Source organism: Thermobia domestica, chromosome 11 (assembly GCF_964235325.1).
Source record: "Thermobia domestica chromosome 11, izTheDome1.hap1.1, whole genome shotgun sequence".
Classification (NCBI taxonomy): domain Eukaryota; kingdom Metazoa; phylum Arthropoda; class Insecta; order Zygentoma; family Lepismatidae; genus Thermobia; species Thermobia domestica.
In genome coordinates this window covers 169,702,294-169,774,382 of record NC_137464.1, presented here as the reverse complement: position 1 = coordinate 169,774,382, position 72,089 = coordinate 169,702,294, and the positions used below count along the sequence as shown (strand labels likewise).

At 34.9% G+C, this 72,089-nt stretch overlaps 2 protein-coding genes across 2 annotated transcripts; both read right to left on the bottom strand.

The window, feature by feature from the left end:
* Positions 1 to 15,672: 15,672 nt before the first annotated feature.
* Positions 15,673 to 70,885, bottom strand: LOC145664552 (thymidine kinase, cytosolic-like). The gene is made up of 4 exons (XM_081731319.1): positions 70,456 to 70,885; positions 26,593 to 26,832; positions 25,412 to 25,621; positions 15,673 to 17,153 (listed from the first exon to the last, which is right to left on the bottom strand). The coding sequence occupies exons 1-4, from the start codon at positions 70,516 to 70,518 to the stop codon at positions 16,953 to 16,955; spliced, it is 714 nt and encodes a 237-aa protein (XP_081587445.1). The 5' UTR covers positions 70,519 to 70,885; the 3' UTR covers positions 15,673 to 16,952.
* LOC145664551 (ankyrin repeat domain-containing protein 27-like) lies at positions 64,910 to 70,443 on the bottom strand. The gene has a single exon (XM_081731318.1). The coding sequence runs from the start codon at positions 69,826 to 69,828 to the stop codon at positions 67,045 to 67,047; it is 2,784 nt and encodes a 927-aa protein (XP_081587444.1). The 5' UTR covers positions 69,829 to 70,443; the 3' UTR covers positions 64,910 to 67,044.
* Positions 70,886 to 72,089: the final 1,204 nt, after the last annotated feature.

Here is a 72,089-nt window from a genome sequence, read left to right as displayed (position 1 = left end):
TGTATACATTTATTGCCCTATATTGTATATTTTATTTGTATATAATTCATAATATGCGAAATATTAGATTTTAGTATATATATTATTATATAACGCAGTATCATATTATTGAGCTTTTTAATTTTTCGTATATGTATCTCAGTATACTACATAATTCTATTATAACGTTCTTTTTCATTATTGATATTATATTAAAAATATATTTACGTATAATATTTCATGAGAAGTGAAGAATTTATCAAATGATTGTAATGACAGTGCTCCTTATGCTTTTCTTTTGGTCATGCATAAATAGGATAGTTTTTAAAGTAATTTTCGTAAAAACAGGATTGTATTTTACTTTCTACGATTTCTTTTATATTATTTGTTTTTTAAAAATTATTTTATTTTCTATTTTTTGGTCATAATTAAGAACGTTTTCCTTCTTTCTTTTCCCTGATTGCGAAGGCTGGATGACTTTTAGCAGTATAATGTACCTGAGGAAGGGATTGGCAAATTACTTTTAGTTAAAAATACATAGAAATATACGATAGTAACAATAGAACATAATCGCCCGACTAATGACACTTGGCAAAATTTCATCGTTGTATAGCGTCTGAATTAAATTAAGGGTGAAAGATTTGAGGATACGATTGAAATATCGCGACGCGGAATGGCTATTTCCAAATATAAATATTGAACTACTTTTTTTTTTTTTTTTTTTTTTCGTAGATTATAGAAGATATCTTATTTTCGCTTTGTGCCTACCTAAGCTATAATTCGCATAAAACTCTCAGTTATAACGTTAATGGCTTCACCTAACGTTATAAGTTGAGAATTCTTTTTCTGTAGGGTCGCTCCTTTTACTAGTACTTTCCCGGCATAAACTTCCAATATTGAGGATGTAACCTCGTTCACAATCTAGAATTGTAATTAGTATCACGTACTTTTTTGGATTTGTTCTTCATGAATACTTTGAATCTTCCTCTGAAAGACGAAAGCATTTCAGCGACAACAATGTTTTGGCCAGCTTTAATACTGCTTTGCAAATGTTTCATTTGTAAGGTGGAATATTCGACGTTAAGTTTTAAATTCTGTAGCTCTTCATTCATCCTTCGTACTTTTATCGTCAAATCAGATAACACTTCAGAATGAATAGAATCGATTTCGACTCATGCTTTCTACATGCGACGACCTGCCTTGCTTTTGACCATAAATATTGATAGTTTACATTGTTTTTGTTACTTGAACGCATCAAAATCAAAGCTTGCATTACAATTTCAATGGCGACAGCATTTTCTCTCTGCATCTCTTGATTATGTGTATTTAACAATTAGAGACCAAATGCCTTTCGTAAAAACTTCAGGAAATGCTTGTTGTACCACTAATCTTTCTTGATGGTCGTAAGTCTGACATTCCACGAATAATATTATGTTTGTTCTGCAGGACGGGGCAGTTGTGTAGTATGCACTCGTCCAGTTTTAGCAATGTATATCATACTCCATGAAGAAAAAGAGTTTTTCTCCTTCGCTGTCACTACAACTAACACTATTGTTCGTTTTTTCGAATTTTCGATCGTAATTAACACTTTCAACATCATTGAAGAGATCTTCAATTTTACTTCCACGCGAAATACAGAATCACTGTCATGTGAGCTCTTTACTAGTTCGTGCTTAATGTCACTTTCAGATAAATAATACGAGGTATGCCATATTTTGTTTCAACACAAAGCAAAAACGTGATTTCTAATTCACTTACTCTTTTCACCTAAGAAAGGCTATTCTCACTTGTTTTTATAATACGAGCGTATTTTATAGACAGACAATGCCATCTATACGCAACCAGAATAGAAATAACTTGATGTACATTATGGTGACAACTTACACCAAGGGAGGGATACTTTACATCCACTAAGAAAACTTTTTGGATTATTTTTCAAAGAAATAAAATATTGAACGGCAAAAATAAAATTTACAAATCTGAGTTCTAACACATTATTAAAAAGATATCCATAAAAATCATTATTTTAAAGAAAAGTGTGGGCACTTTTAACTCTCCCTTGATGTACGAAGGAATAACAGCTGAAGATCAGATTAATGTTACTGTTAGGAAAATCAATATTTAGGAACAATTCTGATAGTATAAATCCACATACGATAAAGAATAGGTAATACCGTATAATGGAATAACATAAGATAACCAAATATCACTACAGCAATAGAATAATATAATACTATTTATTTTAACTAAATAAAACATTGACACGCTTACAAAGATGTTATTATCATAACTTAATAATGTCCAGATTTCTTTAATCTGAAGTCTCTTAACAAGACAGGAAAGTTACAGATATTAATAAACTCTGCTAAAGACAATAAAAAGAATAATATGAAAAGTACATGTTCACTTAGATTCTTATGCAACCCGCCAAATCTCTAAGTGCTTTGAATGTTGCATAACATTGTTGGAATTAGCATGACTGTGAAATGTGTATTTATGAATGAATGGAATATGGATAACCACCGTTATAGTCAACGTTGTGGAATTATCTACTGAAAAAAAATCTCTTTCATTCAAGCGTTATCGTGTGGAACAATAGATGGACGGATACTAACCTTGCAAATTTATGTCCCACTGCGCGACACTAATAACTGAAAATACAGGAAAACTTTGATGAATATATTGATGATAGGTTCCTTTATTCGTTCATACATTTGTCTAGTTTGATTGTTACTAATGTTGTAACAATAGCCATAATTGCTAAATTGGTTAATGACAATGAGGAAAAGTGTAAATAAATTGTACGAGTTATATGTTAAAAGTAAAGATGCCAAAGATAATGTAGACAGCAAAATGTATCTGAGACTAATACCCCAAGAGAAGAGCAACTTCAAGAAATTTACTGAAGACTACTGAAGAAATTTTGAAAATAATAATGAATTCTGGTGAAGATATATATATATATATCGGGTGTTCTAAAAATACCACCCACGCACCACAGAGCATTATTCTACAGGTCAAAATAAAGCAAAAAATATATATAATTGTATACCTTTCTGATGGTCTTCTGAAGACGTGATTTGCACTATGTGGCAACATTGCATTGCAGATAAAGTACCATACAGTTAATCTTCCATCAAGTAGCTACAACGATTCTTTACTGATGGCAGTTAAAGCCGATAACGTTGATACTAGCGTTAGCGTCGGAACAAAAATAAGTACAATTCACTTGTGAAAAGAAGAGCAAATACTTACCAAGTTAACCCAAGTAGTTTCTACAAAAATATCTATATTCTAGCTAAATCAGTGTAATTTGATGGTTTTGTAATGAATAGAAATAAACAACTGTTTAAAAAGGAGAATGACTCAGATCAGAAGACTTGCTAAATTCAAATACTGCTTCAATGCTTAGATGTGATGTTTTCATAGTGCCTCACTGCAATCTAATGAGATCTCAAAATATAGGTCTATACATATATTTATAATATTCTTTCTGAAAAAGTCGTAATTATATGATATAGGTATATGAAATGAATACATTAATGATACAGTTAGATCGTAGGAGGAAAAAATAAAATGTAGAACACAGTGGGATTTGAACCAGGTAAAAGTGATCTCTCAAGTTTACAAAATGAGTATCAAAGAAACATGCCAAGTTTTGAAACACTCTTCAGAACTGGCGCGAAGCGACGGTGGGTATATGTATAAACGAAGAATCTTTGGAAACTACAGTAGCTACTCTTATTATAACTTAAATGCACTAACCTCTCTACTAAAGCCGGAATCTACTACCACTTCCGCTTTCAATATTAATTGAGAAAATATATAATGCCATATAAACAAACTCTTTCACGGGATGTACACGTAATACTGTGACTTGTTTTACGTATAGTCTGTTACATTGTAGTCTTTTATGGTTTGTCTTAGGTAAGCGTAGTTCTAGCTTCATTTCCCAGTATGAGTCATAAAAAGTTTTGGCGTTAATCCAGCACCTTCAAACAATTGGAGATTACTGAAGATAAAGCTATAAGACTTAACTACCATACAATTAGGAAATTTTGATACATTGGTAAAAAGAATCGTATCCTGACTATATAAATTCAGCTAAATGCTGTCGGGCAGGATATTTGTTATAATGTATATTTTGTAGGTACGGTATGCAGGATATTTTTTTCTGTGCACGGCCTTAGTTAGAAAGGAAATTTACCTCTTTTAATGCTTGTTACTATATCCCCTTTACTATATTCAGTATAGAGCCTGCTTCCTTTACAGAATATACACTGACGTGTGCAAATAAATGTGTATTGAAGCTACGATCATTCAACTCTTTTATAGAGACTACATTTAATTTTATCATCACCCTCCCCCTCCCAAAGTATCATTTGTCATATATGAGCCAATCGCAGCTTGCGCCAAGTGAATTTTGTGAACAAACACCTCGTACATGGGTTCGTCCGTTTCCTCCCACTTTCTTAATTCACATTTCGTTCACTACCTCTCTTAACCTCGTGGCATAATCGTGGAGTACTAAATTGAAAAACTGACAAGCGCAGATACATAATGTTTTATTCAACTTTATGTTGAATAGACAACAAGCAATTTCATGCTAACGGTTTATTATAGATGGAAAAGTTCCTAAATGTTGTAGAGGAAACTATAATTTTGAAATCAGTTTACATGAATGAAAAATTATACAGGGTGTTTCAAAACAACACCGACAACGTTTGGGAGGTGATTCCTGACACAAAGATAAGACAAAAAATTCAGACCACCCTGGGTACACAAATGCTTCCTTTCGCAGTTATACGCTGCCCAAAACATGAAGAAATGAACTTTAAGGGTCCATAGTCCAAAACTATGAGATCTACCGTAGTTGGGTCAAGACTTCACTCAAGAACTATGTTCTCTATCCAAAAATCCATGTTTCTGAATCCTGCAGTACTCACGTAACAATTTTTATAGACGTAGTTAGTGAGTACTTATAATTGTGTGTCCCTGGCCGAACCGCCTCTATAAAAATTTTTGCGGAAGTACCGCAGGATTCTGAAACATTAATTTTTGGATAGGCACATATTAGTTCCTAAGTGAAGTCTTGACCCGACTACGGTAGGTCTCATAGTTTTGAACTATGGACCTTTAAATTTCATTTCTTCATGTTTTCGGCAGCCTATAACTCCGAAAGGAAGCATTTGTGCACCTAGGTTGGTCTACACTTTTTGTCTTAACTTGGTGTCAGGAATCAGCTTCCAAAGGTTGTCGGTGTTGTTTTGAAACACCCTGTATTAGTGAACGAAATAGGAGCACTGGCTCCGGAGGCTTTCCGTGCTCGAACACTACTAATAATTTATGTGGGATTCTCATCACCCCACAAAACAAACAAAAATAGTAAAAAAATAAAAATAAATAATAATAATAAAAAAAAATAAAATAAAAAATTGAGAAAAAGCAAGCTAAATTCTAGTCTCCGCCGTAATTACTAAATGGGCCACTCAGTGCACAATGAATTCAATTCCACTTTTTAGATATTTTGGTGATATTTGACTTAAGAATTTTGCATGAATCTCTTTTTAGTGCTTGAAAGATTAATGTTCAGCTTTTTCTTATATATTGTAGAAACCAGTGTTCATTCTTCTATGTATACAAACTTCGTCATTTTTTCTCACAGCTTTGATAATTGAACTTGAATCCTTTGTGCTCTGAACACCCCAAATGATAGTAGGGCCCGACATTTTTATAGGGTAGGTAAAAGGGATAAAAATCTGGGCTGAGATTTAAGCAAGAATGGAAAAATCCGGAATTGTGATCCTGATGATGAAAAGACAGTAAAAATAATTTTCTTTTTATTTTTTTCTCGATGAAGTGGAGATTCCTTTAAATGACAAACTGAACTATAATTTTTCACGCATCTTATATCACAAACCGCAGGTGTTGATAATAGCGTAGGAAAAACTAAGATCAGGGGGTTAGAATCTTAGAAAATCCCTAGTTATACCGTCACACTCTCATTCAAGAATACGTATTTTCCACTGTGAAAAAAGGAGAAAAACGCGGAAAACACGGTTCATTCAAATATAACTAAAGTTGCATTTTTAGGAGGGCCAATTTCCAGAATTGTCCGGGAAAGTGACCTCCTATAAGTCGAAGTGGTATCCGTACCCGGTCTTGAACAATTACTTAAACTGTTAAAAAAGAAGAAGAAGAAGCGATTCTGCATCGAAATATTCCTGAGGAATGGCATTGCTCCTGTCTCACAGAAGGTACTACTATTCTCGTAATACTGATGTAGAAATAATAAAAAAAAGTTTTCTTCAGTTGCACTTTTTCTTAAATTTTTACAATTATACTTAACATGACAATTATTTCACTACTAGAAGTATCTACTAATGCATTTTAATGTTATCACGTTAAAGAAGTTAGTAAGCACGAGACTTGTTTTTGTATCAATCCGCTGCGTAAGTTGTGAAACACACACACACACATACATATAAATTACTCTAGCTGTGACTTTTCTTAGACCATAATATAATGCCACCAATGCTAAGAAACGGTGTTAGTATCAACGTTTATCAGACTAAAGAAAAGTAAGAGCAATGACAAACTATTCTGCAATAGAAAAAAGATTAGCCAATGAAAAACGCTGAAACACAAAAAGCCAATCAGAATGTTCGATATAATCCCCAGTTACCCTCAATATTACTGTTTGAAATTTCCATTTACTCTGCGCCTATCAGCTATAACTCCATCTAGCGATAATCGATGTAACTACGTGAAGAATTCGTAGAGTAACTGCTAATGTTTCGAAGTTAATCTACAATGTTGCCACATTGTAAAAATGAAATGAAATCTTTGAGTTTTACGTCCCACGGTTATGCCGGTTAGACTAAAGGAGACGGTGATGATGAGTAATGGATGAAATGATGGAATGAAGAAAGTGGGAGGAAATGGGAGAACCCCCAAAAACACGCACACCGTGTTTGTCCACCACAAGGTTCACTTGGCGAGGGATGGGATCGAACCTGGGACCCCAAGCACCAGAGATGAATGCTCTACCACTGAGCCACCGCTTGCCACATTGTAAATTTTCAGTTCTCCGTAGCAGCTGAAGGAGGACGCGGAGGGTATTTTATCATATAGAATTTTCGCTTTATTTTGATCTGTACAATAGTGCTCTGTGGTCGGTGGGCGCCATTTTTAGAACATCCTATATATATATATATATATATATATATATATATATATATATATATATATATATATATATATAGAGAGAGAGAGAGAGAGAGAGAGAGAGAGAGAGGATCATGTGAAATATTTTCATACGTGGGATATGGATAGATAATGTTACCCGTTAAGATTTAACGGATTTACTCCATTAATGAACTCTGCTCTAGCCTTTGTTGCAGAACACTGAATCCAAAAATTCACTTACATGTATGGGATATGGGATAGAAAGCCACCGATAAAGTTGCTGTTGTCCATTAATGGATTGACTTCATTAACGAACTCGGTCGAGGTAATACCTAGGTAACTGTTGAAAAAAATAAATAAAAAATTCGATTACATGTATGGGATATGGGCTAAAATAGCCACCGTTTTCTGTGAATACATTGGCGGATTGACTCTTTAGCAAACTTTATGCAGGTAATTACTCTAGCTATGTTGAAAAAAAAAAAAAAAAAAAAAAAAAAAAAACTCTATGTATGATACAGATAGCCGCCATTCCATTAACATGTCCTCAACGAACTCTGTCGTGCTAATTCCTGTAGCTACCTATTGCAAAAAAAAGTCACTTACATTTATAAGATATAGATTACCACCGTTAGTCTGCGTTATCCGTTAATATGTTGATGGTAAAATCCACTAACAAACTCGGCAGAGATAATCGCTTTAGCTAGGTATTGCAAAAAAAAAAAAAAAAAAAGCATCAGTTCAAAAGTTATCGTGTGGAGTAACGGACGGACACGTACTAAACATAATATTGTGTCTCTCAGTGTGTGATCCTAATAACCACACACAGCTTGAACATCATTGCACATAATTTCGAAAGTCCAAATTCGATGTCCAATATCGCGCACGTCTCCAGGAAAGTGAGAAATTGTAGTGCAACACATATGCTCCATATTACTAATAATGTGTGTCGTCCTTCTTTATTTTGAAACCTCTGAGGTTATGTCTGAATTCAACGTTTCTCGTAGTGGAGGTATTTCAACTCTTATCTCTGTGTAGCATAGGGCTATATTTCTTATCTTTTAAAAAGGAACTAAGAAGTAATATTGTACGCATATACGTAAATTTACTTCCACCAATCAACTGTGATAGAAAAATTGTTTTAATATGTATTATTTTACCTGATACCACTAGCAAATTTTGAGTGTTCCAAAATGTCTTTACTCATAAAGTCTCTGAAAAAGATATTCGTTTCTTCTTGCTACTAATACTTTACTTATTTTAAGCAGGGGCGGATATAGAAATTTCTTGAAGGGGCGCAGTTCTTAGGAATAGAACTTTTCCATATTATTTATATTATATTTGTGTGTGCTGCTAAGTTCAACTTGGAATATTAATTTTCAAGTTTTGGCATCGTCTACATTTGGCATTTCTACATTATAATAAATTTACTTTATTGGCCCTTTTTCGTAACTTACCGTTTATTAAGACACGATTAGTTCCGATATGCTCTTAAAGAAAGATATTTTGAATACAGTATATTATCCATTCACTTTCTGTAGATGGATTGTATCTTTCCACGTTCGAGTTGAGTTGATTTTGAGTTCAATATCCCTTTCAGCAGCGAGGCTATATGAGACAGAACCTACTGATTAACGTGGAATCCGAACCACATGAGCTCCCACGCCAAAGGCGCGTATGCTAACCGCTTAGCCACGAATGAGCTCTTTTTCCACGTTCGAAAATTGAAGTTAAAAAGTAGAGTGAAAGTAAGTTGTATCTTTATACAACTTCAAATTCACATGGATATTATTTTCTATCTTACTATCTGCTTTGTATTTCTTGTGCAAAGTTCGGATTTTATGTGTATTTTTATTTATTTGTTTTTTACTGAACTATGTATTTCGTATTCTTTCTGAAAGAGTCTGGATGGTAGTAGAACAGCACTTCAAACAAACAAACAAAAAAGTATTATTTTCTTTGCCTTGCTTGGGCATTTTGTCCAGTTTGTGCCGTATTAACTATGAATCACTAGACAGTTGTATTTGGATTGTTGCAAGGTTCATGCATACTTTATAGACTGCGCAAATCGAGTCGTCATGGCTCTATAATGCAATACCTTAAATTACTGATGCGTTAATTTTCAATAAATATATCAATGAAATAATATGTAGGCAACTCTTTTAAAACATACGAGTATACCTCATTTACGGGCCATTTTCTGAAAAGTAAATATTGTTTAAATTTTCTCCATGTAGGTTGGTTGGCTTAAGTTCTTCATACCAAAGTTACTGAAGATTAGTTTATAAGCAACACGTAAAGGTGAGAAATAAAAATTAATATGTGCAACAAACAGACTCAAGGTGAAATGCATACGAGTCTTCTTTGTCGTATGTGGCTGTGCTCAACGAGTGACATCACACGCATTCGGTAGAGTTTGTGTGTATCTTGGTGGCACTATGTTTCTGCTTTTGGGCGTTCTGACAGTTTTTGTGGGATTATGACAACATTTGGGCGATCTGACTGGGTCTCCTAAAGCTGTTTATTTCTTTCTTTGGATGCATAGTAGTCATTAGACGAAAATCATACACGTATGACTATTTGCCCAAACCTACATTTGAATAAATGCTGTTAATTGAGCCCTGAATTTTGAAAATCACGCTACTGGTTTTACATCAAAGTATTTAACAAGAAAATAAGTTAAAAATAAAATTATTATTTAAAAAAAAAACTATAAATGCAAAAACATTTTGTCACATTTACTCATTTTTGAAAGAGTTATCAATATGTGCTAACACAACTTGTATGACATATGAAACAAAAGTTCGTTATTGTCTAAGGTGAAATATTAAAAAACTGGCGAAATTATAGGTAAATAATTCTAATGAAATCAAAATGTATTTTGTTACTTAAAACAGTGGTGCTCACAACAGAATCATGACCCAACCTGCATCGTCAGAATTCCAAGAGGAAGAGGGAGGTACTTGAGACATTATCATATCAGCAAATAAAAGAGATATTCAAGATTATACACTTTTAATCAGGCTGCATCACGAGGGGGAAGGGGTTTATTGGAGACCAGAATCATTGAAGAAATTTGAAAAAAAGGTATTGTAAAAAATAAATAAAGCTTTATACCCCATGCTTATGCTCTGTAAATTAAAGGAGACTAATAATTACTAAAATACGTGATTATGAATGAATTGGTAGAATGAAAATATGGGAGAACCCATAGACATGATGTCCACCACAAACTCAGCACGGTCTGGAATTTCTCAACCAATGACCCCTCAAAAGTGTGTTTCTGAAGACACTTTAAGAGAAGTTAATGAAATCCAGTCATGGAGTCCAACAAAGTTTGTGCACTAGTATGCTACTACAGCCAGCTCAAATTTATTATTTCCATCCTTTGACATTTTATATACACCCTAAAGTTTTTTTTTTTTTTTTTTTAACTGTTATATTCGCCTAAAGATTTTCACACTTAAATATTATGGATATCTATGTAAATATTGGACAGTGCACATTCAACGAAGCTCAAAGTTGTTTAGGAAATAATTTAGTCTTTGTCACAACTTTTGCACTATAATTGTCTGCTGTGGAAGCAGATAAAACTAATGGGATGGGTTGTAAGAATATTAGGGAAAAGAAGCCTAATAAATGACGAGAAATTTTTGTGTTGGAAAGACAAACCGGACATAGAAATTGTGCAGATACTCGTAATGTCATTGATTACAGACGTTAGTCTGTGCAAAAAGAAAGAAAGACCTTAGTATTTTAAATAATAATGATACTACTCTTTCCAAGTCTCATGTATTCTTACTTCTGGTAAAGGATCTACTCTCTTAAGGAACTAGGTTACTTAATATTACAGTCTCCGGTAAAGGAAGAATCACTAGTAATTGGCGTATAGACGATTGACTTCTGTTTGTACAGTAAATGAAGTATCAATAAAAATTAGTAACCTCTGCTCATCAGCACAAAATAAAACCTATAATCACAAGATAACATGTAGGTATATCGTTAATAATAATAATAATAAATAAATAAATAAATGTAGACATCAACTTACCAATAGTTGCCATACATCCACTTCAGGAGTTCCAACTCTCGTCAGTCAAGCATTCCCTACTTTATTCCTTAAACATTTGCAAAATCCGTATATGTTCTATATCATTCTTCAAACTACTTTAAGATGCTTTCGTCAGAACTTTGAAACCAGGTAAATTTGTGACCTTATAAGCGAACAATTCAGTCATGCAAAATATCCCACTGAAAAGAATAAACTCACTCCCGTAAAATCCTCTACTCTGAATTTTCTTAGTCAATACCATCTCAGCCTCCTTCCCTACGAAAATTAATGATTTTGGTTATTCTATACTCACCACCACTTTGTCTGAAACTGGCTCCCTCTCCCCCTTCACACCTTCATAACGAGCACTGATCCCTTGAAATCCCGCACCTCCACTAAAGTAGAGTCAGAAAGCTAGATGCAAAAATTACTATATATTCGATATTAGTTTGACTTTCCAACATCCCGTCACCAAAAATAAAATCAATATGTGCAACTATCCGTTCTGGTAGTTGCAATTCTTCCAACCTCATTTACGTTCTTAAATTCACACACTCTCCAGTCTTCTTTGCTAAAGAAATTTGTTACTTCCCTTTCGACTCGCATCAACAATCACAGATACTTCTGCAGGACCCAGATTTCCTATATACCTGTTCTAGAACAAGAGTACATTTGATCAAGCTTTCCGTATAAGTATTCTCAAAATCCTACGTATTTCAGGAAGAAATTGAAAGGCACATTATCATTCTATCCTTGGACTGGCTCCGGTCTTAACAGTCTATAATTCCCACTTTACTACACTTACTTAGTTTCCACACACGTATTTGTATCCTTTCCAGTTCTTTCTTATTTTTACTCTAATTTTGCAAATGCATTTCGTTCTACATTCTGGATTATTATTTGTCTTCTCTATTAATTTTTTTCTCTAGTACTCTTACTAACCAAACAATCCCATTAGTTTTATTTTCCTACACCTGAAACATTTTACTTCTAATCTTGTATTCCACGATAACGCCTACCTAAACGCTTCACAGCTACTTTTATGTTCTTTGGCGTTTATGTTTCGTCCCTCTCTATTTGATGAAACATTTAGCGAAACAACTTACAGTGCACAGTTTTTTGTTTTCTTTTAGCATTGTTTAACAAAGTTTTCAGTATTTTCTTAGTAGGTACTTCGTTCTTCGGGATTCTTTATATTATACGACACGACGTATAATTTAAAATGCGTTTCGCTGCCAAAAATAAAATAGGCCCGTTATTGATATAACCAGTAGTAACTTAGGTGTAGGCAACTCAAACTAACAAGATTGAATATAAACAACTGTATTAAATTGGAGTTTTTATTTTGTAATTATTATTCTTATAAAAGTATAAAACACACACATTTTTATTCCATTGACATAATTATATGTAACAAAAGAAATTATCAATATCTTTACTTACATATCACTTCACATTCTTCATATCGAAGTACTATAATAAGCACGTTTATACAGTAACGGAAACAGATTACCGAACATTAATAAAACTATACTTCAACGCTGCCGCATTGACATATATAACTTTAAACATATAGTCTAATTTTGGCAATAAACTCCTTGACAGTAAGGTAAAATGTATTTTTTAAAAAATCAAAGCAATTATCTTAATTACACCTTGATCCGATATCATTACATCTATTAAGGTTTAATCAAATATTAAGTTTTCTGTTTCCTCATACAGAAATTCAAAGTTCTCATTATTTTTTGTTTCTCTATTTGTTTAACCTTAGATCATTTGCTACTTGGTACCTCTTAAATAACATTAAGAATAAGCAAAGCAAGTAATTGCTGCATGCATTTCTAGTGATTAGTATAGTACTGTTAGAAACTAAAATATTGCTCTAAATCAGGAATAACAATTGTTCCTGATTAATATTTACAGAATATTTCCTGAATGTGGTGTACTTTTTTGATTTTGAAAAATGTTAGTAATTAAGATTTGCTACTAGTCTATCAAAACTTTAAAAGTTTACAGAGAAAGAATCCATTGTCTGCTAACAAATATGTAAAGACCCTTTTAAACATATTTCAGAGAAAGTGATCAATTCAGTTAAATATTTAACTAATAAAATTTTGACATTTCTAGTCGTACAAACTCAGTGTTCGCAACACTCATACAAACCTTAGCTACTTATAAATACAGTAAAAAAAAAAAAAAATTCCCATAAAAGCATATAGTTGAATTTAAGCGTTTTGATAACGCTAATATAACTTATACAATTCTCGCTTCTTACAATTAAAGTTATCTTTGGCAAAACTATTAGATAATAACACAAATAAACATATATCATTTATTAAATACGTGTGGTATAACTTTGATATGTCATTATTCTTTTATATGAACGCGAACGCAATTCACATTCAATATCTATATAAAAAATAAAAAAATAAAAAAAGTAAAATACTTATTAAAATTTATATAATGCTATGCAGTACTTAGACTTCTTAAATATTAAGAGTGATTGACAAGAATTATATTCTGATTTTTTTAAAAAATGAAGAAATGTGGAAGAGGAAAATACAACTGATGGAAGGTATTACAGTGAATACTTCCAACTTCAAGCTGGTGGGATCAGCAGAAGACCATAGTGCATAGGAACAGTTGTTTGCGGAAAGATTGATGATTAAACGCATACAAAAGAACATACTATATCATTAATGAAAGTTAAAACACTCGAAATCTCACCCTTTCTGTTTTAAATTATGTATCCAAGAGCACAGTTTAGTAATTGCAATTAAAGTTATGGTTCAATTATTGCTAAAGATCATGTTCAAATAAAATGCCAGGTTTACGTCCCGCCATGGATGCCCTATAGACTAAACGAAATCGATGACCAATGATCACGAAATAATTGGTGGAATGGGAAAATGGGAAAGCTCTGACAAAACCCATGTACACGATGTTGATTACCATAAATTGACATGGCCAGGGATCGAATCAGTACTAAATCATGTTCAAGTTAGAAGATTTAGTACTGTTTACACCTGCATTATTCAGAAAAATTCAGTTCGCACTTTAACATTTTTGTCACTTTTATTCATACTTTCTTCAGACGAAGTAAAGACTGTTTAAAATAAAATACATATCGTAACTTGATGAAATAAATATTTCCTTAAAGACTGTTTAATTATAGTCCCATACGCAGATGAAATTATTGGAGATTATCAGTGCGGATTTAGGCAAAATCTATCAATTATCGACCAGATATTTACCATTCGACAAATACTCGAAAAGAAATGGGAATACAATACTCCGGTACATCAATTATTTATTGATTTTAGAAAGGTCTACGAGTCGGTTGGGAGGGAAACTGTACACCATATTTACAGAATTTGGAATATCGAAAAAACTAGTTAGATTAAATGAATGTCAAAGTGAAGTCCAACTAGGAAAATACTTGTCCATGAGCTTTCACGTCGAGAATGGCTTAAAGCAAGAAGATACGTTGTCGCCATTCTTATTTAACTTTGTTCTGGAATACACTATAAGGAAAATTAAATACAGCAGTCAAGGCCAAGAGCTGAATGTCTTCACCAGGTTATGGCGTATGCTGATGACGTAAATCTGATAGAGGATGACAAAAGAACAATGGAAAGAAATGCAGAGGTGTCATTAAACGCTTGCAGGGCATGGGTTTAGAAGTAAATGCTGGGAGAACCAAATAAATGGAAATTCGCCGGGATCTTAATACTGCAAATTATGGAAGGCAGGCTGAAAGTATTTGAGAATATAAATATAATCCTGAGGCGAATATTTGGACCCAAGAGGAATGGGAATGGGGAATGGCGAAAACTTCATAATGTGCAATTGCGGTAGGCAGCTCATATAGCGAAAATGAAAGAAAGTAGGAACACTCAAAATTTTAACTTGAAAGCCAATCGAAAAACATACATTAGGAACACTTAGGCGCAGATGGGAGGACAATATGAAATTGGATCTGACCGAAATAGGACTTCTATCCTTAGCTAACTGCATCCAGTTTCTACTTTGTATTCCAATCTCTGCGAGATCCATCTTAATATTGTCCTCCCATCTGCGCCTAGGTCTTCCTAATGGTCGTTTTCCGATTGGTCTTCCTGTCAAGACTTTGAAAGCGTTTCTACTTTCTTCCATTCTAGCTACATGACCCGCCCACCTAAGCCTCCTAGACTTGACGACCCTAACAATGTTGGGTAAACCATATAAATTATGTAGTTCCTCGTTATGAAGTTTCCGCCATTCCCCATTCCCGTTCCTCTTGGGTCCGAATATTCGTCTCAGGATCTTGTTCTCAAATACTTTGTCTATGTTCTTCCTTCAGAGTAAGTGACCATGTTTCGCAACCATACAGAACAACAGGCATGGTTACCGTTTTGTATATTTTAAGCTTCAAATTTCTCGACAGAATTCGCGACAACAAGAGATTTTGAACCGAATAGTTACACGAATTCCCTGCTAGTATAATCTTCCTTAACTACAGATTATAAATAGAGCTTTAAAGAAAAATATATAGGAGCAGGAACATGGATAGTGTGTACAAGAGTTTTAACATAATTTCATTATAATGAATAGCAGGAATCCTCAAGTAGGGAAGCTCTCATTAAATAATATTTAAATTAAAATACATGTACCGTAACTTCAAAATAACCAGCATTTAACGAAGTTGAAGTATTTCCTTTATTCACCTAATAGCAATTGTCAAGACTGTCTAATTTAGATTGAGAACTTAAGAAAAACTGCTGTTTAACACTTAAACCTATGTAAATTACTTCTCTCTCTGCGCTTATTCATGGAAATATTAAATAGTAACTGTTATAACGAAACTCATTTATAGATAAATTCCTGTCACGAACGGAATTTTGAACGGATATATATAAAGTTGAGTTATTGGTATGTAACCTTGTCTTCACTCTCCGCATAAACTTTACATTTAACAGATAATTAAAATAATTTATTAGAAATTACTTCTACAACTGAGTTTCATAGTCATAAGTTTGTCATTGACATCTGACCTCATTTCGTTTCTATATAACACCCAAAGCTCATGAGACTTTTAAACTCTACATACAAATAAGCACATTAAAAAAAAAAAAAGTTTAATAAAACTTTCTACTATAAACATACTGGGATAAGTCAAGTGCAAACAACTAGGTGAATCAAAATTTTGGTAAGCCTCAGTTGTACATGATCGTAAATGATCAACAGAATTTTAAAAATTAACTTATTTCTTTTCAATTCTGTTACATTAAAATACTAACGGATACTGATATAAACGTATCTGATAAAATGGAACGTAAAAACCAGCATTGTAATATTTGTTTCTATTGCTGTTACATTTGTTGTAAAAATCTCATTCAAATATCTAGAAAACATAAAACATTTCCAAATATCTGTATTCATGTTCACAATAGTACACTAGAAAAATTCCGTGACAAAAAACTGTATCAGTTTCTTTAAATCATGAACCGAGTTGCCTGTAGAATTAGATCTCTTCTGATAAATCTCATCCAATGTTACCTCCGAGTGGATAAACTAATTTTTGTAATTTCTGGAAAATGGTGATTTATGTAAATTATATAACACTGAACTTAAACAGATTAATTCATTACAAAGTTATTAACAAATAAATCTAAAAAGGATGGAAAATATGTAATTCTGCAGGCGATTGTACAATTTAATATAATTTTATTAAACCTTAATTTAACTCCATGCATTAGCAAGTTGGTGTAACTTCCATTTCATTATCGTTGTCTTTAAATAAGTGTCTCTTTGCTGTTGATTCAAAGTTTTCTTTGTTGACTACGGAGTCAGTTATTTCTTTCAATGGAGATCTCACAGGCATCGCCTTTACTGGTGACTTGTAACACTCACGACACACAGCCATGTATTTGTCAGCTCCCCCGATAACTTCAAGCTGAGGAGAAAAAAAAGAATTAATGTAAGTGGTGGTACAAATGAAAGATGAAGTCAAATTGAACATAGGTTTCATGTAAAAATCTAACAAGTTGATTTTTGAAAACGAATGTTTCATTCTACCACAGACAGTTTTAGGTTCGTTCAGCTCGACCGACATATAATTTCCAAGTAAGATCTTGAAATATAATACATTGGCTTGCAGCTGATAACTCGAACTACTTGCATCATTTACATAAGAAATGAGTAGGTACGTTTTGAACTAAAGGAATAAAGTGATCAGTTTTCTCGGTAATGACATCAAACTATTGACAAACAGTGTCAAAATACATGCTCGAGGGTTACAGATCTTGATCGCACGGTAATAAATTAGGAGGGAAGAAGAAATTTTCTGGAGATGTTTCCCTGCATTTTGAAACCTCTGCTTTTACAGACCACCATCCGCTATTAGTTAGCACAATCATGTAACTGGCTCTAGTTGATACATTCGAGCAAGGATCTGGCTCCTTGACACTATATATATATATATATATATATATATAAAAAGTTCGACTTTTATCTATCAGAGAAATATTAATTGACGTGTCCAAGTAACTAATGTGTAAGTAACTCATAATCATGCAGTTCTTGTATACATGGTATTCGTAAGCCTCAACAAGCATGGACAAAAATAGCAAAACTGACTTCTCAGGACAAGATGCGGTACTTGTTACATCTGCAATGTGACAGTGATGCCTCTTTTGTATTTTGTTTATACGTCATGAGATTTTTGAGATCTGTTTTAATGCTCATGAAGCAAATAATTTATTTTGAATATTTGTACTATGATATTATGTAATAAGTACATCCTTTATTTTATTTACATTATTTCACTGTAGGACTGTCTTATTTGTGCTTGCCGGTTTTGTTTCCTGATAGACATTGTACAGAACATATCATTGGAAAACTGTCTCCCAAGTTTAAGATCTCTTAAAGGATGATTAGGGAGGAGGAGTGACGCAATGCGAAGTATAAAGAAGGTAGCAGTGGCTTTCACAGTCTGGTAAAAGCAACTTGAAAAATGGGTAAGACAGTTTTGCTTCTTCGAAATGGACAAAAGTTAAGGTGTTAGCTGAAATCCATAAATACAATGTAGATAGAAATAAGTAAAATTTTAAAGGCAGTGTCGTGTGCTAATCGTTTGCAAAGAGCATCAAAACTCGGTGGAAGGGAAAATGTGTCTAAAGCGAGCTACAACAGAGGTCTCTGACAAGACTTGTTAAAGAAAGCACTTCAGAATCAGGAATTAACCAAAACAAAAATGTGGATAACTATGAGGCAAAAATTTCAAGGAGTATGCCCAGGAAGATATTTGAAGGTAGCTAGAAGGCACGGTGGTCCCGTAACAGGTAAAAATTTAACCCAGCTACGGCTAAGAAACGACTTTACTGAGCTAACTTATAGCGAGAGTAGACCATTCTACAATGGATACCGAGATTAGACCATTCAATGAATATAGGTAAACAAATACAGTAAATTACTATACCAAAATAATAATAATAATAATAAGAAGAAGAAAAAATTGGAAATGCGTATTTCAGATAATCCTTTGTTTCTTTTTATTTCACAAATATATAAAAACAGATATCACGTATCTTTTCCTAGGTAGTGTTCAGTTCAGCGATAAAACTCATTTATCAAACTATCAAACAGACTGCAATATGAAAGGCGAACTTCAGTAGAAGCTTTGGAAAATGAATGGATCTAAAATCACGTAAAATATACCACTAAAGTGAAAATCTGGAGTGCTATTCTGGTCCATGGACAGGCAAATCGATGTTGTAGAAGAGAAAAGAACAGTGATAAATACAAGGAGGTCATCGAGACAGTGGGGGATCAATAGTGAGTGAAGGTTTCCATGTGGTGATGAAATATTTATACAAGACGACGCACCTTATCATCAATCAAGAACTGTGACAGACATTTGTTCCAAGAGGCGTTTCTGTTTTCAATAACAGAATAGAATCCCAGATATGGACACTAACAGCCAGGAATTAGTCCAGACATGAAACCTACCGAGTCGTTGTGACATGTAGCATCAAAAAGCTAAATAGCTTAGACAAAAATCAAATTAGTTAGTACCCATCCTCACCACTTAAAGAGAGATGTTGAATTTTTAAATTTATGCAAAACTGATTGTAAGTACACCAAAAAGACCCACAGCCTTAACTGTACACAAATGATGTATTATATACAAAGTACTGACGTATAATATAATATCAGTAATTAGTTCTATATGCACTTAGAGAAATGAAAGTTCCTAAAAATATGTTTCAATTGTCCATTCTGCTAATAATTTGTCCCATGTCGTTATGTAGTAAAACTTCTCTCGGCGACTATTCCTCACCCTGACCACTTTGCAATGGGGGAAAGTTCCTTTGCCCATTTATTATTTTTATTAATGAAAGAAGCATTGACAAAACCACGTGTTCTAGAAAGTCTCAACATCATGTGACCGGATTTTCCCCGCCTTCTTCTCACCTACAAATAATTTATTTCAGACTCATCCACTCTGAAATGTCTTAGAATTTCGAGAAAATCTGACATCCTGAAATTCGAATGAAATTCTCAATATAGAGTACTCGAATATTAGTGCTGTTCTAAGCTCAAACTGAAATAAACTCGAACCGAGATTTTTTTTTCTCTACATGGTAGCTTTAGCTTCTGAGTTACACTAAATTAGATCATAAGAATAGTCAACTATAATTTTCTATCTTGTTCTCAAAGCAAAGTTAAAGGTAACGGGAAAGTGACGAAAGTTCAGTTCAGACTTACTACATGCTATGATCAGACGCATTAAAAAAGTAGAGCAGTTGCATAAGATAGTAAAATTACAAACTGCGATGACAACAGAGTGCGTATTCATGATTTATCCCACATACTTGTAAGATTAGTTGAGCAGATAACTATGCATAAAACATGTATCAGACATAGGAAAAAATGAAATCTAAGTTTTACTTTCCACGGCTATGCCAGCTAAGCTAAAGGAGACGGTGATGATGAGAAATGAAGGAAATGGTGGAATGAAGAAAGTGTGAGGAAACGGGGGAACCCTGATAAAACCCACACACACGGTGTTTGTCCACCACAAAGTTCACTTGACGCGAGCTGGGATCAAACCAGAGACCTCATGCACCAGAAGTGAACGCTCTAGCACTGAGCCACCGCAACCCCATATCAGACATAGGAGTTTATGAGCAAATATGAACATTTGAGAGATGCAATTTCATTATGTGATTAGCATAATGGAATGCAATTCACAATTTTGGAATTGTAGCGTTTTGAAATCTGATTAATCATGTGTAATAACTCTGTATGCAATGTAAATTGCTAGTGTCTTTATGAAGTTGTGACTGTTTTGCTTTAACAAAATCTATTTCAATGACTGTCGTTACACGGTTTAATACTTTAACACCCTGCGTCACATGCCAATATTTCTTTTAATGATTTTTGGAAAGCTTTCGACAGGTGAGGATCCCTTGGCGTCACATACATATTTAGCTATCTTAGTGTACACATTGCGTTTCGTCATAACCCACAGGTTAACACCTCCTCATACATCTCGGAATTAGCCAAGAGGATCAATGATATATGCTTTTCATGTAAGTTGATATATATTTTTCCAGGCTCCTCGGTAGACAGCAAATCGTTCTTATAATCTACTCATTGTTTTTTCAAGCTATTTGAGAAGAAAGGAGAAAAAATGGTATAGCAAATCATTCCGTGTTACACTCTGAAGTTCTTACGGTGTGACGTGAAAGAAAGTGATCCGTTGTAACTTCTTCCCAATATCATACTCATTTTTGGAGCACACTTTAAAACAAAACTGCAATTGGTCTCTCTTAACCATGTTTAATACCTATGCCTTTTTTTTAATAGCTCATTCATGTATATGTGGAAGTATTTTTCTGTTTTCTTTGAAACGCATTAGAATTTTAACGCATTAACTTAAACTTAGGAATGCGTCTAAATATTTATAAATGCTGAAAATTTAGAGGGAACCCACACTTGTCATCACATTACCTGTATGTTTATGTAACATAATAGTACTAATAATTACCATTATAATAATAATAATTAGCTGGTAAAGGTAGGAGTTCCCATTGAAAATTTCAGCATCAATAAATATTTAGACACATTCATAAGCTGAAGTTAATAGTTACGATTACGCATCAGTTTACTTTCTTTAGAACAGTTACTTTATTCTCCAAATTTATCTAAATCTCTCTCTCTTTGTGAAATTAAACTTTGATATAAACAATGTTAATACTTAATAATCAAATTTAATATTAATAATCATATTAAATATATATGTAATGTCAATTTACTTTGAAAAGGAAGGAATATTAAGAAGTAAAACCACATAATTTAAATTCCACTTCACTTCAAACAAAATACAAAAATAATTCCTCATACAAGTCAATAGGCTAAGACAAATTGCGTAGACAATGAACGCCGTTAAGCATCTTTATTGGAACAAGTTTAACTAATTAAGCTCTTGAAAAAGACATCAGTGCAGATATTCATTTTATAATACAGTGTGATGCAGACTTTTAGATATCCTACGTTCCTGAAGTGGGTCTGCGAAATATTGTAAGATAAACTTTACTGGTAGATCTTTAAAAAAATATTCCAGTAATTGGTATATAACAAACAACAACAAGGAATTCAAGCAGTGGCACAACTAATTTCTCTGAACAGCAGGGACATTAAGACTGCCTTATCTCATTTTGTTTAAAAAGGCTTTCCTATGCTCGAACGGTGTAAACATGAATAGATTTATGTCAATTTCTTTTTAAATATTATTTACATCAAACTACTTTTTCCACTTTAAAATTAGACATTAATAATAATAATAAATAGAAAAAAAAAATGAGACTCGGATACAATGGCTTATGTCTCCCATCCATTTTTTCGCCATTTTATAAATATAGCATATTCTTTTTATTAGTAGGTAAAACAAAGTTCAAAACATGCATTTTAAAATACCTGAATTCAAGAACATATACAAGGTACTAATGAATTATGCAGACGAACTTCAAGAGGCGATTCCTCTCATCAAAATAAGAAAACAAGTTTATACGGACCTACGGAGAAAACTGTAGTTTCAGAACTAGGGCTATTCAAAGCGTGGAAAAACTATATTACAACACGCATTAATTCGAACACAAGGAACCGTGGAGTTCGGTCTATAATCAGTGTAAAGAATGTCACACACACACCATCCAAAAGTGCCTATTTCAGCAATGTGTGTGCACAGTATTCTCTACACGGTAAATTTTTACACATGCTCTGACTTAAAGGCAGGTCCAAAGTAGACAAAACCTAAAGATCTGACAGCAGTGAACACGTACTGGGTCAGCGGGAAATCCGAAGCTTTAGGGACCGCCATTACCACGGTTTCTCGTGAAATTTCACCAGGGGCGTCATTTAGGGGGTGCAGGAGGGGGCAATTGCCCCCCCCCCAAGGGTTTGAGGAATACATATATTTTAATCGATTGTCTACTAATATACTAGTACAATACGGGAAAGTCTTATGTCGGTGGTGCTCTTGCCCCCCTCAAGCGAAGTCTGAAATGACGCCCCTGAATTTCAAGCTTTTGCAAGAACCTAGCTCTGAAACTGCGTTTTCTCCCCACAGGTCCATTTCAATTTTTCCTTCTTTCTTCTGATTTTGATACGAGGAATTACCTCTTTTAGTTTTTCGATGTATTTCATTAACACCTACATATATTAAAATGCAGTAGACTGCCAAGAACGTAGCTTATTATTTGCATTGTAAAAAAACGCAAAGACATGAACGACATTTACTCGCACATAGCAAGTCACACTCACCATAGAGAACACATGTAAGCACAAAACCGCATACACTGAATTAACAAATAAAACTACATACACGAGAAACAACCTAAATTATCTGCTCTCACTTAGGGAAGTTCGAGACTGATATTTGCCTTGGTTTGTTTTTGTAAGAGCAACAAAATCTTCAATTTTATTTATTGCGTAAAATACACTAGTAACATTTGGTTCACGCTGAGAATATCTTATAATTTCAACCACTTCGAAAAATTTACAAGAGGTTGATACACGCTCCTTCTTTACTTTATCGCCTATTTTGTCGTCATCTTTATCATCATCAGACAGATTGTGTTTTTGTGTCACTCTTCTCTACGGCTTCTGGATAATTGAAGAGGCACTTGAAACTGCATTATTGTGTTTATAATTGGGCCAACATTAAAAATTCTTGCACTTAATTACTTCGAATTACCCAAAGAGGAGGTTCAAAAGTTCGATTTTTACCAATGTTTTCAAAAGTTTTCAAGGGGAATAGTTTATGTTTGAATTAAGTCAGCTGTACTTTAAATGTCAATATCTTACCCTTTCTCTACGAAACTTCCTAATACTAAAGTACAATAATATTTATTAAACTATTTTAAAGAAATAATCGTAAAAAAGTAAATTATGACTTCATACGCTTACTAATAAACTCTCTTAAAGAGTTCTTTGGACATGGTGCTTAGTATTATATATTTAACGAAATTTTACGATTGAATAAAGGGAAAGGATATTTCCTACGTCAATTTTCTTCTCAACTATCAATTTAAATTTCGAAATTAATCTTCAGTGCAACTGAAAAATATACTATCCAGAACTAGTGAATATTAATTTTTTTACAACTAAACATGCCCTTTCATAGTGAACTAGTTAACATACGTGATCGCGGGTTCGATTCTCGCTAAGAGTGCTTGCCTCGGATATAAACCCAAGCACTAATTCGAATTCTGTTGTAAGCAGGAGGTTTTGTCTCATGCAGCCTTGATTCTGAAAAGAAACGTCCGAGACGAAAACACTTTACTTAATACAACTGTCTCATAACTTAGAAAATTATTCAATCAAGTTATGTTTTGTTGTTGAATTAAAGGGTAATTTTTAAGTATTCTAACTTGGAACCCTAAATTTAAATATTACAGTTCTTCTTACTTTGAACACATTTATTTTATACACAACACTCCTAGTAATCTATTAATTGTAATTTAAGTAATCCTGAGTTTACGTTGAAATAAAGTAAAGTATATTAATATAATCGCAACATAAACTTGGCAATTCTCCTTCCTACCAAAAGCTCAACTACGAAATACAGTTATATTTTTTTAATTGTTTTATTACGTTTAAAATATTACTCTAGAGCAGTAGTTCTCAACCTAATCCCTATCACGACCCCATTTTATCACATCGTCTTGCCAGCGACCTTCTTATAATTTCCGGTTTATAATAAGCTTGTGTGGAATTTTTAATATACTTATTGCGGAAATCTCACGATATCCATCTATTTCTGTAAGAGTAGAATCCATTTCTTGTATATAGTGGATACAGTAACAGTGATATATTTCCTACGATGAAAGTGCTGGTTGAAGATGGATATTAAACCCCATCATTGAAGAGACCATCAAAGTAGCTGATCTAAGCCCCCAACTTCTTGACCAGCTAATAGAATTATCGTGGGACAAATCCTTGCAACTGGTTTTCTGTTACGAAGACTTGGACAAGTTCTGGCTGAAGAGGAGAGAAGAATATCCTAATCTGGTATCTGCTGCTTTAAAAGTAATAATTTCATTTGCTACATCGTATCTGTGCGAAAGTGTCTTTTATTCCATGGTAAGCATTATAACAAAGACGAGAAATCGCTTACCAGTTGAAAATGACTTAATATGCGTCGTGAAGATTGAACCAGAGATTTCCGCACGAATGAAATCACATCATGCTCAGGTATCTCATTAGCTTTCAATTTTGATTGGGTTTCAATATGCAGGTTTTGTTGCATTTGTATTTTTCTGGTATTTCAATATACAGTTCTCAATAGCTACATATCGTATCTCTTACATTTAAATTGATTTTTAAACAACCCTGCACCTGTTGAAAATGTTTAGTAGATCTATTTATTATTCTTAACAGTATGTATAAAAATAAAAATATATCTATTAGAACAAAATTCAAAATAATATTTAAAAATTCTCTGTCTGATGAAACAACAGCATAAGAGTTCATAGTTAAACTTCTATGGACACGTTACAGTATTTCTATGCTGATTTATAACTTGTTTCTCATGCCTGCTTCGGGATTTGTTTGTTCCAACTATATGTATAAGACACATAATCACACCTAATTATTAGTCACGAAGTTACCTTGGAATTAAAATAACGATGTACTCTTAAAACATACCTCCATCTCAGATCCGATTCGTTTTGTGTACGAAGCATCGGAATAGCATCTCATACACACAGCCCTGAGCTTAACAACACTTTCTGCTAATGGTACTAAATTCAAAATATTGCCAAATCCCACGCGTTGAAACGTTGCGTCCAATGCTGCTACAATCACTATTTTTCCATTATCAGCCATTTCTTCAGCGAACTGCACAGTGTCTGGAAACTAGAAGTGAATACAAAATGTAAAAATAACGAGAGTTAAATCATGAAAAATAACGACTAAACATGTTTATGTATATTTATTCTCGTCAGATTTGAAGGCGTCATGGATTCAGACAGGTCAGAAAAACGTGAAATAATTCGTAAAATATTTCTTAAATTTCTAAATTTTGACGACCATGTACCATACCTTAAACTGAGATCTAAACATACTTGCAATTCATGGCTCATGAAACTATGATAGAAATTATAGGATACATGAAATTTGCAATAATTTGTAGAAAATCTCTCTCTTCCGCTGAACTCTTCAGCTGTAATGTTGGCAACTAAAACATAATTATGGAAATAAAGTGGTTACCTTAATGCACGATTATCATCAATCTATTCAGAAACGCTTTCGATGAACACTACCGGTTTTCTTAAATAGTAAATCTTTATGCTTCTAGTAATCACGTCCGTATTTTACATATTATAAGAAAGCAATTACTTAAGCACAAATATTCGCCGATTGAAGAAGGCTGTAGCGTGTATCGAAACAGTTTAGGATACATTATGAGCAAACGATGTATGAAAGTAAGCTGACTACATGGATCAGTTACGCACTCTGACTTAAAACATAAGCCAAAAGTTTTACACCACAAATCATGACACAGACAGTTTATTATTCCTTAATGTATCTAAAGCGTCTGCTTCCTTTTTCTCACGACGATATATTGATGCGTGATTTAAAAGTGCAATTCTAAATATGCTACATATACTCATTTCCTCGAATGTTCCCTCCTATTCATAAACTTCTAAATTTTTTTTCACATGCATCGATTTTAGAACCTTTTCCTCGACGTAACCAAAATACCCTGGTTTTTAGGTTTCCCTGGGAACCCTGAAATTCAAATTTCCACACCAATCCAGTTTGGTGCATGAAAATCAAACCTAATGTCGAATTTGACTTAAGCTTACATCTATGTTGATACTTACGAATTGGCCTTCGTCAATGCCAATAACGTCAAAATCAAAAGCACTCTGCTTCATGCTCGTTAACTCCAATGATGAAACTGCAGATAGAGTCTGCTGGTCGTGTGTTGCTATACCAGTCTTCTCGTAGCGGTCATCGTGAGCATATTTAACAATAAGACATCTGTATTTAGCTATCTGGTATCGTTTCAAGCGACGAATTAATTCGGTTGTTTTCCCAGAGAACATGGGTCCAAAGATAACCTGGAAAAAAAAAAAATAAAGTAAAGTACTCTGTAATACTTGGCATTTTGCGTATGTTTGCATATTTTTTATATATATACACGAAAATTGCATAGTCTTATTACTGAGTTCGCTGTACAAACCATGGGTGACTTAACATAGGTTTTACTGAGTAGTAAAACAAGTTTACTCGGCTGCGTAACTAGATATCAAATCTGTAGAATCTTATATTTCCCTTAAAATGGGTGTTACTTAATATCCTATGTTGATCATGTATCTTAGAAGTGTCCCTATAACAGTAATTGTATGCTTGGAAAGCTAAATTCATCTCTATACGTTTTCTATCTAAAATGAATATTATGCTTTACGAATAATATTTCCCCGATTTTTATACGACTTTCCATTGCCACAGGTGTAGACAATTAATACTAGATAGTGGGCGAAGACCCGTCCACACTTCACCAATCTTCTAATACCAGGCTAGATAACAAAATAGTCTATGTTTATATATATATATATGTCATCCAGGCTTGTAATTAATCCATTAGAAAAAAATAAACGATTAATCAGTTAAAAGTTTTCTTAATTTTCAATTTATTCAATTAATTCTTTTAAAGTTAATTTTTAATTGATAGTAGTTCTAAAAAGAATCGTAACGATTAAAATATTATTTGTTAATTTTTTCCCAAATTGTGCGAAATGAATACTTCTGAGTTTTATGATTAATTATCAGTTTTGTTTGAAAACAATAACTTTTCACATTAGCACACTAATTTTCCCATCTCAACTTTATCCATTAAATTTTCATTAACTTTCATAATTAAAAAAAAAAATCTCATTAGATAATAGTAAATGTCATTTTAAAGTTATTTTTTTATGTTCATTTTTAATTTAGTCAATTAAATTTTCGTATGCTTTATTTTTAATTCGTTACAATCTTTTAATATTTCGAACTATGGTCATACCGCATACTTTTGGATATACAGGGTGACCAAAGACACAGCACACACCACAGTGTATGGAAGTAGAAGTGGATAGGCCATCAATAAGTTACCGTGGAAACAGTCATCAGCACACCACAGACTTCTATTTCCGTTGTTTCTTGCAAGACGCTTATCTATCTAGTGAGTCTTTTCTATCTAGTGCGTATCTCTCGAGTATGCTGCTTATTTCCAGAACGATGCGTTATGATGTAATATTGATATATATTAGGGATGGCCAATTCCGGAATTTTTACTTTCCGGAATCCGGAAAGTAAAATCGGAAAATTCCGGATTTCGGAAAAATTCCGGAATTCGGAAAAATTCCGGATTTCGGAAAAAATCCGGATTTCGGAAAAATTCCGGATTTCGGAAAAATTCCGGAATTCGGAAAAATTCCGTATTTCGGAAAAATTCCGGAATTCGGAAAAATTCCGGAATTCGGAAAAAATTCCGGAATTCGGAAAAATTCCGGAATTCGGAAAAATTCCGGAATTCGGAAAAATTCCGGAATTCAGAAAAAATCCGGAATTCGGAAAAATTCCGGAATTCGGAAAAAATCCGGATTTCGGAAAAATTCCGGAATTCGGAAAAAATCCGGATTTCGGAAAAATTCCGGAATTCGGAAAAAATCCGGATTTCGGAAAAATTCCGGAATTCGGAAAAATTATTTTTTCTTTTTGTAATCCTAAGAATTTTGTTCAAATGCATACGAACAAATTTCCTTTTTGTAATCCTAAGAATATATGATGCAAGTTAAGCTGAAACTTATATCTTAAAGTATACACTACTCAATCTTCCCATGGTTAATGAGATGTAGTCCAAAAGTACGATGTACTCCTAATATTTAATTTTTGTTTTACTGTGATATTGTCCAGAGGTAAGACAGATATTACACTGAGATAAACAACTTGACATAATGAAGATGTTATCATACGTAGTTTTCCAGAAAATCGTGAGAAACGATTTTTTATGAAGTTAAAATATGCGTCGCTTGTTGCCAGTGTAATGCAATTGATAACTTTTATGCTGGAATAGTCTTCTTCTTCTTCTTCTTCTTATTATTATTATTATTATTATTATTATTAATCGTTTATGTACTGTAAAAGAAAAATATGAACCGTTAAGTAGTATATTTTATCTTGTTTTTTGATATCTTCTAACAGTAATAACAAATTGCTTGTAAATACGCAATGATTATCAAGGACAATGGCATATTAATGTAAGGACTACTCTGCAGACTAGCAATAAACAATAAACAATAACATAAACAATAGTCCCAAAAAAAAAGTAACTAACTTGGGCACGTCAGAATATTCGCGAGAATATAGGGACGCATTGAGACTAGCAAAAAACGTGGTGTTATTATTACTCAAAGGGCCGTACGATGGAGGCTTTAACGTTAATGTTAATGGCACCAATGAGCACTTACTTGCTCTAATGGTTAACCTCACTTTTGAGATGATTCTTAGAAGTGGGCGTGTTGGCATGCAGTTGGAGTACTAACGATTTGCGTCACTATCGAACACTAACTTAGCACTAGCGACGTTTAAAGTCGAAATTGGAGTCTGACATAAGTGGCTTGTCAACTTCACGGACATTATATTTTCCTTGAATGCGAGAATTTTGCGCCCTACCACAAAAATAGGAAAAAATGCACTCGCAATATATTTGCACTGGAATGTTTGCGCCCTACCCCAAAAAGAGGGGAAAATGCGCCGGCTATATATTTGCACTGGGATGTTAGCGCCCTACAATTCAACTTATTATTGTATTGTGTAAAGTAACTTCCACTCGCACTTGAACTAGGCTTGCCTCTCATCGTCTCAGTGAGTTACTCCATCCGTTATAATATTCCGAACAAATGAAAAAAAAATACAATTTTAGTTCACTAAAGGGCAATCCATACAAATACAATTTTTCATTATACTACAAAATTTACAATAAACGTATAAATGACTGATATATAATTATTTATTAATATAATCAAAGAGTATAATTTAATCTACAAAAGGCTGTTTGGCTCTACCCAGATATCTCTGTTCACAATCCTTGAGAGTTGTTTGGCTTTTCAGGACACAAAATATAGAAAAGAAAATGTAAAGTGAATGTAAAATCAGTTCAGTAATATTATCAAGAAAACTATGTACAGTGTGTTTACTTGCTGGAATTACACTTCAAACACACAATTGCGTTCAGTCGTTCTTTCAGGAAAAATGTTCCGGGGGGCACATTTAGTATTCCGGAGGGGGGTCACTGCTGGTACTATTCTATTTATTATTATATTATAGACGTATTATTTTGGTCTCCTCCGAGGGGGCACTCTGAGAGCTCTGGGGAGGCCAGTGTTCCCCCAAAATCATCTCTGGAAGAAGCAGTGATTGCGTTGATCCGTTGTGTTCTTTTGGCTTATATTGAAGTTTATTCTCCCCTTATATAGCCACAATGGAAAATAAATCACAAATGGCATGGTTGTGGGGGGAGGATTGTTTATGCTGTAATGTCAGCCCCTCCGAGGAAATGCGTAAGCTCCAATAGGTTCTTTTATTTCGCAGGTCTCAAACTTCCCGGTGGAGGTACATCGCAGGCGCAATTTTCCCTGTTCTTGAGGTAGGGCGCAAATTTCCCAGACGCAAAATTCTCGACACCGTTCGAATGACCTCGGAAGACTATATCTTTTTCAATACTTTTTAATAATTTTTTACTCGAGATTTCTTCATAGCTTCTTATTAAAATACTTACTAATATATCCTCATTTTATTGTCCTAACCAATCAATATGGGTATGGTGTCAGTAAAATATTTAGATTGATCGAGCCTCTGGTGTGTAACCACAGTATCATGCCCCCATTAGAAATCTTGGCTAAACGAATCAATATATGTTGCCAATAAAATAGTTTAGAATGATTGAGCCCCTGGTAAATAACCATAGTATTTCGTGACAGACCCCCCCCCCTTCCTATTACCATATTCTAGCTACGTGCCTGACTCAGCTAAATCTCTACATTCTTTACCAAGCACACATTTTCTAAAGCGGAAAATGCTCTCTAAATACCTAAGCTCATTATTTTCAGCAGATGCACAAACTGGGTAACATGCTATCTACATGAATGTTATATATGTCGATTACTGGAAACCGCTTCTCGCTATCTATTACCATATTTACTATATAATGATTAACGTTAAAACCGGAAATGGTTGATTTGTACCGCTTCCGGTTTGAATATTACATTCATCAGGGAACTCGATTCTTAACTATTGACTCTGTACATCATGGCCAAAATTGATTGGTAATCCATCAGATAGTTCTTGAGACTGTTTGTTTCACTGACGGACAGAATGAATATATGGCTATAGAGTTTTGATAAACTAAATTCGTTAATGAGTGATGATGGAACAAATATAAGAAAGGGAACCAAGAGTACCACCGGGAAAATTTTCGAACACAAAATTAGCCATCGAAAACCCACATGTCCTGGGTTAGAATACCATAGATGAAAACTCTACCACTGAGTCATCAATCACCCGCTTATTAGTTTTGTTAACTATTATATTAATATAAATTAATGAATGCCTGCTTATGTTAATTATTGAACAATTACATTGTATACTTCGTAAAGTCAATTTGTATTTACTGTACATACAGTGAGCGCAGAAAGTGTTCGTACACCTATGCTATTGAAACGAGAATGCCTGCGAAAAAGAAACAGAAAATTTAAGAAGTGTAATAACACACACAATATGAATAATGAAAACTAAGCTTTATGAATATATCAATAAAGAACCACAAAGACAAGTTTAATGGTCAGAAAGTAAATAAATTCCCTAGAAAATATATAGAGTAGACGCAAAAAGTGATCGTACACCTGACGTACGAATACGAAACAAAGATACCACAACTGGGGTTCACTAGTATTCACCTGAGTATACACCTCTGTATAGCATGACGAGTAACAGAATGAGTTTAGTTGTGAATAGGAGTGAAAAAACTGCACGGTGGGCTGTCGAAATGGGAAGCAACCGAACAGAAACAAATGAGGAGACAAGAAAAGTAATTATTAAAGTGCATAAGAAGGGTAAGTCTTTGAGAAAGATAGCAAACCTCAGGGGCAGATCCAGAGGGGGGCGATCGGGGCCATCGCCCCCCCCACATGAGGAAACTTTCTTATTTTATATATAAATAAACCCATCCATAACAAGTTTGGAGCTCTTAAAAGTAGCAGTATTACTGCCGACCGCCCCTTCCCCAGAAGTCCGTCCTGGATCCGCCCCTGTATAGAGTAGCCACAATCGAGTATTTTCCGCTGTATGTTTGGAGTCGTTGTCTTGCTGAACAATAAATTGTTTTCAAGAACCATCTTCTGCCCACTAGTATGGAGATATTCCTTTAATATGTTAATATACACTTTGTAGATCATCACTCCATCGATAAGGTGGAGACGACCCACTCCTGAGGCACTCATACAACCCCAGACGAGCACGGACCCTCCTCCGTGTCTTACTTTAGAGACGAGATTTTGAGGATTCATCTCTGTATTCACCTTGCGCCATACCATACGCCTCCCATTGGACTCGATAAAATTAAATTTATTTTCGTCCGAAAACATGACCCTATTCCAGAAAGAAGCCTGATCCCTTATCTTTATACTCTTTTTCAAACTTTAGTCTCTTTATACGATTTGTCTTGTTCACCCAGAACATTTTCCTGGCTATCCGACCATGATACCCTGCAAATATTCCGCACTGTACTGGCTGATACTTTAACACCGCGTGTTTCCAGATCCGTTGCCAATTGCACAGCACTACTTTTTGGAACCTTTTTTCTTTCCCTAATAATGTAACGTTTAACTTGTTCACTCAACACTCTTGGTCTTCGAGTTCTTTTTTTATTATTTTTTTTATGGTTTCGCACAGTGATAGAAACATTATACATCGCAATTATTGTTTGTACTGTTGAACAAGGCCTGTCTGCAAGGTTTGCCAGGGGCGGATCCAGGACGGACTTCTGGGGGGGGGGGCGGTCGGCGGTAATACTGCTACTTTTAAGAGCTCCAAACTTGTTATGGATGGGTTTATTTATGTATAAAATAAGAGTTTCCTCTTGTGGGGGGGGGCGATTGCCCCCTCTGGACCCGCCCCTGACTCTATAATACCTTGAAACAGCTTCGCACACCTCCCCAATCCCCAGACATGAACCCCATAGAACATCTATGATCTGTTCTGGAGACAAGAATCAGAAGGCACAGCTTGTCTACTAAAGAAGGCCTAAGAAAAGCTATTCAAGAAGAATGGGACATAATCAGTCCCGAAGCTACAGAACTACGAACTACTACAGGTGAAATCAATGCCACGAAGATTACAGACAATCATTAACGCACAGGGTAATCCCACAAAATATTAAATAACGTAATATACTTTATAAGCATTAATTCAAGCATAAGTGTACGGTGACTTTTTGCGTTTACAAAAAAGGAATTCTCTCTTTTCTTCTGAACAAAACAGTGATTGTGTTTGTTTGGCCTTTCTCTTGTATATAGAAATAAAATGTATGAATGTGTAGTCTTAATTCTGGTTATATATATATTTTTCCACCTCCCGTTCTCATGCTAGCTGTTTTCAATATAAACTATGCACGGTGTACGAACACTTTCTGCGCTCACTGTAGGTATGTTGACAATAAGCGAATGTTATTAGAATATTTGTTGAGATTTATTTTCCTTCACTGCCTTTCGCCTGATTAAAAAGTAGTTTGCAGTGCTTTGGAGCAGCTGCAGGTGGGAACGCGATAATGTTTGAGACATACCGGCGACTTTTTTGTGTGTGAAAATAAGATCTTTCTCATAAAGTAGTAAATAACTGCAGTAGCAATTGTCTACGTAAATGATAAAGACATATCCAACTACAAGAAATTAATACAGTATATATAGCCTATTCATTATTGTGTTTCTCTTTTAACAACTACTAGCTAAGGATGGCCAATTCCAGAATTTTTACTTTCCGGAATCCGGAAAGTAAAATCGGAAAAATTCCGGATCTCGGAAAAATTCCGGATTTTTTCTGAATTCCGGAATTTTTCCGAAATCCGGAATTTTTCCGAATTCCGGAATTTTTCTAAATTCCGGAATTTTTCTAAATTCCGGAATTTTTCCGAATGTCGGAATTTTTCCGAATGTCGGAATTTTTCCGAATGTCGGAATTTTTCCGAATTCCGGAATTTTTCCGAAATCCGGAATTTTTCTGAATTCCGGAATTTTTCCGAATTCCGGAATTTTTCTAAATTCCGGATTTTTTCCGAATGTCGGAATTTTTCCGAAATCCGGAATTTTTCCGAATTCCGGAATTTTTCCGAAATCCGGAATTTTTCCGAATTCCGGAATTTTTCCGAATTCCGGATTTTTTCTGAATTCCGGAATTTTTCCGAATTCCGGAATTTTTCTGAATTCCGGAATTTTTCCGAATTCCGGAATTTTTCCGAATTCCGGAATTTTTCCGAATTCCGGAAAGTAAATTTTCCGATTCCGGAAAACAAAATTTCCGGAATCCGGATTCCGGAAAATTTTGGCCATCCCTAATATATATATATATTTTTATCCGTCCTCAGTGAAATCACCTTCAGAAATTTGGACTTACCTTTGGCATCATCCTGTATATATGATTGTTTGTAATAATATATTACTTTCTATAGAACTAAAATTAGTATTCTTCATCGAGAAGTTATCTGTCATCGGTGTATAAGAACCAGCAGATTCCATCTAGGTGTTATATACGGTAAAGAGAGCACGCAGCTACTAGTTTGCCGTCTGGCAACACGGCAAGTTTAATGTATGTCAATCCATTACGTACAGGGAGTCCAGAAAGTCTTCTAGGAAAGTAAAACTCTATAACTTGGAAACTACATAATGTATTAACAAATATTTTTTGGTGTACTTACAGAAAGGTTCAAAGTTTTGTTTCAGCTAGTTAAGGTTCATCGCCAAACCTTCAATTGCGCACCATTCACGTCCAAACACTCTTGCAGTGTTTTTGGGAAACCAAGAATTGCGTGTTGGAGGTGCTCGTTTGGAATGTTCAAAATCACATCAGTTATTTTGTTCTTGAGATCGTGCAGATTAGCTGGCTTCTGCGAATACACCTTGGTCTTCACGTGCCCCCACAGCCAGTAATCACAAGGCGACAAATCTGGTGATCTTGCAGGCCAAGGTGTGGGTCCTTTTCGGCCAATCCATTTCTCCTTAAATTCTTCGCTAAGAAACTGTCAAACTTGAAGGGCATAGTGCGGTGGTGCCCCATCTTGTTGCATGTGGACCTCATTAAGGATGCCTAACCTAGTAAGTTCTGGCAAAAGGAATGTCTGTAGCATGTTCAGATAATTGTTACCATTTACCGTCTCTTCCTCGAAGAAAAAAAGGGCCGATAATGTGGTCCATTCAAACAGCTTGAACCACATATTGACTTTGGGACTATCCCGCTTGTGCTCCTCGAATTCACGTGGGTTTTCCACCACCCAAATTCGGCAGTTGTGCCTGTTCACTTTTTCCGACACATGAAATGTGGCTTCATCTGAAAACAAATCGAGACAGAAGGTTACCATCTTCTTGTAATCGGGTAAGCATTGACCCACAGAATTCCATTCTCATGTCGTCTTCCTCTAACAGCTCGTGTGACATATGAGTCACATCGTCACTCGTTTCTGGCCTTCCACTACGTGGTAAATCTGACACTTCCCGTTTCTTTGATCTTCTCGTACCATCTCTTGATATTTGTTTCTGCTGGGGACGTTTTCCCATACGTTGTTTGGAACTTTCTCCGCACTGAAACGCAAAATTTTAATTCCGCAAACCACAAAACACATTGTGCCTTTTCTTTAATAGACGCCATATTAAGTCACGTGATTACCAGCGCAAACGTCATCGAGCATTGTGGCCAGAACAAAACTTTAAACTTCCGTTCTTCCAACCCCAAAAATTTATACAATTTATACCGTTTCCAAGTTAGAGTTTTACTTTTCTGCAGGACTTTATGGACTCCCTGTATAGATTACAGTATGTCTGCAATCCTAGGACGAGCCAGCAAATACCTATTGTTATTTAAGTGACTTCGAGCGTGGCAGTACAGATGGCCACGAGAAGTTGGGTGGTTCATTGGTGGTGCGCACGATGAAAGGAATAGAACATGCCCCGCAACACACCTGGACAGTCCCTGCAATCAGGCCCACCGCGGTTTTCATGTGAGCAAAGAAACAAAACACATCTGAGTGTTGGAGACAGATCTAAGTTCCCGCATTCCTTACACCTATATCACCAAGAACATTTTCGGTGGTGTCAAGATGAGAAGGCAAGGCAAATGGAAGGCTGTTCCTATCTAGCATAATGACGACGGTGTGCGGCGTGCATGTCCGTAGACATGGAGGTAAACATGCAACTCCAGCCTGTGTTCTCACTTGCAATACAGGATCCATATTTTGCATTCTGGTATGATGACAATAACAAGCTACACATTTCGCTTGCCTCTAGTCATCATTCAGGGAAAAAAGACTAATGCATTGTACAGTCGTGATGTCGTTACTCTTATCCTCTGATTTTATCTGCGCACTTTACGAGACCCGTCTTTCAGCAGCATAGTGCAGGTCCTCAAGCTACCAAAGCAATCAAATATGAACTCGGTATGCATATTCTACCCTGACCTGCCAGGTTTGAAGAGCTAAGCCTTACTAAACACACATGAGACAGCACCTGATCGTCATTCAGGCTCCAGCAGTGTCCATCGCCTTCCCACGCTAAGAACTACAATAAGCGTGGAATACCACATCCCATTACGACATCCAACATCTGTATGAAATACAACCTGCCCAAATGCTACTTGCGTTGCCGCTCGAAGTGGTTACAGGTGCTACACGTACTGGTGAAATTCTACGTTTGTGACCCCTCTGTATAACATGTTTAGGATATTAACGCCAAGTTAGGACTAATATCACTTACCATCATTTTCTTCTTGTGTACTAACTTTGGACCAAACCCATGAATTCCTAGTTTTCTTCGTTGTTTCTATAAAAGTCAAGGAAACTCGCTTTTCAAAGTATTTTAGTTGACAACTGTGATATACGTAAGGATCTGCCATTACACTTAAACGGTCTGAGCTAATTTAATATAGGGTGTTAATGAACTATACCGACAAACTATAAGAATTGATTCCTCACATCAAAATAAGAGAAAAAGCTCATATGAACCTATGGTGAAAAGTGCATAGTTTCAGAGCTAGGGCTGTCCAAAATCGCGAAAAAGCCAAATTTTAAGAAGCCCTATTTCGAATTCTAGAAACTGTGGATGATGGTCCTTATCAGCGTAAAGGAAACCACGCATACACAATTCAAAAGTGCATAAGGTGTAGAGGGTATTCCCTACAGGTTATAATTCTCAGATATGCTTTCAATAGAGTTTTCAGATATACCCTGATTTCAAGGAGGGTCCAAAGTAGGCAGGAGGTAAGCCTTGACAACAATGGACATCTAATGCTTCGAAGGGAAGGCGGAAATGTTAGGAACCGCAATCAATCAATCCGTAATTCCATGTTCTTTTGTGTTCGGAATAACGTGTGATGTGATGCATTTCGTCACGGTACATTTCACGTTTTCTTCACTTATAAGCGTGAAAGAAAACATTGCAGCATGCGTTTTCCCGAGTACGAGAGACCGTGCTGCTGACAATCCTTAATACTTCCGACCTCGCGCGAAAGGATTCCGTGTTCACTGCTATCAAGGCTTATCGTTTGCCTACTTTGGACCAATCATAAAATCAGAGCATATATCAAAATTCGGTTGATGGCATGTCTGAGAATTTCACCCTGCATGGAATACTCTGTACACCTATTGAACACTAATGAAATATGCATTTTTGGATTGCGTATGCGTAACTCCCTTTATGCTGATAAGGATCACCATCCACAGTTTCTCGAATTCGACATAGGGCCTCTTGGAATTTTGCTCTTTCGAGATTTTGGGCAGCCCTAGCTCTGAAACAATGCACTTTTGCCCACAGATCCATATGAACTTTTTCTCTTATTTTGATGTAAGGAATCACCTCTTACAGTTTGTCGGTATAGTTCATTAACACCATGTATATCAATATGCATACATACACCTAACAATAAGATCCTTTTCTTTTTGTAGAATATAAGTTAATAGTATGTCACACGCACATACATACTATGCAGCAATTTGTGCATCATACTTGCATCACAAGTTCACATAAAACTAAACGAACTCATTTGTTGTTCTAACTTTTTCCATTATGAACAGAAGTGTCATCCATTAGTTAATCGCAACTAACTCCATCAGCGATAAATGCGTTTTGATACGTTTACACGATTAAAAATACACAGAGGTTTTAATGGCGGAATCTGTTAGTTCCAAAATGGTTCCTTTTCAGTGTCTTAAATACTGACATTTTTTCGTATTTTGATTTACTTAGCAAAAATGCAGTTTTTTTAAGGTCGAAATCACAGGAGCGGTAAGAATTTTTGCACTAGTTATTTCGTTAAATCTGCAATATCTTGGTTTGTTAGTCCACTGACTACCTCTAACTAACTAACTAACTCTATGGCCTATGGAACCCGGAGGTTCAGTGCCGCGTTCACAAAAGCTGTCCACTGACTTCTATCCTTAGCTAATTGGATCCAGTTTCTACTTTGTATTCCTATCTCTGCGAGATCCATCTTAATATTATCCTCCCATCTGCGCCTAGGTCTTCCTAATGGTCGTTTTCCTATGGGTCTACCAGTCAAGACTTTGAAAGCGTTTCTACTTTCTTCCATTCTAGCTACATGACCTGCCCACCTAAGCCTCCTAGACTTGACGACCCTAACAATGTTGGGTAAACCGTATAAACTATGTAGTTCCTCGTTATGAAGCTTCCGCCATTCCCCATTCTCGTTCCTCTTGGGTCCGAATATTCTTCTCAGGGTCCTGTTCTCAAATACTTTCAGTCTATGTTCTTCCCTCAGAGTAAGCGACCATGTTTCGCAACCATACAGAACAACAGGCATGATTATCGTTTTATATATTTTAAGCTTCGAATTCCTCGACAGAATTCGCGACGACAAGAGATTTTGAACCGAATAGTAACACGAATTCCCTGCTTTTAGTCGACATTTAATTTCTTCGTGAATATGATTTTCGTCTGTTAATATTGATCCTAAATATTTGAAAGTATCCACTTTATCAAAAGTATTATTTAATATTTTAACGCCTCCACAATTTGCCGTATTACGGTCCCGACACACTTCCATGTATTTGGTTTTCTCTGCATTTACTTCTAAACCCATGTCCCTGCAAGCGTTTAATAATATCTCTGCATTTATTTCTACTGTTCTCCTATCATCCCCTATTAAATTTACATCATCAGCATATGCCATAACCTGGTGAATGCCGTTCAACTCTAGGCCCTGGTTGCTATCTTTGATTTTCCTTATGGCGTATTCCAGCACAAAGTTAAATAATAATGGCGACAACGCATCTCCTTGTTTCAGGCCATTTTCGACGTGAAAGCTCGTGGAGAAAAATTTTCCTACCCGGACTTTACTTTGGGATTCACTTAAACATATCTTAATTAATCTAATTAGCTTTCTCGGTATTCCAAGCTCTGTAAGAACGTTGTATAATGTTTCTCTCCTAACCGAGTCGTAAGCCTTTCTAAAATCAATAAATAGTTGATGTACCGGGGTATTGTATTCCCACTTCTTTTCGAGTATTTGGCGAATGGTAAATATTTGGTCGATAGTTGATCGATTTCGTCTAAATCCGCACTGATAATCTCCAATAATTTCATCTGCGTATGGGGTCTATCTTGCTAACAGAATATTTGAAAGGATTTTATAGGATGTTGACAGAAGAGAAATGCCTCGATAATTATTACAGTCAGTTTTGTCGTCTTTCTTGTGAATTGGAACAATGATTGACTCTTTCCACTCTTGTGGCAATTCTTCCTTGTTCCAGATAAGGAGAATGAGTTTGTGTATCTTGTTCCACAATTTTTCGCCTCCAGCTAAAATTAACTCAGCCGGAATTTCATCTACACCCGGAGATTTGTTTCTTTAATTTCTTTATAGCGGCTTCCACTTCTATTCGATTGGGTTCTGGAATATATGGTTCTGCGGTGTGTATCTCCTTTTCTCCACGCACATTAGTTTTTGGCTGCGTGTTCAGCAAATCGTCAAAGAAATCTTTCCATCTATTTAAGAAGCTATCCGTATCAGTGAGAACTGTTCCGTCAGATTTCTTTAATATATAAACACGAGGTTGATAGCCTTTCTTAAATTCGCTGATCCCCTTATACATGTCCCGAATATTTTTATTTTTACTATTATCTTCAAGTTCCTTAATTTTAGCTTTCAAAAAATAACGTTTCTTTTTTTCTAAAAGTTTTGGAAGTTTCCCGCCTGATATCTGCGAAATTTTGTGTAGTTATTTCATTCGGATTTTGTAGCCAGCGTAATTTTGCCTGTTTTCTCTTCTCTGCTAGTTTTATGCATTCCTGGTCGAACCATGGTTTGTTTCTACGTATTTCCGCGTGTCCGAATTTTTCTATTGCTGAACTTTTAATGCTATCTCTAATTTCAATCCAAGTATCCTCAACACTAGTGCACTCCGAGTCTTCTAAAACCGAGAATCTATTCGAAACTTCAATCTGGTATTCCTCTCTTACCTGGCTCATACTGAGTAATAAGGTGAAATATTCTTTTTTCTTTAAAGAGAACGTCGATTTTAACTGATTTTATTAGTTCTTTTTTAAATGTTACAGAGTTTGTGGAAATTAAATTCTGGGATTGCTGTTCTTTCAGCAACATGGAATGCTGCTTCACTTCTAGGGAACAGTTTGCCAATTTCTGCATGTCGGCTACCGAATCGCTGAATTACTGCAAGTGAAGATACAGTGTCTATGATGTGCTTCCTTGCTCTCAATACTATGAGACTGTTGTATGTATAATTTATAGTTTGTTCCAATTCCACACCTGTGTAAGTTACCACTGTGTTGGGTTTTATTAAAACTTGTACGTATGTTTAAAAAGTCATATTCCTACTTAAAACATCATTGACATCAAGTATTAATATTCTGTTGTTCACATGGAACTATGAAATTTCCTTGTGAGGTTGAGGTGGCTCACCTCTGCTGCGGGTTCCTGGTTCAATCCCAGCTCCCGCCAAGTGGGTGGGTTTTGTGGTGGACAATTTTGTAGAATAAAGTATAATATAGAAGAGGAATAAAATCTCATATTACACACACACAGTTCAAATCCGTGAGCAGTCCTGACTTAAGATTCCTTTAGTTTCCCTCAAAAGACGCTAGGCAAATACTAAAATAGTACAAGTTCAGGAACCAGAGATATAGACTGAAATATTGGAAATGGATCTTCTTCAAATATTCCTTTTAAGTTGTCAATTTGCTTTCTTACAATAACAATTTAAGGGCCTTTGTAACACACGATAATTATACTATACGTACATACTCCACCAGATATACGAGAATTCGAGTTTCTGATTGCCGTCAGTGTTAAGAAGATAGAGGTATATCTTTAGTAACTTCCTTTTTTAAGTGGAAGCATTTTCGATTTGTAATTAACTGACACATGGAGAAGACATTTTATTATTTGTTTGTACTAATGTTTGTGCGAGTATATACTACAAAAACAAAGGGAATGTAGTCGCATTGCTTATTGCTTTTTATTCATTTTTTTTTTCATGGGTAGAATTAGGTTCATCGAAAATATTTGAGCCTCCTCCCATCCTTAAGATTTGAACATAAATGGAAGTGTAATAATAACTATAAGATATTCTAATTTTTGTATAAATTTTAAATTCCTTTCTCCCTTACGACATGCCCTTAAGCAAAGTTACATGATAAAATCCCAGCTTGAGGTAGGTACTAACTATGTTAAAAATCTCATTTCAAGCTACTCAACGGTTTCCCCGTGACGCGATCACAAACAACTGGCAATGTAGACATAGATGTAAAGAAAGGAATTATAAATAATACCCTCCCTTCTTCCTTCAAAACGGAAGTTTTTAAAAATGTTGAGACATGAGTCCACTTGTCTTTAATTAGGAATTTATATAGAAAGTTTCATCTTCCTGACAGAATTGTGAGATACTGTATTTATGGCTGAAATTTTGAACTCATTTTACTTCCATTAGTATGCGCCCTTTAATCAAATTAACACAAATAAATAAACAAATAAAAATAACTCAAGCTATGCATTATGTACTAAAATTAATTTCAAAGTGTTCAACCGTTTCCCCGCAATGTAATCACAAACAGATAGCATCGCTTTCAACGTGAAGAAAGGAATTATAGACAATCCCCTCCCCTCTTTTCCCTTTAAAAAAAAATATCTAATACGCTGGAACACGTGTCCACTTATTTTTAATGAAAAGTTTATACACCAAGTTTCATCTTTCTGTGTTCAAAAATTCATTTGAAACTGTTCAATTGTTTCTCCGTAATGCGATCATACACAAACAATACGCAACATCGCTTTCAAGGCAAATAAATTATAGAAAATCCTCCCTCCTTCCATCCTTTAAAATGGGATTCTCGAAAAAGCTGGGATACGGATTTACTTGTTTTTAATGAGGAGTTCATATACTAAATTTCATATTCCTAACTTCACAGAATCATGAGACACTTAATTTTCCGTATAGATTTTTTTTAACCCTCTACCCTTAGAATACACATTTTAATAAAAGTAACATGATAAAAACCCAGTTCAAGGTATGTGATAACTGTATCCAAAAAATCATTTCAAGCAGTTTAGCAGTTTTTTTGTGATGCTATCATAAACAAGTTTCTTTTAATTTTTATATGATAGATTACAGGTGCACAGTGTTACAGTGAATTTGATCAAGCGCAAATAACATTCATTATGCACGATTCCCTTTTCTTTTTTAAAAAAGTATTCTGTTCTGATAATGACGTTTCTATAAATACGTGGCCGAATTCACTAACTCCGAAACTTGCCATGTAGTAGAAAACACAATTGGAGTATTTTTAATCACATTACAGTTATTATTTCAATCAAAGTATTGAACTATATTGTTGGAGGTGGGTTCCCCTATCCTCCAATAATAATAATAATAATACCGGGGACTTTTGGACTGAGGAAAATTCCAACAACCCTGAAAGTGGCTAGCTTGTTATTTGCACAGGGATACTGGTTACAATAAATAATGAACAACAGAACAACATCTGTTCATTTTTAATCCTGCCTCTGCAATTTCAACGCTAAACCAACAGTGATATTTAAAACATACACAATAAAGTTATCAGACAGCTGTCACTATGCACTTCCCTTCCCGCTTCTCGATCGTCCCTATAAAACACCAAGCTGTCATAAATAAAACCCTGTTAAAGATTGTACAAAATATTTTTCTTTTGCCATGTAACCCACATCGATTTATCGCAATCATATCAACTTACATTTGCTACTTCTTTTTTCATTTGGCACGTACCCAGTTTTTAAGTTTCTGTCTAGCCGTTTAAGTATTTTGTTCCTATGATAAGAAATGAGAATGCTGAACTAAAATATATATTTTAAAAAAAAAAGATCGCGCACTTAATACACCATAATAAGGTATATACACTCAATCGCAGGCTGCTATTCATTCAACTGAATATGTTCGTAATAATGTGTTTATTATTTTGTATGACTAATAATTAACTATTAGATTCGCACATTTCGGTGATTATTATTATTTTCAGCAAAGAATATTATCACGAAAGCAAAACCAAATTCTCACGCCACAAAGTGAGCAGAGAACAGTTTATTCCTAAAATAAATAAATAAATAAAAATTGTGCCTAGGAACATTATTTACACGGGTGAAAGAACTCAATCATTAAAAATGCGTACTTCCACAATTCCGAAAGGCGCCTTACGGTTACTGTCAGATAAAAGCTCGTTGTTTAACATTTATACTTGGTAGTTATTGAGTTAATAATGTACGAACAAAAAGAATGCGAATTTGAGGGGTGAAAGGGGAGAATTCCTTCAAAACACGCCTTCTCAGTATTTAATAAACAGAAAATGCATATCGCGCACCCGTTTTGAACGCAGGAACTTTAGCGCCCGAAATGAACGCTCAACTGACTAGGCCACCCAATTTGTCTTTAAGTCTGGGCTGTCCACAGTGCAAGTTTCGGTCATGAGGTATTTTGGAAATAATTTTTCATTGAAAATGACACAACTGAACTTTAATTATACAATAATGATGCTTTCAGGAAAGGCAAAAAATTCAGAAATTGAATAAAATTTATCCCGCAAAACAAGTCCTTTTTTTTTTTTTTTTCAAAATCGTGGTCTCTTCCACTACTTTTTTGGGGAGAGGGTGAGGATTGCACCCCAAGCACTTCGAGGGGTGGAGAGCGGATGAGTACCTCGGGTTTAAGTTAGCATCAGCACATGGAAATAACTCAAAAACGCATAATATCTTAAACATGATGGATCACTTGGATCAGTTTCCTTCATTTAATGGGTCATTCCATGTCAAGTGGACCAATGGTCCCCACTTCATCATCTCCGATTTGTTTCAAATTTTGCACAAATGTTATCTGACACCAACAATGAAGAATGGTCAAATTTGAGTTGAAGATCTGTATTGGTTGCGGTAGTAGGGCGTATTCAAAATGGCTCCTGTCTCAGCAACAAGTAGCAAACGCCTTCTCCCATTTTGAATTGAAAGCTCTGATAACCTTCAAAATTTGTTTTCTAGGAGAACTTTTACAGTAGATGAAGGTCAGTTGGTCACAAATTCCCTTGAGGGTTCAGAACTTGTACAATAAATTAACAAAGTTGGCTAAAAAGTGTGTGCACGTTTCATGTGTGCCATATTTAGACCCCCATAAAGTTGGATGAAGTCGTCATTTTTTTTTGTTATTGTTGTTGTTGTTGTTGATGGTTGTAAGTTATATTCTAGGTCAGTTCACAAAATTACCACCGACTTATTTTCTATAGTATATCTATGCAAGTTGTAATTTTATTTAATATTTGCTCTTTGTCATCAAGTTACATTAAGAAATTTTCTCTTACAGATAATATGGCAGAGATATCGGTCTACCAGATTGTACTATATGCGCAAAAATGAAGGCTCTGTATGCCACTAGAAGTTGTGGGTTTAAAATGTGTGCAGATTTTACAGAAGAACAGAAATAATTATGACTTATGTGAACAGGGTATGAAGTACTACCAGATGATGCAATTATATGTCTTCACCATGAACACCTGCTACTGGTTAAATATGAAGACCTACAACTCCACTGTTGCAACCCGTTCGATTACCATAAATCAACACTACCAAAAAATAAATAAATAAATAAATCACTACGAGTCATTGATACAAAAACAGCTGTTATATTAAAAGAAAGAAGTGGGAAAGATATTGAACCAGGACAGAAGCTGTGTAAGTTTGTAGGAAAAGAAAACTTTCAATAAAGCTGAAGGGTCAGCCAGTAATAGACACATCTGTATTCAATCCACCTGAGTCTCAAAGGAGGAAACTTAACACAAGTCTTCTAAAACCTGATATTTCTGGTGATAAGTACAGAGACAAATACTGTGTGAACCTGTAACGCTAACTATGACACACCGTTTTGGTCGAAGTTCACAGAACTTGGAAAAACCTATGTCAGGTCCGTATCTCATTGTGTGGGCAGCGTACATTTCTTTCAAATTATATTCCAACAGCCGTTTTTGTTTCTAAACCTTTTGTCCATTAATTCTTACCGGCACACAGTCTTTTTTGCCAAGACATATCCTGCTGGATTCATCTTCCTCATAAAATTGATGTACTCTAGTTGATACTTCAGAAAGCGATCGTTTTCCTATCATTGCTGCAACTGCAAGAATACCTTGCTTTGGTTTCAAATTTTTAGCTGTTTTAACCATTCGTTTAGAAACTCTAAATACATCTGTTGTTTCTTCTATAGACTAACTACATAAGGTCAGAGTTAGAATTTGAAATTTCCTTTGTTTGTCAGATGTTACGGCTTTGGTTTTCAATTCTTCAAGCAGTATCCAGTAACCTTCACAATCAATACACTTCTGTTGACTTTTGCTAGATCTTTCTACGTTAACGTCAGTAACGGATGCAATTTCTTGACAAGTGGCCTTTTGTGCTTCGCTTATTTTCCTCTTGACATATCTATGCAAATCTCTTCTACTTACTCTTGGTTTCGTGCATTGCCTTTCGTGCGTGGTTCTGGGTTTGTTTCCCGGTGGAAGCTCAAAAATTAATGGTGTTTACTTCGCACAGTGAGGAAATTGAAAAACTCACTTGAGTAGAAATGTACTGAAACCTGGTCTCGCAGACCATCACAACGGCCGTAGAAGCCGACACGCTGACCACGTATCATTTACACTCAAAGACCGGCTGGTGGATCCTAGCCCATTTAAGGAGTGTTTCGCGAAGTTCAGTTTTGCGGCTGTCAGATAGCCGGAGGTAAAACTTCAGTCAAGTCAAGATGTATGGTCTCTGTTTTTAACCTAACATCTCAATCTATAAGTATTATGCGCACCTACAAAAACCTTTTAAAGAAGCTATAAGAAAAATATTTTTGTGCATGGAAAGCAGGTGCGTATATTAATTGATATTGGTTTATTTCCTCTCTTGATTGATTGATTGATATTGGATTATTTCTTCTTAACTAATTTGTAATTTTTTCCAACTCATTACTTGTCACATACGAGTCTCAATAGAACTTTATTAAAAATTCCGAAAAAATAAATTCGGTACGTACAATTTGGTACGTAGGCGTTTAACGAAAAAGAAAGAAAAAAAACTGTTCATCAAAATCTTTCAATATCAATGAATTTCTTATATTTCTAAATGTTTCTTGTGTAATAGTCTATAAGAAGTAATATTTGTTACAAGTTTATATATCAGATTAAAATGCCGAGAAAACGATTAAGTGAAAAAGAAAAGCTAGAAAGAAAGAGGGATGCCGAAAAGAAACGTCGGTTGGTAATCAGGAATGATCCTATTAAATATGAAGAGTTCAAGAGGAGAGAACGAGAAAGGTGGAGAAAGAGGAAGGAAGAAGGAAAAATAAAAAGCATATTGTCATTATCCGAAAGAGAGCAAAGAATAAAGAGAAAAAGGTGGCGACCATCATCAAGAGAACATTACGAAAGGAAAAAATCCGCACAAGTTGCTGAAAAATTTGCTACTTTCCTGTCAACATCAATTATAAAATGCAAGAATATTACATAGAACTATTCCGAAACTGGACATAAGAAAGGTACTCCCGATGGGGTCGGGGCCACTCTTGAAAGAACCGCAGAATGCCTTATTGCTCAAGGATATGATGTAGACATTAATTGAACAAATGAGAAAACATTGCAGAGATATCAATATATACACTGTTTCAAAGGAAGAAATTTCATCTGTCGAACAGCAGCTTCCTCTCACCACGAAACGTTTTGTGGGAACATCAAAAGTACATCACGTAACATGGTGTAGCACAACACCACAAGTAATTTATTTCCGCTCTCTTTCGTATTTTACGTGTCTAGCAGGAGGTATCTGCATTTATTTCCATCTCGGGCAACTTAACTACTATTCTCCACCATCAGTGGCAACAATTTCTTCAGATGTACACATGTCTTGTGAAGTTGGTTTAACAGATGACAATCCACTAAAAACTGAAGACTGAGTTGCAGTTATATACTTTGATGAGTGGTACCCCCGTAAAATTCAAATTATTTTTTTAAACTTTTAAAAGCACACTAAAAACTCTCGCTTCTATTATTGTTTGGCCAAAACTTCTGATTACAAGGACTTACTAAATCTTATCTTATGATCGGCTAATTGTTTTCTTTTCAGGGATTGTCGAAGAGTCTGAGGGCAAAGTACGGACAGTCAATTTTATGACGCGGATCGGGAGGAATTTCTCCTGGCCCACTAAACCTGACGTTCAAAAAGCGTTGGCAGTTGACATTCTGTGTAGACTAGAATAGCCCTTCCCTGTTTCCTCAAGACATTTCCTTCACTGGAATGGAAAATGTGGGCTACTTAACAAAGAACATCGAATTATCCAAAGAAAACTGAGAAATGATGAGTGCCTTACACTGTCATTTAGTGTTCATTATACATGGTGTTTCAAAACAACACCGACAAAGTTTGGGAGGTGATTCCTAACACCAAGATAAGACAAAAAGTATAGACCAATCTGGGTGCAGAAATGCTTCCTTTCGGAGTTATAGGCTGCCGAAAACATGAAAAAATGAACTTTAAAGGTCCATAGCTCTAAAATTATGGGACCTACCGTAGTCAGGTCAAGACCACTTAGGAACTAGTATGTGCGCTATCCAAATATCCATGTTTCAGAATCCTGCGGTACTTTCACAACTTTTATATTTGGTCTAGGAATTAATTCGTGCGGTTGGTACGCACACATTGAAGCTGTAGTACAAACACAAAATACATACATACCTTAAGAAAAATATTGTCCATCGCTAGACAGCACTTTCGCCCATCTGTCAGGCAATGTACGGATTCCGTGGCGAAAGAAGTCCTCATCCTTGGAAGCGATCCAGTCAGAGACCCATGTTTCGATATCTTCTGAAGAAGTAAACCGCTGTCCAATCAAATCGTTGTTCATGCAATCGAACAAGTAGTAGTCCGAAGAGCAACGTCTGGTGAATACGGCGGGTGGGGTAAAACTTCCCATCCGACATTTTCTAAATAGGTTTTGACCGGTTTTGCGACATGTGGGCGAGCGTTATCATGTTGAACAATAAGTTTATCATGTCTGTTCTCCCATTCTGGTCGTGTTCTGGCCAGAGCTTGCTTCAAACGCATTAATTGTCGTCGATAGCGTTCTCCATTCATAGTTTCACCCGGTTGCAGCAGCTCATAGTACACCACACCTTTCATATCCCACCATATGCACAGCATAACCTTTGCACAGTGAATATCTCGTTTTGGTTGTGATGGACCAGGTTCACCTGGTTTCACCCAGGCCTTTTTTCGTTTAGGGTTCTCGTAATGGATCCACTTCTCATCACCCGTAATAATTCGATGCAGAAACCCCTTTCTGCTCTGTCGTTGAAGCAGCAATTCGCAAATGGTTTTTCGTCTTTCAACGTCTCTGTCTTTCAATTCATGTGGAATCCAATGTGACATCTTTTGAATCATTCCCATGGCTTTCAAGCGTTTGGAGACTGTTGTTTGATCAACGCCTAATGCTGCTGCAAGTTGTTCCTGCGTTTGACACGAATCCTGCTCGAGCAATGCTGTCAATTCTTCGTCTTGAAATTTTTTTGGCTGTCCAGCTCGCTCTTGGTCTGCCAAGCCGAAATCACCACTTCTAAACCGTGTAAACCACTTCTGACACGTTCGCTCAGCTAGAGCATGGTCACCATACACTTCCACCAAAATACGATGACTTTCAGTCGCACTTTTCTGCATGTTAAAGTAATGCAGCAGGACACCCCGCAAAAACACTTTATCAGGCACAAATTGCGCCATGTTCACTTAACTACAAACTGGTGTTGTTGACGCTTTAATCCACTGCCGTATACTACGAACGATACGCGATGACAGGGGTTTGCAACACATGTGTGGATACACGGAACTGTGGGACGCTCCGTTCGTTGCGCCATCTCTTGTCCACCCGCACGAATTAATTCCTAGACCAAATAGAAGTAGTTGGTGAGTACTTAAGATTATATGCCCGTAACCAAACTCCCTCTGTAAAAATTGCTTCGTGAGTACCTCAGGATTCTGAAACATTTTTGGATAGGGCACATATTAGTTCCTAAGTGAAGTTGTGACCCGGCTACGACAGGTTTGATAGTTTTGGAGCTATGGACCTTTAAAGCTTTTTTTTTTTTTTTTTTTTTTTTTTTTTTCATGTTTTCGGCAGTCTACAACTCCGAAAGGAAGCATTTGTGCACCCAGGTTGTCTATACTTTTCGTCTTATCTTGGTGTCAGGAATCAGCTCCCAAACGATGTCTGTATTGTTTTGAAACACCTTGTAAATATACCAAATATACAAATACACTTACCAATGTTGAAAAAGTATTGCACTTTCAACGTGTTGACTTGATCACACAGAGAAGACAGACGGTTTACATAAACTCAGAAAACAAATGAAGTAGACAATAGACAGGTTTAGTGACTACTTCATTTGTTTCGCAAACTTATGTGAAACATCTGTCCTCTCCATATGATGGTCAACATATTGAAAGCGCAATAATTTTTCAATATTCGATAAGTGTATGTGTATTTCTTTTTTAATTATTTACGTCACACACACACACACATATATATATATATATATATGTACTCAATTTTGGAACCTTCATTAGATATATTTTCATATGTTTGCAGTATTTTCTGGAGTATTTTTGTATAACAAATTACGTGTCATCTAGTTTGTTAGAATTTTATTTAACATAAGGAGAATAATTCTAACTTACAAAAATTATTTCAATTTTTATGTAAATTATAAGCTTAATTACTTATAAAACAAAACTTACCACCCAGATGTATCACGTTTCTCAACTCCACAGCAATTTTCAACTCCGTGTTAACTAATTTCAACTCCGTGACCTATGGACTCAACTCCGTGGGTGCTGCAAAGTTTCTTATTTTTTATTTACTACACCAATAACGATTCAGCTCTGCTGAAAACCTAATTAACATGCACTTCGTGGTAGTAAGTGCATCTGATATTTTTTTTCGAAATAGGCGACCATCAACGGAACAAAACTTTTCCAAGTATAAATTTCCCTTTTTCGTGGAATCACCTATATATATATATATATATATATTATGCGCGGATCTAAGGGGGGCTATAGCCCCCCTGACGCTCAGGTATACACTAGATAAAATGGGCATCATCCTGCTTTACACTGGATAAAGCTGCAAACTATGGTTTAACCCATCCCTTGATCATAAGTATGGTTTAACCCCTCAAACAAGCACTCAACCACATCTGAAACTGTCTTAAAATTTTCATTTTTAAATGTCTTTAAAATATCTTTCTTAGCACATCGCAATTCCCCGACTCTTAGCAAAATTCCGTAACTTCTCAAATTTCTCTGTATTTTCCAATTTTCAGGTTTGTCACCACCTGGTTCATGTACAAGACTGAATGATGTGTTCTAAAGTGCTAAGTACCTTGAATGTTCTATCATTGCATTACTGGACTACTACAATTAAACCTTACTCAGCTCTTTTTCGGTCTACGAATTAAGAAGTTAAGATCTGTGAATTACACTGATGTGAAGCTTCGCCACAAGAGTGTCCTCGGAAGCAATGCGAAATACTCTTTGAAACTCTCTCTTTTCCTTCTCGTGGATGTTAGTTTGTTACTTACAAAAGAAAGACCAAAAAAAAAAAAAAAAAAAAGTGTTATAAACGGGAGAAGTTAACAGCTACACTCTATATTTGTAAATTAAAAAAAAAAAAAAAAAAAAAAAGTTTTGCAGTGCGTCTTACAAGTATGATGGGCCCCTACGACTAAAATTTTACAATATATGTAATTCTGCTCATGAGGACCCCGGGCAAGTGGTCAATGGACTTGTGTTAAGATAGTCCTGGTGTTTCGTTTCTTCATATTAGCAAAAAATTAAACAATTTGACTTGGTATTTTACATTCTCAACTTCCGCTATTAGTTTGCAATTATTCATATGTTTCTACATATAAATTCGCAATAAAGTATTAAATTGTATAACAATCTATCGATGCGTTTCTTGTTATCTTAAATCTTTTCAATATAATTTGACACAAAGGTATGACTTTTAGAACTTGAATTAATAATCCATATTTTTGGAAGTATACGATGAAATTACCACTAAGTTTTCATTTTATAAACTAACTAAGTACGACCCACAAAGCCTGTCTTGCCCCAACATTATTCTCATTCATGTATGGGATTAAAATTGAACCATTGGGAGTACTTCAAAGTACTTGAAGCAAATTTAATTTAACACTTGTCATAATCACACCATTATTTTGCCGAAAGTGTGAGAAAAGTCTCATTTCCGAAAATCCATACCATTAATAATGAAAATAATAATAATACGTAAGCTATGATGTTCGTTCGAGTTTTGCTTGAAAAAAATATATAATACTAATAATATCTAGTGTGCAGGTTAAATCATGATAATTCAGCTTTTTCACTCACTGAATTGTATCTTGTACAAAAAATAATATACTTGATTTATACTATGTGCAGACCAGTAAATAATTACTCCTTTCAGATTTCATTAGTTGCTTCCATTTCTTTAGCTCACTCATACCACTAGCTACGTTATTTTATTACGTTTAATACTTAATTCCTCTTGAAAGACCGAACTAATCAAATTTAGGTCTTTATATTTTCAGAAAAACAGGCATCATTAATTAATTAATTAATTTATTTATTATTTAGTACGTCTTACATAAAAAAGCTTATATAAATATTTTTAGAAAATCGAATGCATAAACAAGGAGTCCTAAAAATCCTGTAATGCATTAAGTCCATATCAATAAATCTAAAATACAATATTCCACTAAACATACTATATTTCAATAAAACAATATGCCACTATTATCCTGTTACATCTATTATTCCTACAATGCAACTACTACTTATGAAGTCTTACGAATATAACGGTACTTAATATAATTGGAAACAACCTTTAAATATTAACAATAACAAAAAGTCATAAAAACAAATCAACATACATTTCAGTTCCTATCATTCAATCAATTTAATTTTGCACTCAACTGCTTTAATATGTAATATGTATGACAGATTATTAACGAACTTTTCTGACTAGACAATTATCAGACTGGCATTACCAAAATCCAAACAATTTCCTGAACGCGTAATTTTTTTATGTGATTTAAGTATATTGGAAGTATATATATTTTGTTTTTAAAGTCTGATATTAATTATATTTCTAAGGAAAGTCATACAGACCACTGACAAGGTATATTAGTATTTTATTTTCTCACTTACAACTTGGGCGCTCTCATCTGTGCTCAGAACAATGATCTGATAGGGTGTATATCGAATATTACTACTGTTTGTACTCCTTGAACACCCATTTTGTTAATCTTCAATGTTCACATTTCAGCAACCGACTAATAACTTTCTTCAATGTGACTTCTCAGGAAATGTATGTCGCTTGGAGAACCACATTACCAGTAATATCCCTCAGTGTAGAATAAATTATTATCAAAGCTATCTTTTACTCACACCGAATTTATTTTTTTGCTTGTGAAGGTTTCATGATTTTCCAGGGAATTAGCATCGTTACTACAGTACAGGAATGTTGCAGGTACTGATTCTTCAAGCAACGTATAGAGAAGCCGTATTGAAGTAAGCGGTAAGCCGGTCCTGAAATGTCTACAATGATAATTAACAGAACAGACGCGTGTGTGTGTATAGACGTTTATAAACTTCAGATAAGTAGAGAGAAAAAAAAAATAAATAAAATAAAATAAAAAATCAACAATTTACAATTGTCAAATAAATTGCTAAAAATAAACACCTCACATCATTAGAATGTCAAATTATTTACATTTCTTGGTCTTATCACAAATCTAATGGATCATACATCCATAAATATTAAAGAATCACAGCAAGAAACTCTTGAGAACAACGTTGGTAATAACATACAAAAAGTGAAAATGTGACAGACTGGACCGGAACTCGAATCCGGGATCTAGGGCATACTGTGCTGATGCGTTAACCACTACGCCACGCAGTCCGCTTCTCAGAACAACCAAATATTCTGTAACTCCTGTAGTTGGCGCTCTCCACTCAGACCACGATGGTGGTAATCTGAGTATATACAACTTGAAATTCAAAATGTACACACAAAACAGACTAATTTGATGTGAAAATTTCTGACATTATCTTATTAACGTTACAAATGCTGAATAGATAGCATTTGCAAGGAATAAGTGACAAGACTATCCAATAAACTGGGACACAAAAATAAATTACAAGACACTCGCAGCGTTAATATTACGGCAGCCTCAAAAAGAGTTTGTAATACTCACAAAATTAGTTGTATATGAAATTAACTAAATGGTCAGAAAAATAAAATCATATTATAAGCAGGACGAAGAGTTAAGGGCGAGTGAAAGAAGGAACGATATTAAATGATTTCTCATTAAATAGGGTATGGAATCCCATTATCTAGTATATATTCAATTTATATTTTCTAAAAACTTAGGTTTAATTATTATTTACGCTCTATTAACGGAGATTCGAACCACAGTCACACGCTGGCCGGGTGTTTGCCCTATCAATTGAGCGATGAGCAATACATGACCAGCTGACTTCAGTTATGAGAAGATCGTTGTTTTACTCCATTTATTATTCTGTATTTAACTACAAAACAACAATGTAGTTATAATTTATCTTAACTGCTGTTATATATATTTGTTACACATCTGAAAGCTAGTTACATGGATTAACATTGCATACATGGTCGTTACAAGTCAAAATATTTGATTACTGATGACATACACGTCTAATCCGTGTAAGAGAAAATGGACAGATAATAATTATTGTAATTACTGTTGGCTTATCAAGATAAGATTAAATTTCCAAAAAGTATTTCTCTACAAAAACAAAGAACTTATGTCCTTGTCTTATAATTTCCATCTGGCAATGTTACCTTACCGGAAGCTTTGAAATGATTACGATTTCATTTCTACATTTTAACACATGCTTGTTTGCGTAGTGAATACTATATACCTCAATTAAAATCTATAATTTTATACTTCACCCATTTCAACAATAAATTTTCCGCCTCAAAGCAAAGCAGAACAAGAAGAGGGTCTACAACTTAACTTGATTTGTGTTTCTGATGATTTTATTTTGAAATAAATACCAACTATTAGTATAGAATAGGCAGTACTGGATTGTAAAAATAACAGATTATTTTTCATTTACCACAATTAGCATATCATAGAAAGAATACACCATGCATCAAGAAAACATTGAACGCGTAAGTTACCAACTACTATGTGCAAGAACCCCGAGAAGACCACGGACACGTTATCCAGCACAAACTCATGTCCTGGGATCGAACCAGGAGGCGAGTGCTCTACCTCAAAGCCACTGCCCCTTCTCCCAGAAGGATTATTCGTTGTAGCAAAGGGCAAATACATTTTTACTTGCTACTTTTTACAGTGATGCGGAAGTAGTTCTGCCACACAGAGCGAGAAAGAGGTAAAATGACATTCTGTTCGAGAGCTATTCCAGTGGTATCCAACACATACAAATGAGAAGCGTTTATTTCAAAGTAAAACTACTAAATTAAAAAAATCCGGATGAAATCTGAACGCTAACCACATGTCACTTGGTGTGAGTTCTCCGGGCACAAAATAAGGTGGCACCGGATCGACAAGCTTATTTTCGCTAGCCTATTTAACTTACATTCTTAATTCCAATCAACAATACTGAACAGGAGCATTTACGAAAGTTTTTTTTTTTAACTTAAAAAAGGTACTAGCATATTTATATTTTGTAATATTAGGAAGATGATTCGTTCACTTTCAAGATGATTTTGGGATTTACAGCCAATCAGAATCAATGAAAAGTCTCTTGTAGTATACACAATCGTGAAAAATTACAAAATTAACAACGCATTTCGTTAACAGGGTATCTATTAAAATTCCAAAATGAAATTTCGTGACCTTTTCTTTACCAAATCATAAAATTTTTCCAACATTTTCAAGAGCGAATTTTCATCTATGCGATACAAACGTATTTTGCTTGCGATTTGGTAGCGTCTAAAGCCGACCATAGACATTTTTGGTGGTGAATTTTGACGTTTTATAGAAAAATATTTTCAATCTGTACTTACATTTACAGTTAAAAAAATCGTGACCCAAAAGCTAAATTTCGTGACTTTCATGACCGTTTTCTAATTTCGTGACATTCGTGACCGATAGACACCCTGATCAAAAGAAAGAGAAAAATATATTCCTTGAAAACACCTGTATCGGAAGATACTGTTTATCTGCGTAGTTGGAAAATGCAAATTCTGATTTATTTGAGAACACTTCATTTAAAATAGCATCTTCAATCAAGCTATTTCATGATACTTTATATAACACTTATATACGACAAATTGTACTCTTTTAATTTACTCCATTTTTATTAATTTTTGTAATTTTCCCTTTCAGTGAGATCCTTGAGAAACTAAAATTCCACTTCATGAACGAAGAGCTAAAACGAAAACTTCACTTTGTACCTTATATGTATTTTCTGCACTCAGTTAAAGAAATCCTATCCCGAAAGCATAGTTCACAAAATAGAAGTTTTTTTTTTCTTTTTAAACATAATATATTATATACAAATTGTTTAGTTTGTATGGAACAATGTTGGAAAAACTTAAAAAAATAATAAAATAAAAAAAAAAAAAAACGCAGAACTCTCGAATTAACAGGTAGAAGACTTCATTATCTTCCAATCCCTGTTTTTCTCTCTCTCTGTGTGCGTGTGTGTTAAATATTTCAATAACAAGAATTGATACAATTACAAATTTGTCAGTATTTATCAAGTGAAAAGAATTACTCAATCGAGTTTATACACACGAGATAGGATTTTTCTAACTGATCGTACAATATATAATTACAGATTCACATATTTACAAATGCGAAAGGAAAACATCTACCAACTTAATTGGAGTAACCAGATCTAAAAGTATCCAGATAACAATCACAACCAATAAAAATCAGGAGTAACGATAATACTACGTACGAGATACATATTTTTTTATTCAAAAATCTTTTGATATTTGTAATGAGATACAAACAAAACGACAGTAAAGCATTTAGATTTAGGAGTAAGACCAGTTCTGGTTATAAATTTAACTGACCATTATACTTCATTGTATCCGGAACCAAGTTTCACATTTATTATGCTGTAACTTCTCTTAAATCTTAACTCTACAGGGTAACGTAGTTCAGATCAATCGAAGAAAGAAAAAAGAAAAAATCGTTTCTTCTCGCAAGTTAATCCCAACTTCATGAAGTATTCAATGTGTGAAGTGACTCCTCCGACCTTCGCTCTGCTCTAGTTTAAAGAGGTGATGTCGGAAACCGACGTTTCCTTATGCGGAATTTGCTGGTCTAAATATTTTGACAATGAAAGCACTAAGTTCAAGTGCTAACAACTATATTTCTTATAAATATTTAAGCATTTTATTCTATTAGGTTGACCCAGAGTTGGCTGGTTTAAACCCAGGTGGTTTTAAAACAATGTTTTCAACCAAATGTTAAAAAAAAATCGTATGAACTTCAAGGTGACGTATCAATAGATCCCAATCTAACTAGGTCTCTTCTCATACATTACAAACCCAGGAGACATGAACGTAAGTGATTTATTGAAATCAAAAGTACTTCATGTATATGTGCAGTTATTGTCATAAGTCTGAGAACACTACTGATTTTTCATTTTTTTCCCCATATATATCCAGACAAAACCCAGTTTGTTGGACTTGTTCTGTAAAATAAACATCATTGCTCATACAAAGAAATTAAAACATATGGTTCTGTGTCCACTGATACAAATTTATTGAGCACGTTTGCTTTCAGTGAAATACAGATCTTTAGCGTTGATAAGAGCTTTACAAATTCCAGACATTTGTTTAATTAATATATACCACTTTTGCGAAGCCATAAGACTCCAGTAAGTGTAGCAACTGGTAACGATTGTGTTATTCAGTCAAAAGCAGCACTGCAGTAGAGGAGGAAAATGAAAGCACTATAACATGTTTCAGAAAGGTGAACAACGTTAGTGGATCAAGATTGAAGTGCAATGTGGGGCCAGTGCACAACAATGTTTTTAAGGACTTCGTGACGACGTTTTCACCTAAATGAAGGATTATCTTCGCAGGAAGCACCATAACACAAGAGAAATTATCGTCCGTGCCATATGGCGGTTCCTGCGAGACACTGACAAACTGATAGTGTACGACGCCTTCCACACATCTTGTAGAAGATAATAGGGAGACGATTATACTGAAGGAATGTAACAGATGATGTTCTGTTCGTAAAGCCAGTTGCGAATTATAACGATGTTGCTATTACTTTTTATTAGTCTTTGTAGTGAATAGTCCAGAAAATTCTGAAGAAAGATTTTAAGTGTCAAAGATAAGAAGTTAACCATGCTTATATGTATTACGTGCCTGATAGTTTCAATCAGTAAATATCAACAACAGAAGCTAGTTAACGAAATATTATCGAGGGTTGCAACTTGTTAACCGATTTTTAGGGTAATTCAGTACTAGTTGTAAAGGGTTCTAAAGGTTTGCTACTCAAGAAATGCACTGCCATTAAATAAGTGATATTCGAAGGTACTGGAAGAAAAAAAAAAAAGCAGTGTTCTAAATGGTATGTGGAACAAAGAGAGGGTATGTGGTAGGCTAAACAATGTCTAAAATACCGCAAGTGTAAACATGGTTCAACAAAAATCTATCATTAATTGAGATTAGTGTTACAAGACAGAACAAGCACAGAAATGCAGTGTTTGAACACAAATATAGTAGCTTTCCACGTCAAACATGCACAAGCATTTATTTCAACATATAATCAGAAATGCAACAAAACTGAAATGTCAATATGTTTTTGTAATTAATGTTCATCACTATTGATGACGCGCTGTTGATGCTCCGGAAGCACGTTGACATCCTAGAAGAAGCCACGCGCAACTCCATTGTCACTGATGCGTTGAATAGCAGTTTTCTGCTCATCAAAATTACTGTTGCGCGTGGCCTCTTTCAGGGTGTCAGCGTATCATCAACAGTGAGGAACATTACTTATAAACATACTGACATTTCAGTTCTGTAGCATTTCCTGTTTATTATATATTACAATAAATACTTACAAATGTTTGACTCAGACTACTTAGTACCTAGGGTTGGTACAAACCTTTTTTTAAAAAAATAATATATATATGTTTCACACGTATTTTCATGTAGATAAGCTTCCATTTATTCGTTTATCTTCGACTTTTTTTTTTTTTTTAAGTTTTCTTTTTCAAAATTTAAGCAATTGCAATTATCTTTCATTATAATCAGGGTTGGCAAAAAGTTAAAAGGTTCTTTCGGTTTAAACCCGATTTTTCTGGTTTAAATCATTTCCTCTGTGTATTTATATTACATATGCACAGAAATAAGTATGTTTCGCCTTGGTGTTATTATGCAACAACAGGGATATGCTGGAAAGGGTTACATAAGCTTAAAGCGAAATCCAAACAGGCATTCAGGTAAGCACAAATATACCATTTGGTTTCGTTTTGAATGTTTAGGCTTAACATGCTTATGTAATACCGCGGTTATCAACAAGACTTTCGCTTAGTGATACCCGGACTGAAACTTGGTTTTCACTTGAAAGAAGGGTTGTGGTTCGACCGAGAGTTGAACATGGGACACCTTGATTGAAAGGTGAAAAGGAGATAAAACTAATGCACATGGTTTGGTATGTGAAAAGTCACCATGAAGTTCACACGATTTAAAGCATTTTTCTTTCTTTTTCTTTTTTTTTTTTTTTTGGTTTAAACCAGCCAATCCTGATTATAATGTCTGTATATTAGCATAAAACACATCCTTTTTCACTCTCATATGTAGTACACTTCTTTGAAACTAACCAGAAACAATTAACCCGAAGTATGTCATGGTTGACCTGTTGGCAAAAACCATGGTTTTTATTGAAAAAAACTTTTTTTTTGGTTTAAACCTCTTTTTTTTTGGGGGGGGGGGGTAAATAATTTGCTCTAAGTATTTATATCACATATGGATAGAGATGCAAAAAAGCCGGCTTTTTTGAATCGATGGTTTTTTCACATAAAAAGCCGGCTTTTTTGGGAAAAAAACGAGAATTTTGGCTTTTTTCATTTTCATGATTTTTCTATCTAAATAGCTTTCTTATAGTATATTCTATACTTAGATAAGAATTCCATGACCTAAATGCCATATTTCGCTCTAAAATTCACCATCAAGGTGGATGGAGCACATGTTTTACGAATTAAAGCTAACATGAAGAATGTAGTATTTGAGGGCAATTTTAGAGGCTATTTAACTTTATTTTAACTTTTGAGTTATCGATATAGTTTCTTCTCGATATCATTTCAGTTTGTCGTCTGTTTCATTTCTTAGAGCTTAGTACTCTAGCTTCTAACGCAGAAGTTAAACTTACGTTTTTCTATATATCCGTCAAAGCGTACGTTTTTCAATATATCCGTCTAACCATACTTCCACATTTCTGTTATACTGTAGCTGTGCAACGATTTAGCAATAATTTTCCGGATACAACCTTGAATACTAATTTATACAAATAATCAGTAGCGGATTTGGAAACGTACTCTGGGACGGGTTTCTCTGATTGTTTCATTTTCTAAAATCTCCTAATTTTATTTGGGAGGAGCTTGAAGTTTATGAGTACAGGCATAACTATAACTAATACTGTATTTCCTTTCGTTTATATATTTAGCGATAATCTTCCGGATACAACCTTGAAGATCATTTTATACTGAGAATCAGTGGCGGATTTAGAAAAGTATTTTGGGAGGGTTTTTTCTTACTAATGTTTAGTTTTTCTAAACATTCGTAATTTTTATTTGACGGCAGCTTAAAGTTTATGAGTAAAGGCATAACTAATAGATATTTCGTTTGTTTTAGACATTCCGTAATTTTGGGGAACAGGCTTCAGTCCGAAAGACCGCCCCCCCTAACCCTCGCAAAACCGTCACTGCTGGTAATTAGTAATAATAAAGATTTAAAAAGTCAGCCAACTCACAGTACACGCACTATTTCTACTTCATAGATGGAATGAAGAAAAGTTTTGTCAGAATGGTCGAATGCTGAGTTGAATTCCGGACTTCTCGATAGAAGCGCAAAAGCTCCAGTCAATCATGTTTGTTGTGCAGTTGTATTTATCTTAACTTAAATATATTCCGTAGTCCTTTTTTTGTGTGTGTTGGTGGGGTGGGGAGAGTTCCATAATGATATGAAGGGTGTGAGCCAAGAACATGGTAACTAACAAATTTTCAATTGCTGAGTTACGCAGCATCAGATAGGCAGCAACGCATACCGCTTCGTTTAATCCCTCATGTATAGACTTATGTGAAAAATCAGCTTTCCGACTTTCAAAATGGATTGTGCAGCAGAAAATTTCTAATTTCTTAAAATAGTAAAATTATGGGTTACAATGTTCTTATCTCACACCCTTCATGTTCAATCCCTCTTGTTAAAAATACAGAAAACTTGAGGACTGAATAAACCGTGATGGTGCTTATATAAAACTGTAGAATTTCAAGAATATACAAAACCAAAAGCTCTAGGTGTGCAGCCTTTAAGTGTATCATATAAATCTAAGTATTTTTATGTTTTATTTTAATTTTATTTTGTTCCCAAAAAGAGGGTATGGAATATTTTGAAGTAAAAATACTACATAGAATTTTGCTACCTATTTGAGTATTCTTTTTAAAAGAAGTATTTACTTTTAGGGTTGGCTGGTTTACAACAGCTGTTTTTTTTCTTTTTTTTTTTTTAAATAAACAACTGGTTTAAACCGAAAAAAAAAAGGTATGAAAAATGCGAATCGTGTGAACTTCATGGTGTTGTTTCCATACATCAAACCATCTGCATTAGTTTTATTTCCTTTTCACCTTTTAATCAAGGTGTCCCATGTTCAATTCTCGGTCGAACCACAACCCTTCTTTCATGCGTAAACAAAGTAGCGGTTCGGATGTCACTTTAAGCGAAAGTCTTCTCCTTGATAACCTCGGTACGGGACAGAACGTTTGGGCGCCGCCATTTGGGCGCGGACGTTTTGGCGCTGCCGTTTGGGCGCCGGACGTTTGGGCGCAAAGCCGTTTAGGCGCCAGACGTTTGGGCGCGAGGTACATAGTAAAAATCACAATTTACGACATATAAAGTAAGCTAGGCACTGAAAACTAAGCGCCAATCAAGATATATACATTTCCTACACTTCTATCTTTATCTCACCTCATTTATCTGTATATTTTCTATCTCTATCTTATTTATTCATCTAAATTAAATAGTTTAATGCGTTTGTGGCATTTGTTGCCTAACCTCGTCATGGATTGATTTTTCGCTTGTTCACGATTCTTGTACTTCTGATCTAATTTTTGTATTATATAAGAAAGCTAGGAAATAAAGGAACCAGACGAACTGTTAATTTTCTTAATGTTAATTAAAACATATTGATTTAATTTTTGTATTTTTTAAAGAAAGTTAATAATTACATATTTATGAATATTAAAATTTGTTTTCTTTCGTATTACGTTTGCCAAACTCTTCTCTTCCTTAAGTCCAATAAAGAACTACCAATAAAAGATTGCAGCGTAGTCGCTAACACTCTCGCCTTCGGTGCGATCGGTCCCGGGTTCGATTCCCGGTGGGGGCACTCGGTCGAAAAAGTGTAACACGCTCTTTCATGCCAGCCACCCTGAATGAGATTTTCCTGCGTTTTCTTCATTCACACCAGGCAAATGCCGGGGTGGTACCTAATTTATAGGTCCAGGCCGCTTCCTTCCTTCCCCAATCCTTTCTTCCTTCCCTTTCCCTGGATAGTGTGCTCCCTCAAACGTGACGGGCTAAATGGCCTTAGATGCCAAGAGCCCAGAAATCTAAAAATCCTATATCCTAATCGAGTTGAGGGAAAGATATTTTGCATACATGGTGTCTAAGACATATTTTGCATACAGGATGTCTAACACATTGAGTTTAGGAATTGTAGTATGCCGTATTTCTGGTATCATTTTTTTTTTTTATTAACATTCCAATATAAAAATCAAAACTTAACACACATTTTTTTTCGTCCCATTGTAACCATTTAATCTGCATTAAAGAAAGTGGCGAAAGAAAAAAAAAACAACGATTTCAAAGTGAAAAATAATAGTTAAGTGTACATATATTGGTCATTTAGCCACTAGAAATGTGTTTGACATTCACACTTATTGCGTAACTACACCAGAAGGCCTGCTTTAAGTTTTTTTAATGGAATAGGCTCACTATGTATGTAATGCAGTCAATCATATGTAGTCTGGTCGACTTACATTTGGCTTGAAAAGTTATCAAATAAAAAGCACACTTAACTTTCGTTGAAACTTAAATTTACAAAATTTAATTGTTAATTCAGTTTTTATAATTTTGAAATTCCAGTATTTCTAGTATGTAAAACAAAATCCAGTATAATTCAAGGACTTCCACTACAGTAGACACCTTGTGATATCTTGATTCGAACTTAGTACTCAGCGCCTAACATAACGACTTTTTAAGTCGCGCCCAAACGTCTGGCGCCCAAACGTCCAGTGCCCAAACGGCGGGGCCCAAACGTCCGCGCCCAAACGTCACGTACCGCCTCGGTATTACGTAAGGATGTTATGCCTGAACATACGAAACGAAACTAAATTGTATATTTCTGCATGCCTGAATGCCTGTTGTTTTAAAAAGAAGCCAAGGTTGCTTAAATATACTGATATAAATTGACAAAATTTATCGATTGCCTACGTAGCTTCCAACATTAGCTTGGATTGTACTTTCAATGATATGTACGCACTAAATTTGTAATTTAATACCTCAGTTTTAGCGTACTGATTATGATACGTTGACCTTTAAATTTTACATGCAAAGCAATAACAGGATTTTTGCCGTTATTGTTTTACATTTAGAGTAATGACGGGATTTTCCCGATGGCTAGGGCGGGAGTTTTTCAATTTAAGAAATTTACTGACCGGACTTCTTTAAGCTTATGTGACCTCTTCCAGCATAACCCCGTTGTTGCATAATAACACCAAGGCGAAACAAACTTATTTCTGTCAATATGTAATATAAATACACAAAGCAAAATATCTAAACCCAAAAAAAACCGGGTTTAAACCAAAAAAGCCTAGTTTAAACTCCCCCCAAAAAACGGGTTTTTGGCATTTTCAAAAACAACCATGGCTCTTGCCAACCCTGCTTACTTTTGTATGTAGGAGGTTAAAAAAAAATTTATTATATACATTGGTTAATCCTTTGGAATTCATAATGTAAATATGTTGAGAAGCAGGGTTGGCAAAAACCATGGTTTTTATTAAAAAAACCAAAAAACCCGTTTTATTTTGTTTAAACCAGGTTTTTTTGGTATAAACCAGGTTTTTATGGTTTAAATAATTTGCTCTATATATTCATATCATATATGGACAGAAATAAGTTTGTTTCGCCTTGATGTTATTATGCAACAACCGGGTTATGCTGGAAGGGGTCACATAAGCTTAAAACTGAATTTAAACCGCTTCTCAATTTACATCCGGGAGAAATTGTTCTCCATTTGGACTCGAAACAGGGACTAATTGACCACAAATGCGATACGTCTGCCGACTCACTCATGAAGGACTCCTGATACGTTATACTGATCTTTGCATACTTTTAATATAATTGTCAAATTATCAAGAGTCATTTGAGAGGGACAAAAAGATAAACAGTTACACAAGTGAAACCATTATACAGAATTACATATGGACAATTTCAAAATATTGCAGAGTACAGAAGAACCGGAACTAATTTAGTCCAAGTTAGTTCACTACGACTTTTATTAGTCCAAGTTAAAAAAAAAATACAACAACTTAATTTGCATATCAGTAAGAAAAGTGAATAAAGATTAGAATTATTTGAGTCCACTTTGGCTCTGACCCATTTATATATAGATACCAAAGATACTTCTGATTTCAGTAAATGCCTCTCTGGGGTTTGTATGACCACCCTTCCCAAAAACGTACGGTATTTCGATGTATTTTATCAATAGTAAACATTATTAAAGCGAAACAATATTTGGAATTTTTCTTTGATTGCAACTGCATAACAATAATAATAAACTTAAAAAAAAAATCATAAAAGAAACATTCATAAACTTATTTAAAAAGTAGCTTTTGTAGTATAATCTTTTTGAGTAACGAATGGGGAATTTAGGTCTGAATATAATACGAATAATATGCGAGAGTGACACGCGATAACCCACAAATGTGTGTTCATCAAGATTTTAGGAACACACATTTACGAACATTTTTCGTTTTTTGGTTCAAACTAGTTAAAATAAATAAAAAAGTTTAAACCATCTACGATTAAATGTTAAAATTTATATTATGATTTGTCGAGAAATTTTCAAAATATAAACTTTTACATTATATACTGTTGGAATTTTATTTTCAATTGTGAATCTTGCCAGATGTCCTTGTGATGTGTAGAACTTTGGTTAGTAACTAAATCTTGGTAATTTTGATTTATGTACATCAACTTTATTCTGGATTCTGAGGAGTGTATTCAACCTTCAAAATGACTAACATAGATAATTTTGAGTTTCTTTTAACTTTTTTTTTACCTATTTTGTTAATAAGGACTTTTATTTGAATATTAAAAATTGTAATTACTGATAATGAACCCCATTGTCTATGAAAATTCCCCTTGCCCAGATTCAAACTTGGATTCCTTGTTCTCATAGATTTAACCCTTTTAAATGTTAAAGTTTTTGAGGAATTTTGTAGACTTTCACTCAATCAGCTACTACGTTAAGACTATTTATCGTGGGATCATGGTTCATACTTCGTTTTGTTTGGAATGAAGCATAGTCAAATTTCCCTATTATGTACCCAACATAGGAAAAAGCTATTTTAAAAAAAGTCCCCGTTTATCGCGAATTTCTCATTGGAAAGAGAATGAGATATGAAGAATGGAGCGAGGAAAAATAGTCTTGATGCTCTAACCTAGGGATGGACGGTTCCTGAAAACGTAAACCGCGGTTTCGGTTTGCCACTTATACCGGTTTGGAACGGTTAACTGAACCGAACGGAACCCAAGCCGAACCGAACAGTTCTCAAACCGAGCCGAATCGCACCGTTCAGACTGTCGGTAGAACTTTGACAAACTAAACTGTCCAAAGGGTTTGAAACCTGGTTTCGTTTACTATTGGCTAACCAAAACTTAAGCAAACTCCGTCAAAGCGAATTCAGCTGTGTCCAAATGGAGCTGAATTTAATCTTTAACTCACTCGTAACATACGACCAGTTAGCAGATCTGTGTATAATAAAAGAATAAAATAGCATTGAGCCTAAAAGTACTCATTGCAGTATATATATATATATATATAAAATGTTTGTATATCTTTTGTATGTATGTATGTAGATAAAAATATGCCGATTCAATCGCATTTGAACAAATGTTAACATCCATCACTTGAACTAAGATTAAATTTATGATGAACACTGGGAAGCTAAAGAAAGGTGATGTCAACGTTCGACAATTGGCGCTCTTTCTCATTCATTATAATGTGGCACTTCGCGTTGTTCTTCAGAACATAATTGCTCTTCTGCGTACTGAGGAGCACTAGACAGTCAAGAACACAAATATGAGTGATCTTACAGTGTGTCTGAAGAAATAAAAAATTTTATCGAATTGTTCCAATGTTCGCTATCTTTATCGATTCTTCTGGTTGCTCGCTGAGATAAATAAAAGGAAAACTAATTTTTACTTCTGAAATTGTGTTCAGCTTGGCTTCTTTAAGAAATGAAATTAAAAGAAAAGGTAAGTTGCGAAGTTGATAGGCTTAACACGATTTAAAGGCTGATTCCCCTTCCCCCCTCAAATTCTTTTCCGAACAGCAAGAAAATCAATCTTCAATTGTGTTAAGCCTGTTAACTTCGTAACATTTTTTTCAAACCTAATTCATCCCACTTACTTTTACTCTTAGAAAGGTTCCACAGAAGGTGGACCTATATGTTAATAGTTTAGCAGCGGTCTGCGAACATGGAACAATTTGATATAACTTTCAATTTCCTCAGGCACAAAGTAAGATCTCGCATATTAGAATTATTTACTGTATCTCCTGTAGCATTTATAAGTAAATAGATACCGGAAGACTTACAGATTACATTCTTCACAAGTGCGAACGATCTAACTTTATTAAATTGTGGAAGACTGGAGTTTACCAATGTGACTTCTACCATTACTTTGAATATAAAGTACGAAAAATAAGCAGTATCAAAATTTTGATTACAGTACTCTATCAAAAATAACATTTACACGGTAACTTAATGGTTATTAATAATTTATAAGAAATCTTCTCGTCAGTTAATTACAGCCAAAATAAACTGACAAATTATTCAGATGTAAAAAATATTAGCATTACATTATAACGCAGATCTTTACGAAATAGTAAACACAATCAAAAATTATTATTGTCGAAAAGCTGTTAATAGTCAGAACTGGTCTGTATTACCTTTTCTTTAAGCATCTTGGATACTCTTAGAAACAATTTCTCTTCTGCTATATCTAAAGGAGTATTTCCCTCGTAATTTCTAATATCTAAGATTGGTTTATATTTTAATATAAGCTCTACCAAACTAATTCTACCGGTACTGCTACAATAATGTAAAGCTGTGTTACCATAGAGATCTTGTATGTTTATATCACAACCAGCATCCAGCAAAAGCTTTGCTGCCTGTGCACGCTGATACTGACAAGCTAGCATCAATGGAGTTGAACCTTTACTCCAATTCTGAATGTTGATTTTGGCTCCGTTTTGAAGAAGGCCCTTGACCACATCAACACGTCCATGCATTGCAGCGATATGAAGAGCGGTTGAACCTTCCGAATTGCAAACATTAACATCTAAATAAAGCTTTCCATTTGTTGGCGTTTCTGCGGAAATAACGGATTTGCACTTTTCACATATACACAGTGGGTGACACAGTTCTATTGCTGACGTTTCAGTTTCAATAACATCCTTGCTGGTGGTGCCTGGAGACGAATTAGACGCATCAAGACCCAAGTAATAAAACGCTAGCCGAATGTCACCAACAACAATAGCACGCAACATCTTTTCAACTAGCTTTATTTCTTCCGTTGTTTTTGGGTGTATACCCTCTTCTTTCTTAATATTCTGTTTTATTTTGGCAGTTGTATCACTAAAATCAAGTACCAGCACTGCCGATGATGAATTACCACCCGGCGACACATTCACAACCACAAATTCACTTTCTATTGCACTGGCATTACCGGTACATGACCCAGGTGATGTTCGCGTTGTACTAGCGGAAGAAAGCAATTTTAGTAAATGAACACTATGGGCACAATCCAAAGGGGTTAATCGACGGTTATTACGAATATTCACTTCAGCGCCATATTCAAGTAATATCTGTACGATACCCTCGTATCCCCATCGAGCTGCATGATGAAGCGGAGTGTCCCCATTAATATTAGTGACATTGATTAACAAAGTTTGTCCAACATGTTCTGCAAAATAAATTAGGGCTTTAACACAGCCCTCATGGCCATTAATTGATGCAAAATGCAAAGGTGTATTTCCATCAGTGTCTACAACATTTATTTGCGCATGCGAATGCAATAACAGAAGTAACGCATTTTGATGTCCACGAGATGCAGCATAGTGCAAGGGTGTAGACCCTCGAAAATCTGTAGCGTTTACATTTGCGCCGCGACCCACAAGTAGATCTACCATTTTTGGTCTTCCAAAAATACACGCGATATGTAAAGCTGTAAAACCTCTATCATCACACGAATGCACTGTAGGAGTTGTATCACACATACTTTTGGATAATATACTCTCACACCTGTCACAAGAACATAACGGATGGCAAAGCGTTGTGGGTGTAATACTTTTTGCTTCACAAGGTTTATCTTTACTCTTATCTAACACTTCCCTTACTTTATCAACATTCCCCAGTCTAATTTGTTCAAAAAATGACGAAATATTTTCGACAGAGCTACCTTGTCCGTCAAGCATGCTTACAGAAGGCCGAAATATACTGTCTGGTTCTTCTTGCTCATAGACATATTGTGATTCTGGTGCTGATGGTCCAAGAAGCAACCCAGATTTAACGTGTTCTATTGCAGCCTCAAGAGTTGTAATCAGAAAACTATATTCATCCACAGCACTACACGAAGAGGAGAAACGAAATTGCTTCAGAAACGTTAAATGAGCTATCCAACTCGGAATTCCAATTTTTATGATTAGAAAAACTAACACTGGAAGCAAATCATCTGCAGCGACTATTGCTCTTGTACTGGAAGCACCGTTTTCTGGATTCTGCTTTGAAATAGCAGCAATTGTTCGTTTCAAACAACTTAACTTTCCTAGAACAGTGCTAAAACCTTCAATTCTGGCCAACTGCTTCTTGGCAGACGGTACTGTATCATATAAATCCCCTCTTATCTGAAGATCTCGTAGTTGTATATCTGATAAATTTCGTATTATTTTATTAAGGTAAGCATCTTCATATGCTGTACAAGCAGATACGCCTTTTATAAGTTTATGATATATTCCATGATGCATGTATGTCTCAATAGCAACTTTGACAATTTCTAACAAGTGTTTATTCTCCGCTGTCTTATCCCTGAGTCTAGGATCTCGAAGAGCTACCTGCAGACTCTGTGTGTAAAGAACACCTACAAGGTCTCTTTGTACTTGCAATGTTTCAAATTCTAAATTTGGATTACTTTTAAGAAACTCTTGTATTAACTCATCTAGTTTTTCCAGTACTTCTTTTCCCATACTTTCTGTCCACAATAGATCAATACAATCTCTCAAAGTATTAACTACTAGAATACTACTGCCATCATTTCCTTGTCCCACAATAGCACGCCTCTCTAATGGATTTTCTATACACAAAACTTTATACTTCATCATATCCTCCGTATAGAAGGTTTCTTCAAATAACACATGGGTGCTATACGGCCGTGATATGTCATTTTCCACCGTCAAAACACGATTACACAAACGCACCTCTTTGTCATTAAGGGTTCGAAAATGGCTCTCTGGTAATTCATCACTTGGTATCAAAATATGACTAAAAAAATCTTCGTGTGTGAATGCGTATTTTGGAAGAGCACCAGCGCGAGGTACACAAATCAGCCATCCTTCATTCGTAGCTTTTTGAAAGAGTTCACCATGATCAGTCTGCAAAACTTGGAAGAACGCGTTATCATTCAAGTCTTCATCGTAACTTGAATCCATATTTCACATTTAAGCAAGAAAACAAGTGTTTACGTGCACTTTACAACTGTTTGGAACTAAGATCAACAGGCTTCAAAAGTTACAAGTTCAGTCATTATACTACGCTCGTTCACCTTCATTTGTTTCTGAAACCTTGTCCACAGCTAACAGCGCCACATCATGTAAACAAACAAGGCATTCAGTATTTAGTGGGGAGCAGAAAAATAAAATTAATTGATACGACCATGTTTGAATTTGCCTTAGTCTTTAAAGTATATTTTATCGTCAAAGTTACTGTTATAATTTTTAGAAAACACCCAACAAAATTAACAAGCGCAAAAATCAACTGCTGCCTACGAAATTCAATTCATGCTTAGCTATAAGCTCTGAAATGAAGGTACCGGTACTTGGTTTCTTCAAATGCTTGCAACATTTTCTAAATCTTAATAAATAAATCAAGTACTGATCCTAGTACAAAAGCTCAAGGAAATAATTTCTTCTGGCTGGATACATGAAATCTTTACCACAACCAAATTGTGTTGTACAAATGCAATCACTTCACATGTTAAAAAATAATCAGTAATTTATTAAACAAAAGCAGATGCTACAATAGATTTCCCAACCGTAGTCTACATTGATAACACTAACCTGAATTTGTCCCTTTTTGTGAGTCAGAGTTTGCAGTCTGTTAATCATTGGCGAACAAGACATATCGTAATAAGCAAGAGACTATTACAACAAAATATAGTAAATTCTCCTGTGATTCGCAATATATGAATGCACTGAAGTACACTCTCTTTAGTTCATTCACTGCTTAACAGTACACGAAACACTTCCAATTTCTTTACTCGTAGATTTAGCTGCAGTTTTAAGAAGTCAGTGCAAGTCACTACGTAATTCCCGCCTGAATTATTCCGCCAAGATTATCAACTTTGGGAAACAACGTTGTCAAATTGACCAGTTCACGAATCACTCCTGATTTCCTTACTTGTAGATTCAGTGGCACTTTTAAAAAGTCAATGCAAGTCACTATGTAATTCCCGCCTGAATTATTCCGCCAAGATTATTAACTTCGGGAAGCAACGTTGTCATATTGACCAGTTCACTAAATCTCAGATAGGCCGACGATTTTTTTTTTTTTTTTTAAAGAGTGTAGAACAAACATTCAGCTTCAAACTGATCAACTTGTTTAGGCTTGACTTAATTTTCATTTTTCTTTTTCTCTTCGGAAATTGCCTTACAATAAAACTGTCCTTCAACTGAGATTTCACCAACATTTGTGAAATTCGTTTATCACTTAACCCTTAACAGCAAACATGTTTTCGGAGGGATAATGGACACCTGAGATACTATGTGCTAAAAATAATAATAATAATAAAATAAAATAAAAAAATGAAGACACTTTTTTTTTTACTTTTAGTTCAACATTTTATTTTTATGAAGAACGACTTACAATTATGAAAATATATTTTTACTAGTTAAAACCTATAAAGGTCCTAAGCGTTAAAAAAAAGTTGGTATCCCCTTATGTAATTTAAAATATAAACTAGAATAAATCATGAAATAAAGATGGAATTTTGATAAATCTCACCCTAAGATGGAAAATAATTTAATATTTGTATACTTCCACTCAGGGGCGTCGTTTAGGGGGGCACGGAGGGGCATTTGCCCCCCTGAGTTTGAGATGTATATACATTTTATCAATAGAATAATAGTAAATTAGTGAAAACACGAAATTTTACTTATATCAAGGGATCTTGCCCCCCCCCCAAGCAAAATTTGAAATGACGCTCCTGCTTCCACTTTATTTCTACAGTAGATTTCTGTTAGCTGATCACTACGGGACCACGAGCTCGCGGATGACAAAAATATCGATTAAAACAAAAATTACCATTTCATAGCACCAGTGGCGAGATTTGAGGGGAGGCAGGATAGAGAGCGTATACCATTTAGAATTTCATATGCATTAAGTTAGATTTTTTCCCAACTTAAAATTGCCTATAATTTCTTTTCTTTCTTTCTTTCTCTCTCTCTCTCTCTCTCTTTTTTTTTTACATTGAAACTAGATCCTTTTCTAGAACCTTCTTCCATGTAAGTAGACAGATCGTCCAGCGTCTAGCGAAACCTTGAACTTATCCATGTCTGAACTTATCCATATTTCTCGCATCTACTTATTGAAGCTCAAAAGTAACAGCTGCACGCGGAATGAGGGGCCAAACACTAGCTGTGTAGAATTCCTCGAAAAACGGTCAACATTACAGGGTTGCCAGTGTAGTTAATTT

Bases quoted from the DNA above. Each gene is read 5' to 3' on its own strand.
- LOC145664551 (XM_081731318.1), bottom strand. From the start codon at position 69,828: ATGGATTCAAGTTACGATGAAGACTTGAATGATAACGCGTTCTTCCAA.
- LOC145664552 (XM_081731319.1), bottom strand. From the start codon at position 70,518: ATGTCTTGTTCGCCAATGATTAACAGACTGCAAACTCTGACTCACAAA. The intron at 26,833-70,455 runs GTTAGTGTTATC...TTTTTTTTCCAG, and splicing joins ACAAAAAGGGACAAATTCAG to GTTATCTTTGGACCCATGTT. The intron at 17,154-25,411 runs GTATGTTTTAAG...TTTTCTCCTCAG, and splicing joins GAATCGGATCTGAGATGGAG to CTTGAAGTTATCGGGGGAGC.